Raw genomic sequence first — 72,089 nt, forward strand, 5'->3', positions numbered from 1 at the left:
GGGTAAATTTATGTATTATTTTGAAATTTCAGTACTTTTCCATTGGACTACGGAGTCGTCTCTTTCACCGGATTTTCTTTATCCCGCTCTGCGGTAGGGATAGGAGAATTCCGGCGAAAAACGCAAATGCCTCGGTGAAAATTCGCTGCGAAAACAAAACAAGATGTCGGCCACCGGGACAAATATTGAACACTCGGAAAATGTGAAAAGAAAATACTTCACTTTCGAGTGGAACCAACCGGATCTGAACTTTTCATCGGGATTTTCGCTTCATTTATTTATACATTTATTCATACACATGCATACTAAAGCACCCGGCTTTTTTCGAGTGTAATTTACGGCTCTGTAACTGTCTTTCAGACAAAGAAGCATTATGTATATTTAATGAATTCCAATTAACCGTACTTTCATTCCAGTGTTATGATTATTTATCACGCCTGCTTGCTCGGAATTTCCATTTTAATTCAATTCCAAAAATTTGCATACGCATACGTACAAGATTTCGCCTTCGGCGTGGTGCTAAAGTAAGATTAAGAAGAGCCTGTCCGTCCCGTGTTTGGGACAGCAGTTTTAGACATGCCTCTACTGTATTTTACACGTGTTAATAAATCGTCCTTAATCCAAAACACACATACAATTATTATTAGTCCGTAAGTGCAAATACTCGCGACGCGTTGTTAATTAAATTGCGTCAATATTGAATATCGCTAGCGCTGTTTTGGTATAAATGATGTATTGGTTTAATTTGCAAATAAAATAGTATTTACATATATGCATGGTCTGGGATGAGTAGGTCGAGATTTATTTATTCAATATTTTAAGTCCAAAATTAGGGGGAGGAAAAGTCTTTTCAAAATTTTAAGTCGTTTTCGATGAAAAATATATTGCTAAAAATTGATAAATAAATGACACACTACGTGCGAAATATCGGTATATTTATATATATATATATATATATATATATATATATATATATATATATATATATATATATATATATAAATATACCGATTTATGTTTAATTGTTATTTTGTTTTTTTTTGTGTTATATTTTTTGACCATTGTGGCGCTTTAGGAATTCCTGTTATGCCACAATGGTCTGTTTAGAATAAATAAATAAATAAATAAATATATATATTTTTTTTGAGAATTTGCATTAAATTTCAAAACCGCATAAAAAAGTTTCACATAAAAATATTGCCGAGTGTATGTATGTACATGTGTGTATTATAATCATATTTTAGTATTAATTTTTATTTTTTACATATTTTTGCTACAATGACATTAAACAATAGTCACTGTGAGCAGACGTATAATACAAATACTATATATGTAGGTATACGAATTCAGACATACATATAAGCATAATACAAATATTACATATAGTTATGTACATATATAAGAATTAGCGAAACATCTTTGTCATAGATAATACATTTTTGAAATTAATCAAACGTTCAAATAGTGGAGACATAGAGGGTGGGATGGTTTTTGCCAATTTGATAGAGGAACCGCTTTAACAATGAAATCAGATAAATTGGCAAACTCTGATAGGAAACGATCAACTTGGGGTCACAAATATCCAAGTCCAATTCGCCTTTACAGATATCTCCAATGCGACGAGTGTACTAATATAGATACAATACAATAATATAATTGTTACAAGTATTTTTATAGATTGTGAATTCATACAAACATCTTCCACATGGACATACATATATGGAGACAATTTTGCAGAATTTTATAAAAGACATTGGCGAATCGCGAAGACGCTGATATTTTGAGATTTGCAAAAGAGATTGGAAAGGAAATGCCAATTTACAGGAACCGTTTTAATGAAAATCAGAAAAATTAGCAAACTCTGAAAGGAAACGATCAGCCTGGAGTCATAAACCAAGGTATAGCTAACAGCCACTATGTAGTGGGAATCGAACCGTGACCACTCCACTCGAAAGCATAATATGCTAACCACTAGTCTACGCTGCTGGTTTGAAATATGATTTTTTTTAATATAGCCTTAAACAATAGGCGGCTATAATAGAGGCACGTGTGGGCCTCTATTTGTAATAAAGCGTCTTGGGAAAATTTGGGAATAAAAAAAAAGTTACAACTCTGACGGCACGCATGTATGTAGGTTTTCTTTGTTCAATTTGGCAGACAAAATGCTGGGGAAACGTAAACGTAAACGTAAAGTAGAATGAAATGTGTCATTTTAACGGGGTGTGTGCTTAAGACGTGTAACGGAAAACACGTACATATTATACATATATACATATGTGTTTGTTTGTATAGACCTACATTTGCACGTACACAAAGGGGTAGTTTCGGAACGGATGGTCACACCAATAAGCGAATATGTATGATAAATTAATTGACGATGCCTGGCGTTGATAGGGGCGAATAAAAGCTGGAAAAAACTATTCAAAAGGTTGTGGACCTCTTTTAAAAATCCATTTATAGTCTATTTTGGGGTTTCCATACGAAAATTGGTTGGAAACTGTGGATTTGCATACCAGGCAGACACGGATACAAACGTTAATTTGACAAAGGACACTGAAAGTTGTCATGGATGAAGGAAATGAAAGGTTGATGAGGAGGTTGATGAGGGGGTGGGTGGTGGTGGGGGGGGGGGGGGGTGATGTGTTAGAAAGAAAGCACGCACTTTAAGTTACCACTTTCGTAACGATCTACAAAAAGTTTCACTTTAGAAATTTAAAATTTAAAGTCGATTTAGCTCATAACAAAGAAACGTTTGAGCCTTATTATTAGAGATAGGACCAGAAGCGTGCTTTTTCCAGGAAACAGGGCGTTTTGGGTCTATTTTACAAAAAACAGGGCAAAATACAAAGCTAGAGCATAAAAAAAGTTCATCATAAAAATGAACAAAGCACGATGAACAATGAACAATGAACGGCGTAAAGTTCGTCCGCTTTTTTTTTTTTTTTTTTTTATTATAAATAATATACCAGGAAGGCCTTACAGGTAAATCCCAATGCGCCTTCCTGGCCAATTACAAATACAAATACAGCATTTTTATTATAAGTCGTTGAATTGCGAGACACTGAAAAAACTCGCAAATTAACGAGACATCTATGAATTGTACATAATTTTTTTTTATTGTACATCAATCAAATTTTCAAATAGTGGTGACATAGTAGGTAGGATGGATTTTTAGCCAATTTTTTTTCCGGGAACCGTTTCAACAATGAAATCAGAGAAAATTGGCAAACTCTGATAGGAAACGATCAACCTGGAGTCACAAATCCAGGTCTGACCAACAGCATACTCTGAAAAATTCATTTTCATTCAGGGATTGAACCCGGCACCTTCTTGACGGTAAGCAGAAGCTTAACGTCCGAGCTATGCCGCTGGCTATATATCAGAGTTCGTCTTATCTCAAAACCACGTCCTATTTATTATCCCAACACGTTTCTTGACATCAATATTCTAATTTTATTTTTGTGTAAAAGCGTTAATTTAAGGTTCATTTTAATTTCAAATGATGCTACCGTCCGAAGCGAAATCATCCTGACATGTGCTGTGAACCGTGAATCAATCTGTATGATATGTATGTATGTATGTATTTGTGTACCCATCGTTGACACAAAAGACCTGACAATACCTTTGTCCTTGAATGGTTAGGTATAAACTTTCACATATCATTACGTGTGAATGCGAAATACATGTACGTATAGAAATGGCCGAACATGTGACAGGTGGGGTACGTTAAACGAGGATTTACGTTAATTGAGACCGACGTGCATTGCCGGTACACTTAATCGAATCGCTTCGTAACCGAATTGCGACCGATAGGAATAATTGACACTCCAATACCTGTCGTTAGCGTTATCGTTAAGCGGGGTGCTGCCGTAATTCTCCAGGGGGTCGTAATTCTGAAATTTCTGAAATGAAAATAAAAGCACTTCAACCAAAAAAGACTCCAGGATACAATCTAATAACCCACCAAAATCCTTAATGAACTTACAAAAAAAGGACTTGTCTTCTTAACAATTCTATTTAACGGTATAATAAGAATAGCTCATTTTACTAGCATATGGAAAGTATCCTAAATAATTCTGCTGCTAAAATCTGGAAAACCAGTCAACGAAGTATTTTCCTACAGACCTATAAGTATCCTGCCGAGCATTTCTAAACTTTTCGAGAAGATCTTTTTAACCCGTCTCACGCCAGTGCTGGAGGAAAATAAATTACTCCCTGACCATTAGTTCGGATTCCGTACTAAGCACTCGACCATGGAACAAATTCACATGGAACAAGGTTTGGTATGAAGGATTGAAATATAAGCTCAAGAAAAACCTTCCGCATACGTTTTATGCTATCATCAAATCGTACTCGCAAAATAGGATTTTCCGAGTAAAACACCAGGAGGACTGCTCTAAAATTCACGAAATCAAAGCTGGAGTACCACAGGGATCTGTATTGGGACCAACACTATATACATACATTATATACGGCAGACCTTCCTGTATCGGAAGATGTACTGACAGCTACTTTTGCAGATGACACAGCCCTACTAGCCAGCAGCAAAAACACAGAAGAAGCCCCTAAAAACCTTCAATGTAAGTTGGATAAATGCTTCCAATAGCCAAGGAAGTGGAGAGTGAAAGCCAGCACTAGTAAATCGGTCTATGTAACTTTTAAATTGAGAAAAGGGAACTGCCCACCCGTCATGATGGAAAACATAATGCTTCCGCATAGAGACTTTTAATTATCTGGGAATACAATTTGATAAACGCCTTGTCTGGAAAACTCACATCAAGAAAAAACGCGATGAACTTAATCTAAGAACTAAAAATATGCATTGGCTAATAGGCGGAAACTCTGTTTTATCGTTGGAAAACAAGATACTTGTGTATAGCACAATCATTAAACCGAAACCTATGGAATACAACTCTGGTGCTCCGCTAGCAATTCCAACATTGAAATCCTACAACGGTTCCAGAACAAAATTTTGCGAACAATCGAGCCCCGTGGTTCACAAAAAATACCGAGGTACACGAGTATCTTAATACCCCAACCATCAAGGAAGTAGCTGTGAAACTTAACATCGGTTATAGGAAGCGTCTTGCGTGCTACCTAAATCCTTTGGTCTATGGTGTGCTAAAAGAGAAATCAATGAAAAGATTAAAAAGAAACAGCCTTTGATAAATAAGAAGTATTGTTGAATTTGCATCCCAAGTTTGGAACCCAGAGTACTCTGGTGCAAGAGACAGATTGGAGCGCATTCAGAAGAGATTCTTGAGGTACGTCAGTAGCCGTTTTGGATTAACCTATACTTCCTATGAAGATGCTTGTAGGTGTCAGCATCTACTTCCTCTTGTCAAAAGAAGGGAGATAGCTGACATCTCAACAATTTTGAACATCCTTAACGGCTCGATCGACTGTCCTCAATTATTGAGCAGACTATCATTGCGTGTACCAAATAGAATGACTAGATGTAATGAGCTCCTTTACATACCTAATACTTTTTCTAATTATGGAAGAAGCTCATTCATCTGGCGTGCAAGCTCCACCGTCAACACACTAATCTTAACAATTTCTATGTTTGACTTATTTAATATTAATGCTATACAAGCTAGAGTAATTATTGCAAATTTGTTTTTCGATGATTAATTTTAATGAAAATTTACGATTGTGATTATGAATTTTTATTTTGATGTATTTATTTTGTCTTTTTGTTTTTTGTTATATATTATATTTTTTTTATTATTTCATAATTTTTATCATATTATTATTCTTATTATTTTGATATTTTTATTATACTGTTATTTCTATTTTTTTTCTTTTTTTGTTTTCTTTAACTATCTTACTCTATTATCATTTTTGTTTCTTATTTTAAATGTTTGAGCTTTTCTTTTTTTTTTACCTATATGTGAAAATTATTAATGGTTTATACTTAACATAATTATATTTTTTTTTTACTATCAATCTATGTAACTTAATAAACTGTAAATTTTCCAAATAAATAAATAAATAAACATGAGAGATATCATCCAGTATCTCCAATGCGAGATATCATCCACACGATGAAGCAACAATCAAACAAACTTATAAAAGTCGAAGACTGATTAAAGATCGAAGACTTAGTTAAAAAAAAAAAGAAAAAAGAAAAAAAAAGCCTGATGGAAGTGTACATAGTATTATAGCTACGTGTCTTTTACTAATTTTATATGGAGTAAAATTAATATAAATATTAAATGAAATTATTTAACGGAATTGATTAGGTAAAAAAAATATAATTCATGCATACACATGTACATACATGCACATGCTCATTTGTACGTGGATGGCTGGGCGAGTTGTAGCAGTACATAAAAGTGCAGAAGATCGCGATTTATATGTTCATTTGTACCCGGACGGCTGGGCTAGCGTGTGGGGATATAATGCTAGTTGAAACTGCTAGCGACAATAGCCTCAGGTGTAGTTAATGTATCAAATATCAACGGGCACAACACTAGGTTTACGCAACCTTCATCCATCTCACCCCACGCATCTTCCTTGTGGTCTTCCTTTTACCCTTTTACATTCTCTCGGGTACCATTCTAGCACTTATTTTGTCCACTTTTCATCCATTCTTCTAGCCACTTGGCCTGCCTATTGCCATTTCAATCTCTTTACTTTATCCACTATATCCACTACCCTTGTCATACTTCTCACCCACGTATTCTGTTTCCTGTCCTTCTTAGTTATGCCAAGCATACAATGTTCCATACTTCTTTGAGTGCATCGGACTTTTTGTAGCAACTTGGCGTTCAACGTCCAAGTTTCACATCCATACGACATCACTGGCAAAACACATTGATCAAAGTTCTTTTAAATATATATTGACCTATACAATAGCTTGTCATTTCATCCAATACATTTATATAAGTACCTCATTAATTGGATCATACAAGAAACTTTCACCCCCTTGAAAAAATTGATTGAAATGTCCATCATTATTCTCATTTAATTTAAGTATTGTTTGATAGACATAAAGACATTTATCGAGTGTGTAAAAAATGTCTACTCACATTAATCGACACAAATTCTAAAGGTCAGGTCACATTCGACACATATTCCAATAGGTTAAAACTTGAGCAATATATAAGTAGATGTTATATATTTCATATTAAATTTCGATAAATATTATATTTGACCTTTTAGGAAAAAAAGCTAAATCGGAGACATACATAAGCAGGTTATTATTCAAACTAAAATGCAAAAATAAGATGTATGTATTTGATACATATGTACATATATGATACATTTATAGTGGAAAAGTTTCACGTCTCGCTTCGAAAGTTTTCCCAATCACTCCGCATTGAGAGTACGTAGCGGGGTTTTTCCGAAAATTTCCCAAATGACCGCAGAGTCGAATATGTGAACGCTGTGCCATGAATGGCGATGAAAGTCCGCGGAAAAGTGAAAGGGCTGAAAGGCAAACAAATGCGAAACCGCTTTTCAGCAAACGTATACAAGCGTGAAAAAGTACACGTGAACATTTAAATCTGCAAATATTATAATATGTATACATATATATAAAAAATTTTCCCTCATTCATTTTTATCATTTGGTTGGCCGGTCAAGAAACGGTCTATGCTCAAACATTTTGTCGAATTCAAAAATTCGACTAGCACTTACATACATAAATTAACTTGTAATACTTGCTGTAAATCATCACCAGTATCATCCGTATTTATACGTGTATAAAGATATACCACAAATTTACATTTACATATATAATGTGTTTCATCACTTGAACTTATGTACCTCCTATTAACAGTATGTCAGCCCTTGATGATGATGATATACAATTGATGATAGAGTTTGTTGATCTATTTTATTTTCATTGAAACGGTTCCGAAAAATTGGCATCCCTTTCCTATCTCTAGTGAAAATTCGAGTTATTCAGCATTTCGAATTTTCGATGATTTGAATAAATTCTGAAAATTTGTCCATAGATGTCTCTGTGGATGTTAATTTGCTGTATGTATTTGCCTTGTATAATGCTTACAATGTTTCACCATAGATGTCGTGTTTAATTTAAAATATATATTTAACATGGCGCACTGACATCTCAGCGCAATCCAACTTAGCGCCGACCTTTCGGCGCAGACAACTCAGCGCAACGACAACTCAGCGGATGACAATTCAGCGCATGGACTATTCAGCGCAAAATCAATTTTTTTAATAAGTTTCAAATGCGTTTTCAAAAATAATTACCGCATTGAAATTGTCGGTCATATCTACATGATAATTTCATAAATGCGAATAAATTTATTTGATACTCTTTGTGCCTTTGTACCCGGTTAATATATGTTATATAATAAAATAAATAATGTATGTAATATAATAAAATAAAATGTGTAAAAATTAAAATATTTTGTAAGTTGATTTTGAACCGATTCCACTCTTCCAATAGCTTGGATATTTTGATGGTTTACGGTGGCTTACTGTCAATACAATAAACAAATGTCTACACATGACACTAGAGAAATTTAATCATGAACGAAATCAATAAAAATTACATCGGAAACATCTGTCAGATCGACACGATGGCAGCTGGGTAATCAGCACGCATTCTCGCTACCCCTATACAACTTATCTCGCTACCCCTATACAACAGGTAACATAGTTGAACAGTTACTTTTATTCTCATATGATCAGCAACATATGTAGATTCGTGATTAACGTGTAAAGCGATCGATTGTGTGGTCACGGGTTCTGTCCCTGGCTTTGTTGCTGGCCAGACCTTGGATATGTGTCTCCAAGGTCGATTGTTTCCCTTCAAAGTTTGGCAACTTATCTGATTTCATTGGAAACGGTTCCAACAAATTGGCAATCCTGTCTTGTTTCTCATAGTTTGTTGAAATTTAAAATGTTGCAACAATTTGTTCATAGATGTCTCTATGATGAATGTTACTTACAATACTTATGTACAATGATTGAACACAGATGTCGTGTAAAATAAAAATTGGTATAACTGAATAAATAAATGTCGAATAAGGAAAATGTTTTGCTTCTAACATTTATATATGTAATAAGATTTATATGTACGAATATATTTCATAAATTTTTGAGCTCAAGTTTGTTGAAAAGGTTGCAAATCACTAATTTAAGCGATCCGTCGAGTATGATGATTGTAATGTTTGATGATCGATGTTTGTAATTTATTTATTTTTTACATATGTATATACCAGGAAGACCTTACAGGTAATCACAATGTGCCTTCCTGGCCAATTACAAACAATGCAGCATTTTTATTATTATACAAGCCGCTGAAAAACTCGCAAATTAACGAGACATCTATGAATTGTACTTTAATCATACTCAAATAGTGGTGACATAGTAGGTAGGAAGGATTTTTAGCCAATTTTTAATCGGGAACCGTTTCAACAATGAAATCATAGAAATAAGCAACCTCTGATGGGAAACGATCGACCTGGAGTCACAAATATCCAAGTCTGACCAGCAGCACTACAGATATACTCAGAAAAATTCTTTTCAATCGAGGTCAGCTCATGGGATCGAACCCGGCGCCTCTCGGTGTTATGCAGAAGCTTAACGACCGAGCTATGCTGCTGGCTTTGACAATGTATGTCGTTAGTAAAAATGGGTGTATACTTGTATAAATAAATATAAAATTTTCCGGTATGTGTCAAATTTTTGGCAGAATCAGTTGAAATGTTTGAGCATCGACCGTTTTATGACCGGCTAACCGCATCGTAAAACTGTTAAATAAAAATTAAATATATTTATTTTTAAATATTCGTTACAATATAACACTTTATATTTAGAGTCCTTTCATACAAACCGCAACGTCCTCTTTATCGGTCCATTGATAAAATACAACCGATAGCGAAAATTTATTACACAGTTTGTTAAACAGGGACGTGCCAATTTATGTGATGTCAGTTGTTTATAATTATTTTTTATTTTCTAATTATTCCGACTCGTTTTTCGTACACATTGAATGCAACGCTCCTGAAATCGGAACTGGTCTAATTCGCTTTGACATAACAAAGAAAGACCGCAGTGCCGCTTTTCCGGGTCACCCTGTAACACCTACCGGTCGATCAGGGCTTCTCAATATTCGATACATCTGATCAAACGTATCGTATAGGTGTAAACTTATATAAATATAGAGTGAAAGTCAAAATTTTAGCAAGGGAAAATTTTCAGGTATTTTTTTATTTTTGAATGACATATAATTATTGATCTTTTTATTTTGAATGAATTTTCAAATAAAAATATATATATTAGAACTCCTTATGTGTATTAGAATATACATATGTATTATAACCCTTTTTTATAATATTTTTTTTTGATTTTTCTAGCTATGTATATGTAATGTGGTAATTGGATTATTTGTCACATTGCGATCGCCCAAAAGACAATTTTTGTCATGAAAATCGCGAATACGGAATATTTGGCATTTGAGTTCTCGTTAATATGATAGTGTTGCGTAGGGGTGGGTGGAGGATCCAAGTAAAAGGCCAACAGTCGTTTCACAGCATTTATTGATGATTCAGGAGATACACGCAGTGTCACTGCTAAGTCCAGAATGAATTATATCGCCTACGTACCGCCTTATAAAGGGTAGATCTCTCAGGACGCCTAATCTGTTTACCTGTTGTATAGTCACGTATTCGGATATGTATTTCCAAGACATTGGGTCTTCCCGTACCGATTCTGAGAAATAACTAATAACGGTCATTGTTTAGCCTAAATGCACTTAGAGTCCAGATATAGTTTTTGGAAGTAAGTGCATGCATTTAGTTAATCCGATAACAGATATCCGTTGGTCTAAGTGCAATTCGCTCAATCCGCGGCGTACGTAACAATAGTTATTGTTAGTATGATGGACTTTTCAGATGCCAGATGTTTCGTTATATAGATTTTAGTGACTTTTGGGCGAGCGCTTTGTGACCAATAATCACCGAACCATGTAATGTATTGATTTCACCTGCCATATTGTAATTATTGTTTATAAAAATTAATATTTCATACATGATTTTTTTACGCTCATTCACGATAAACCTCTATTTCTCAAATTTCTTCAAACGAATTTATGTTTTTCTACTATGAAATGTTCGAAACTTTTTATCACACGCACAATATTGATTTTTTAAACAAACATTGATCTTTTTACTGAAAACATTTCACAAAATTTTATTGTTATATATGTATTTAAAAAAAAATCCTTTCCCTTAATCGTTTTTTATACCCATTCTTTTGGTAGAAAGTAAGTAAAAACGTTCCCGTTACCCTTCCCGTTCCCGTTCCCGTTCCCGTTCCCGTTCCCGTTCCCGTTCCCGTTCCCGTTCCCGTTCCCGTTCCCGTTCCCGTTCCCGTTCCCGTTCCCGTTCCCGTTCCCGTTCCCGTTCCCGTTCCCGTTCCCGTTCCCGTTCCCGTTCCCGTTCCCGTTCCCGTTCCCGTTCCCGTTCCCGTTCCCGTTCCCGTTCCCGTTCCCGTTCCCGTTCCCGTTCCCGTTCCCGTTCCCGTTCCCGTTCCCGTTCCCGTTCCCGTTCCCGTTCCCGTTCCCGTTCCCGTTCCCGTTCCCGTTCCCGTTCCCGTTCCCGTTCCCGTTCCCGTTCCCGTTCCCGTTCCCGTTCCCGTTCCCGTTCCCGTTCCCGTTCCCGTTCCCGTTCCCGTTCCCGTTCCCGTTCCCGTTCCCGTTCCCGTTCCCGTTCCCGTTCCCGTTCCCGTTCCCGTTCCCGTTCCCGTTCCCGTTCCCGTTCCCGTTCCCGTTCCCGTTCCCGTTCCAGTTCCCGTTCCCGTTCCCGTTCCCGTTCCCGTTCCTGTTGCGTTCTCGTTCCCGTTCCCGTTTCAAATGATGGTTGGAGCTCAACTAAAGTCTCTTCAAAGCCGTGTAGTCATAAACCAACTGGTAACGTGGTTACCAATTATTTTACATATTATTATTGAGAGGTGTTTACCCGTTTTATTTTCACAGAAATCTTCCCCAACATGCATACAACAAATCCTGAAAGTTCCACCGTAATCGGTTGAGTGGTTTAGGAGCCTATACGAGACGGACAATAATTTTAAATATATAAGATATGCATTTATTTCTAGATAATAAAGTAAGTCTATACAATTTTTGATATATACCTATATAGTATCAGCATAAACAAACATATAAACCTATATACAAAAATAGTGTGTGGAAGAAATAATGTTGTATGGGCATAATGTTGGTAGGTCTAAATTTAAAACTGTGGATTTGTGTAGGTAAAAAAAAAGAATCAAAACAATTATATAGTACTAGCTGTATTACCCGGCTTCGCTCGGTATTTGTAATATAAACCGGTTAAACATGACTAATCTAATAGTAATCATTTTATTAAATTTATTTGAATAGTTTTATTTTATATAAATTTATTTAAATAGTTTTATTTTATATACATTTTTTTGAATACTCATTTGTTTTTTTTTATTAAATTGACTTTCACGAACAAAAAAACATATGTATATAGTAAGTCTCTCATAAAAATATATATATGTACACCCCTGGGGTCTGCGCCCCCTAGGACTCCGCCATCGGCATCTGCACCTCCTAGGGGGCGGAGCCCTAGGGCTTCGCCCTCGGCTACCTTAAAATCCTTTGAATCGGAAAAAGCGAATTATTTGTTCGGTGACGTCAGAACAATAGACTGTCGAATATTAATTAAATTGACGAAAAATACGTATATACATACATACGAACAAACTTTAGTGTTTTATATGTATGATACATATTAAATACGAAACGGAGTGTTTTCAAAGTGTGTGTGATTTCGGATTAGCTCGTTTAATATAGCGAATTTCATTGTCATGTGAAAGGGGTGGTAAAGTCAACGGTGTCAATTGGCAGGGGATGAGGGGGAGGGAGGAGGTGTTTTGCGCACCACAGTTTGAGGGTCGCTTGGTTAGATTGCGAGTCGGAAAATGTTATCGGGTGCGTCAGTTTGCACCGAGCCGCGCGGTGGCGACCACGAAGCGCGCGCGTTTTTCCGATTTTCCTCAGTGGTTTTTCCGACGCGCCGGATCCGTGAGTTGTCATAGTGTGGTAACAGTGAACCTTCAGTGAAATTTCCGCCGGAACGTGAAAACCGGAGGCGAGGCGAGGCCACACTTTCGACCGAGCGCCGGCGGATGAAAATTTAAAATTTTCCCAACGAAACTTTTGGAAAATTTATCGACGCACACTTTGAGAGCCGCTGATTGGTATTTGCTTTAATTTGGATTGAAATTTTAAGGTTTTGATGTGTTTCCCACTGCTTAGAAACTTGCCTTGTCTGCGTTGTATTGAGTGTTTGGTATACCTGGGCATTAAATTATTTTTCATTATGATAATGATCCTTTTTACGATTTTTCCTTTTTCTTTTCGGTAAAAAGAAGACCACTTTGGGCCTAAACGACCATCATCTGTCTGTTATAAAAGCGAGCTTAAAAGCTCTGCGTCAACTTTCATTACGTGGGCTTCCTTCGAATTGTTCAAGAATAAGATGCGAATTGATTACATTTAATGAATGCGATTATGATGTGATCCAATATGGAAAAGGTAGCGTGTTTTTGATGCAAAGTTTGTTTTTAATTAATTTTAAGATTGGATTTATTCCGAAAACGTGCAATGTACGAGATTACCGTTTGGCGAATTTTGAACTTATCGAAATAAAATCTCGGCCAAAAGTGCGCAATAATTTAACGCGAAGTATTCTCTCCCTTTTAACCTTTTCGACGTGCTGAGGAACAGAGATCGGGCAATATTTTATCAAGGATAACCCTTTCGTATTTTCAATTCGGGCGATTTAAATTCTAATAGTGCACGGAATAGTGCTTTAGATTGTAAAGCTATTTGGAATTTAATGCACGCATTGTATGGACGTGTAAAGGTCACTCGAGATAATATGCCAGCTATAATTAACCTTGAGAAGTGTATTTTAATATGATTTAAAAAATAATAAAAGTAGATTTTAAAATGTTGAAGGTAAAGTAACGATTTATTGTAAATGGCGCTATGCGCATTTACGTTTAGTTATGTATGTTTATGTTTGGTTTCCATGTAATATTGACATATCGTGATTTCAATATCATAAATAAATTTTTAATGGAAATAAATGTAACGTTATAGTATTTTTTATTGATTAGATTGATAAAATTAAACTAAATATTTAAAAAGATATTAAAATTAATTGATTGTATTACACGTATACGGTTGAGTTGTATATGAAGAACGTGTCCATTGTTCATTGCGAAATTGTATCACATTTAAAATATTGATTTAATTCAAATAAATAAAAATGATAGGAATATTTTAGAATGTATTACAGTAAAGTTTTCATAATTCGTTATGTAAAAAAGATAACGTTTCCATTAAAAAAATAGCTGTGAAAACAGCACAGTAAACATATTTATAAATAAAACGCAATTAAATTTCTGGACAGTTATAAATCGCAGTTCGTTAGTTATATTTAAATCAAATGGTCAGTAAGCCATATATGAATTTGGTCAGTTAATGTATCAGTTTCGTCAGCTTTTATTGGATTCATTATATTAAATTAAATCACTTGTTTTCGCCCCCAAAACCCATTTCATGTTGCGTAATAAGAAGTATTAAATTAAAATGACCGCTAAATATAAAATACTGATGATATGATTGATCATATTTCACGATCAATCGATCGTTGAATGTATTGACTGATTATTTTATAATATCAATAATAACAACTGATCAAAAGCGTTTAAAGTCACTGATTATGTTACTAAATGAAGACAATGATATAAGGACGATTTTGAAGGTTTTCACAATTTATTATACGTTTATAAAGAAGAAAGGCTTTCATTAAAACAAGTAAAAGCACAATATTTATGTTAATAAAGCAAAAAGCCACAGTAAAAATACGTATAAATAAAAAAAAGCTATAAATCGTATCAAATTATGTATTATCTGTGTCCTATTGCCTTTTTGTTTTCGTCATACTGTATATGTCTATAAATATGTGCATATACTACATACATATATACACATACATTTGTATGTATGTATGTATTACTCAAAAATTTGATATATAAATTCAGTACAAATGAAAACTGTTAACAATCAACTGCCATATGACGAGCTTATCAACTATTTATAAGTAATAATTTCAAATATAATAGCCATTATTAAGAAAGAGCGTGTTGTGGAAGTTTTGTATTTCATTTTTCGTATTTTAATAGAGATATTTCCAAATTAAATACGGTGTATTACGAGAATGGTTTTCATAATTAGGTTTTACTCATTTCCAGAGTTTTCGATATTATAACATCATCGAAACATTCATTAGTGTAAAAGGCTTTTACATGATCATTACGTGTACAAAAAATGCTATAATTGAAAGTGATGTTACATGAAAGTTCACCTTTTCGAAAATGTCGCTTTTAACGGGGTACATGAAAAACAAGAGGAACATTTTCAGATGACGATAAGGGCCGAGAGTGCTCGAAATGGTTATTATTATTATGTTTGCGGATAACTAGAGTGCGGCCGTCTTGTTTCCGAAAGGTTCTTTTTAATGATCGACGGCGGAAAATCGTGGAAACCGGTGAAAATTCGCGGAAAAGTCGGTGAAAATTGGCGGAAGGGCAAGAGAGAGCCCGCATCATCGAGGCGGACGATGATGAAACTCGCAAATTTGCCGGAACGTAGGTCTGAAATTCATCTATATTATCAAAGTGTTTTGTCCAAGTGAGAAAAAAACCTTGTAAAAATGAATAAAATCGATCAATTGTTTTCATTTCTATTGAATCATTATATTTTTATGTGTGATATTAATTATTTTTTTATGTAAGGGGTCTTCGCTTATTTTTAATTTCAATGAAACACTTATTATTATCATATTAAATAATTCATTTCTTCAAGTGTTGTACTAAAAACTAATTTTTTGAATTATAAATATAATATAATTGGACTTGATTCACCTTTAAATGTGAAATCATGTTTAATAATGAACTATTCTTCAACTGAAAGACATCTTATTTGAATTTTTTCATCACTAGTTTGTGAGTCACATTTTTCATTTAAAATAAGATTCAAATATTCGATAGCGCCATTCTTCGTATTTGTGATTTAATTTTCTTTGTATGAAAGGTTCTCAATTTGTTCGCTTTTTATTGAAATAAAATACCTTTGATCTTGTGTTGCCATAGTTGAATTTATCTTGATATATTTCTTAATTATTCAACAATAAAATTTCATAAATTATTTCTTTAAGATTTTTCCAAAAACTGGTTTCAAAATTATACAAAGTCCAAATATTTAATAATTAGAATTGATTCACCTTTGAATATGAAATAGTGTTTAATAATGAAATAGTTTTTAATATGAAATCATCACATTTGATCACTAATTGAATTCTTTCATCATTATGAAATTAAATATTGATTTAGTTTGATTCAAATATTTGAATTAATAATTTTGATTAAAATATTTTATATTTGAAATTTATAAAGCATTTTGTATATACTTTTTGGTTTTTTTTTTTAACTTCTAAACGTGTTAAAGTATATTATATTGAGAACGAACTCTGCAATAATAAATGATATGGTTCGACAGATGTTCTCTCTAATGCATTTACTATGTCGCTGCATCTCGTTGCACTTTAAAGCATCGTATTATATGTATGTAGTAGTCTCGCTCAACACCGAGGGTTAAAACATGAGAAAAATAATAATATAAAGACTTCACTGAAAACTGTTTATGAGTTAAAAATTGTGAAGACATTTTTTAACATTACATAAAAGTAGCCAAACCAAATTTGTAATACGTATTAAGGTATTCAAATACTTTCTATTTTTATTAATGTTATTTTATACTATGAATTAATAAATCAAAATGATTTACATAATATAATGCATATTTATTTATTTCAATCTAACAAATACCGTATTTTTACCTTGTTTTTTCTTGACATTCGAGCAATTTACTTAGAATCATATTTATATTCGGTAAATATAATTTAATGCTCTTTAACTGACCTTTGTTTTTCTTTTTTGGTTACAACAATGAATTTAAAACATTTTCAGATAAAAAATTAATACATTGTTGTTGTATAGTTAGAAGTTTAAACATTGAAAATTGTATAGTTAGAAGTTGACAAATGACATAAAGGATAAATCAAGATAACTACATAGTTTTAGACAAATTAACTTATATGCATAAAATGCCTATTGATAAATAGGGTAATTAAGTGTTTGAATTATCATAAATATTATTTAAAAACTAACCAGGAGATTCTACTGCATTATAAAATCACTGAAAACGTTCTAATTGAATTGTGAAGAGTCTCAGTGATTAAAATAATATGTGTATACCCTTCAGGTTTAAACACAAATTACAAAAATACTTTTTTATTTGAATCGTCGACCTTAATAAGTGCAGTTAAAATAATATATCATATATTAATTTGTATATGTTACAGACCAAGTGTTTATTTCATTCGTTCATGAACATTCTAATATACGAATCAATTCGGCCAGTTACAGTGTACACAACAAATTGACAAACGAACTAGTTTGTCCATGCAATGACTATAAGGCATAAGTTAAACCTATTTAAGTACATATTTAACCTATGCTTCACCTGTATGGAATAACGCCTCGAATACTAACCTTTCCAAGCTCCAAATAATACAAAATAAATCCCTAAAAATAATTTATAACACACCCATATATACTAACTTGAAAAAACTGCATGCCATAAATAATTTTCCGTTAGTTACAGACGTTAATAACAAACAAACTAGTAGATTCTATGACCGAATCACTAATAACCATACTAACACACTTGTGAAGAGTCTCGGTGATTACAACAAAATGTCTATACCCTACAGGTATAAATAAACACAGATTACCTAAACACAATCTGCTTTAGGTCATCGACTTTAGAGAGTCTTAAATTAATATCATGTATTAGATGTATTATGAGCATTTATAAGAATTGTAAATAGGTTTTTGAGCTCTTTTTCCTATAATGCTGTACATTAACATTATAATAATATAATACTATGATTACTAGCAAAATTAAATTAAAATTGTAAAATAGAAAATGATCAGTTGATCAGTAGCTATTAAAATAGATATAAGATGTATTGCGAACATAATTTAGTAATAATAAAAAGCATTTAAAAATCAAAAACGAATTCAATTGCTTGTCCCATCCTCTTTGTAGATATGTATGCTTTTACATAAAATAAGAAAATCAATGTATAAAATAGATAAGTATCACTAGATCAGAAGCTATCAAAAAATACTAGAGATATATTGTGAACATAATATAATATATAATACAAGTGTTTATCCGAAGAAATATCGTCACACAGGTTATGGTTCAATAACTATATAGTACATATATATATTAAGTTATTAAATAACAAAAATAAAAGAAATGTGTCGGTTCTGTGTTCGATCCGCATCGCGGTCTTATTTTTTTCAAATATCTTTAAAATATAATTAATTTAATATTTATATTTAATTGTATAACACGAAAAAACTGGTTCAAAACCGTGCTAAATCAAATTACCGTTATGTATTTTCTATATGGCGAGATGTAAGCAATTTCTAACCTGTAATATAGTGAAAGACCTGATGAAAATTTAATCAGGTATATTATAAATAAAAACTACCTGCCTATAATAAAATAATTAATTTAATTTCTCAATCGATGGCACTAAATGCTTTGAGAATATTTCCTGTAGGAAAAATTGGTAGCAAACAGTATATATGTACAATATAGAAGTTTTTACTTTATCTGTCATTATATTCGTACATTTTGTTGGCAGAGTTTTAGCTGTGACGTACATAGTTAGTGGTAGCGTATATATTTAGCACCACTGAGGTCAAAGGTTCGAGTCCTCGCCACTGCTGGTTAGATTTGGGGGTTTTGTGACTCCAAATCGATCGTTTCTCTATCAGAGTTTGACAATTTTATCTGACCATTGCTGAAACGGTTCCTGAAAATTGGTATTAGATCTAATCCTGTTGTCACAAAATCTGCCTGTTTATAATTTGTAATAATTATACACAGTAATCTGAAATCTATAGATATCTCTATAGACATCTCGTATTTATTATATGTATAAAAATTGTATACAAAAAAAAAATCTAAAAATAATCCATAGATGTCTCTATGATTATTATTTCTGATTAATTGTTATATGCTATATATTCTGATTGTACATGTATGTATTACTGTATTTCTGATTTCCGATTGTTTATATATTCTGTATTTCGTTAACGTACACCCGTCGCATTGGAGCAAATCTGTAATGGCGAGTGTATATTGATTTGTAACAATAAAATAAAAAATAAATAAAAATATGCCGAATCGAAACGGCGAGCGTTATCGCACACAGGCACACACACACACACACAGAATACCGCTATTATATATATGTATATGATGAATAATAAAAAGATTTTTATATAAAATATTCAAATTATTTGAACATCGTATTAGTAAGCATTACAAATATTGAGATACGGGCTTAGAAAGGTCAAAATATAATATTATAAAATTTTCTACGTTGAGTCGAATTGAATAAAATAAAATTTTGTATGAAAAATATTCAAATACACAGATTTGGAGTCCTATTGCTTCTACTATTAAGCAAACAACAGTTGAAAGCTTAAAAGTTGATTTGTAAATACGAAAAAAAACCAGGCTATACTTTCAACTTTGAGTCATGTCTAGAGATAAATGTTAAGAGCTAATAATAAATAAAAAATAATAAAATATTGTCGACCATCGTCTTTGAAGATGTCCACAGGCTGTATTACAAAGAAAATTTTCCATTATACGTAGTGTAGCCAGCAACAAGCTATATCGTTTGATTTTCCAATATAATAGAACCACGCCAAAGGAATAAATAGATAGAACTTTGAATTCCCATAGAGGATAACAGGTCAAAATCAGATTACGAGTACAAAGCGGGTCGCCGACAAATATCCACCCCAACCCCACTGTCTCTCAATCTTTTATGGGGTTTAATTTCGTCATTATGTTACATATGTACATATGTACGTGTGCTCGCGTATTATACATACGTGTGATGAAACAAAATTGTAAATCCCGATGAAAAAGGATTTTGCGAGGACGTGAGCCGCTTCAGATTTCGAGTCCTTTTCAAATAAAACCGTTTTATTTATTATATCGGACATACATACATGTTTTCTTTTGAAAGATTTGTTATTTTGGATGGATAGATTTGGGTTTGACGTGTGACAAAAAATTGGAACGATTTAACACTCTCTACATATGTACATATACATATATGTCATGTCTATGTGGATAGAATTTAATTATAAATTTAAAATACATACATACATACTTATGTGAATCATCAGGTGTATTATTTCTTACGTTTGTTAATTTGAAATTAATTAAATTTAAATTTCTGTTGACTATGACTCGTTGGCGCTTACATATTAATTGAAAACAATAAGAAATTGCAATAAATAAAAAAAATATCTAAATTCGTTAAATATCTAAAAATACCATGTAAAAAAAAGGTTTTTAAAAACACCTCTTCTATAATTTGTATATAACATTATTATTTTGAATAAAAATACCAATAATTTTATTTTACTACCGCCATCTATGTTTAAAACTAAAAACTGGATAACGTCACCCACTTTTCAGAAATTAAAATTTCAAACGCGTCTTACACGATATTTTTGCACCATTGTAATTGCGGATATGGTAAATGAGCAATATGGCAAAGTATGAAAACGATCGGATAAGAGGCAAATTTTTTCCTGAATTGTAATCGTAAGTGAAACGTATAGGAGGTATGTAAACATAATAGTTGATACGTTAAAATTAATTATAAATTAATAACATTTTCTATGCAAATGTAATATGGTCTGTGTTTATTTTATTTGTATTACATTTTATACCAGGAAGGTTTTACAGGTAAACCCCGATGCGCCTTTCTGGCCATTTATAAGCAATACAGCATTTTAATTACACAAGTCGTTGAAATACGAGATACTGAAAGACTCGCAAATTAACGAGACATCTTTGAATTGTACATACATTTTATTGTACATAGTGGGTAGGAAGGTTTTTAACCAATTTTAATCGGGAACCGTTTCAACAATGAAATCAGAGAAATTGGCAAACTCTGATGGGAAACGATCGACTTGGAGTCACAAATATCCAGATTTGACCAGCAGCACTACAGATATACTCAGAGAAACTTTTTTCAATCGAAGTCAGCTCATGGGATCGAACCCGGTGCCTCTCGGTGTAAGGCAGAAGCTTAACGACCGAGCTATGCTGCTGGCTAAATTAATTGATCAATAACTTTAAATGATTTTGATGATGACCCAATAAAGCCGCGCCAACAAAGCCGCGCCGACAATGCTGCACAGAATAAAATGACAAAATATATAAAAATGAGTTATTTTTGGTATAATTCGATTTTGCAGGATTGCTCATCGATAGAAATTTACTAGGGTTTGTTGGGTTTTTTTGTTTATCGCTGTTTCTAAAATTAGAAATAGGTTTTTAAATTGTGTAAGCCGTTTTTAAAAACTAGAATTAATGTGCAATATGTTTTGTGAAAAGACACTAAAGTTGTTTTTTACATACCTCCTTTACGTTTCACATGGCTTTCGTGTCAGTGGTCATTTTTATCTCTTATCCGATCGTTTTCATACTTTGCCATATTGCTCATTTTGGTCATCAATACACGTTAATGTATCGTCTGCCATTACGTTGGAGATAAAATATCGTATACAACGCGTTTAAAACACGCGGAAAGTAAATCTTCCTGACGTTTAATAAGCGTTCGTCCCGTATATTCCAACCTGTTCGCCTTGATATGGCGATATAAGATTTTAATTGTTTAAACGGCTATAATTCACTCTATATTTTATGAAATTTGCTCTATAGGTTCTCGTTATCTCTAATATATAAATATTTATAGTTTAAACTCTCATATGTATATATAAATTTCAAATTTGGCGTGTAGCTTCTTGTAGGATAATACACGATATATATTGATTTTTGGCCAAATATGTCAGATTTGACATTTCACGGCTAAAAGTATATCTCTTCACTGGGTTTTATCTGCGAGATAATTACTAGTCTCTTCTCTTAGCTCGCTTTCGATTTTTTCGTCTGACGAAATTAATTTATCATATTTGGAAAACGAAACATCGTAAAATAAATTCCGATTTGGCAACACTTGAACTTGAAATAAATTCCGGGATTTTAAGTGTTTAAAACTTTTTAGTCATTTGTTGACGCCTGTCACTACGAACCACGTGACTCATGTGTATTATTATGAATATGTTTTAAATTTTATTGGATTTAAAATATTTTATATTTACATAGGAATTTACTTTTGTCCTGCGCGGCTATGTCGATATGCCATTGTCGTGCGCAGTTTTGTCGGGGTGCCGATTTTGGTCAGTTAATATAGTGAATGCTCAGCAAATAAAATGAACGGTTGGTACATTAGGGTCGGAACAAACGGTCAGTTATAATTATCATTCAGTATCGTATTGAAATTGTCAATTTCGTAACTTGTTTTGACGAATCCAATAAAAATGCTTACTGACCAAACTGTCCGAATGCGTATGTATATATGTAGTTGTATACCGACCATTACTAATTAATAACTGAATAATTCAGCTGCTCAATGAAATTATATGATATGATATGTAGACTTACATTTGATGTTTGCATAAGTTCATGCTCGTTTAACATAAAAAAAGACCTACCAAAATGTATGAAAATCGGGCATGAATTTATGCAATCGTCTTATAATTATGGTAAATATAGAAAATCCTTAAAGTCTGTTAAGTAAATTACACTTTTCGAAACTTCCGAGGAATATTTTATGTACGCAGATCAATATTTTCAAAATTTATTACACAGTTAATGATGTACAAAACTTTGCACCAACAAATAATTTTTTTAGTCTGTTGTGTTGTCTTATCCTCTCTAATAAACAGCAAAACGGTCACTCTAGAAATAGCTCGAACAAGAAACGTATTTCTATAACAAGTCAAACTTCGCGGATTGAAATATGTATGTGCTTATATCAAAGCACACGTTTCAGTCTATTTGAATCCAGCTTTTCTGAATTAGGCTTCACTACATGCTTGCGAGGTATTGTAAGCGTTTCCTTAACGAGATCCATCGCAAATAGAAACCACTCTAACCTTTCTTCTTCCTTTCACATCTCACAGAATATGTCGTAGAAATGATGAGGGTGTTTTCGCATTACTTTGATACGTTCACCTATTTTTTTCTACTTTATTTTTTATAGTAAAAAAAATACATCTGTTTCTTCTCTCAATGCCTTTCTTCGGCACTGATTGCGGTATGGAATAGAAATATCCTCTAGAACAGGGCTGCTAAATCGTTTCAATAACCAAATAATTAATAGAAGTATTCAATACATAGGTACATGCATACATATGCATACATATTTAAATATCAATACGATGTTTTAACATATTAGATTGGTTCAAACATGGGAACGATGAATCCATTCATATTTCAACTAAAAATTATTAAATCCTTACTCTACCGTTTTCCTACCTAATATTTAAAATATTTTGAAAATCCTATCCGTTAACAATCTTTCTGTCAGGCGACGACTCACTGATGTTACATTTTTTTAAGCTACTAAATGGTTTCCTTGATTGTTCAGAATTACTGAGTAAGGTTGGTTTCAGGATCCCAGTTAGGTATTCTAGCACTCTCACTTAATCCTTTCAAAAACAATTACCTAAAATATTCTTATCTACAGTGTGTTTATCGTATGCTTAATGGGGAACTGAATGAGTTTGATCTATTCGGTATTTCCTTACATCAATTTAGAACTGCTATCAGGAGAGTCTTGATTGATTGACCCGTTTCTATTTCTATTTCTATTATATATTCTTTATCCAATTATATTGTATCACTTTATGTTTAATTATGCGTTGTCCTATTTAGTCATATTTTAGTTTTCATTCTTTTCTTTTTCATTTGTTTGTCTATATTTTATTTTATTTTATTTTATTTATTTGGAAAATTTACAGTTTACAGTTTATTAGATTGATAGTAAAAAAAATATAATTATGTTAAGTAAACCATTAATAATTTTCACATATAGGTAAAAAAAGAAAAGCTCAAACATTTAAAATAAGAAACAAAAATGATAATAGAGTAAGATAGTTAAAGAAAACAAAAAAAGAAAAAAAATAGAAATAACAGTATAATAAAAATATCAGAATAATAAGAATAATAATATGATAAAAATCATGAAATAATATAAAAAATATAATATATAACAAAAAACAAAAAGACAAAATAAATACATCAAAATAAAAATTCATAATCATAATCATAAACTTTCATTAAAATTAATCATCGAAAAACAAATTTGCAATAATTACTCTAGCTTGTATAGCATTAATATTAAATAAGTCAAACATAGAAATTGTTAAGATTAGTGTGTTGACGGTGGAGCTTGCACGCCAGATGAATGAGCTTCTTCCATAATTAGAAAAAGTATTAGGTATGTAAAGGAGCTCATTACATCTAGTCATTCTATTTGGTACACGCAATGATAGTCTGCTCAATAATTGAGGACAGTCAATCGAGCCGTTAAGGATGTTCAAAATTGTTGAGATGTCAGCTATCTCCCTTCTTTTGACAAGAGGAAGTAGATGCTGACACCTACAAGCATCTTCATAGGAAGTATAGGTTAATCCAAAACGGCTACTGACGTACCTCAGGAATCTCTTCTGAATGCGCTCCAATCTGTCTCTTGCACCAGAGTAATCTGGGTTCCAAACTTGGGATGCAAACTCAACAATACTTCTTACGTATGCACAATATAGTATTTTGTATGATTTTATAGAAGTAAAGCATTTGGAGGACCGGATGACGAACCCGAGGGCCTTCGACGCTCGAGCTACAACATTGTCAATATGTTTACTAAAGGATAGATCAGAGTTTAAAAAGACTCCCAAATCCCTAATTTCCGATACCCTTGTGAGTCTATGTCCGTTAATTGAATGAGGAAAGTCAACTGGACATAGTTTTCTGGTGAAGGTTATGCAGGAGCATTTTGCTACATTAATTTCCAACTTATTTATGCTGCAATAAGCCTCTAGTCTGAACAAATCATCTTGTAGGGCCAAAGCATCATTTCGGTTGTCTATTCTCTTGAAAATCTTCATATCATCAGCAAATAATAGTACATTTGAATTCTGAAAACATTTTTCAATATCGAAGATGAAAATATTGAATAATAGAGGTCCCAAGAGGGAGCCTTGTGGAACACCAGAAGGAATATTCATCCATTTCGATATAAATCCATTTAATGAGACAGCCTGTGATCGACGCGTAATGTATGAGGTGAACCATCTATAGAGATCACCATGAATACCGATCTGTAAAAGTTTTTCAAGGAGAATATCGTGATCAATCTTGTCAAATGCCTTACTATAATCTGTATATATAGTATCAACCTGAGACCGATCGTTCATGGCATTAGTAACGAAATCATTAAATAGTAGTAAATTTGTTGTAACTGAGCGTCCTTTCTGAAAACCATGTTGTTGCATACTAAGAGATTGCGAGATAGCTGGAAAAAGTTGGTCGTACACTAATTTTTCTAATATCTTAGCAAATATACATAGCTTTGATATAGGCCTGTAATTGGAAATTTCGTTTTTTTTTCCTTTCTTATGTACAGGAGATATGAATGCTGATTTCCAGATACAAGGTACAAGGCCCTCACTAATAGATCTTTTATAGATAATGGTTAGTGGTAAAGTTAGGCTTTCAGCACATTTTGAGATAAAAATTGGAGAAATTAAATCTGGGCCTGCTGTTTTATGAATATCAGTTGATTTCAAAATATTTAATACTTTTTCACTTCGAATTTCAATTGATCCAATTTCAGAGGAAGATGTGACAGAACAGACGTTGGTTGGTAAGGGATAAGAGGAAGTCGATTGATTAGAGACCGGTTTAAGGAACGTCGAGTAAAAGAAGGAAGAAAACAAATTACAAATGTCCACCCCCGTATCAGCAGTAATGTCACCATGATACAGAATATGAGGTAGGACGTTGTTTTTGTTCCTTGATTTAATGTAGGACCAGAATGCTTTGGGATTCAAGGAAATGTCGTTTTCTACTAAAGTCATATAATTTTTGAAACATTCTTTCTCTAAAGTTTTTGCCCGATTGTGTAATAGTACAAAGGTATGATGGTCAGCCAGGTTGTTATAATTTTTGAATTTCTTAAAAAATTTGTACTTTTCCTTCAGGACTTTTTTTAGGGGTGCAGTATACCAAGCGGGAAATTTTCTACTTTGAACATGTTTCTGTGGGATATATTTATCCCTTAAATTATATATAAGATTATAAAATGAATTTACAGCATCATCAAGAGAAACAGTATGTAAATAAGACCAAGAAACAGAGTTTAATTCATTTTGAATCTCGTTATAGTTACCAAGATCAAAAAGGAATCTAGTATAAGGTTTAGATTTAAGTGATCGATAAAAAGTTAGATCAGCAGTAATTAACAGAGATTTATGATAAGGATCCTCAGGAACGAGAGGATCTAAACAGGCATCTACTACCAAATGTTCATTTGATAAAACTAGATCAAGAATACGGCCGAATAAGTTAAGTACTCCATTATATTGTTTAAAATTACAAAAATGTAATGCATCAATAAGAGTCATTTCGGTGCTTCTTAACGAATTGATAGGTATAAGTCCTCCTCTGGAGATATCCTGGGACCATTGGATGTTACTTAGATTGAAATCTCCAACAATTAAAAATCTATCATCCGGGTAGTTAGTTGAAATAGTAGACATGTTTTCAAGAAAATTAGTAAGTTGAGTATTAAAAGAATTACCTATGTTCTCAGAACATAAATACAATACACATATATGAAATTTGAGAAGGTTGCGATGATTAGTGGTGCTGCGTAAAGTGAGAGATATCCAGATATCCTCCGCAGAAGAGTGCCACTCTGGACGTGAAACAACTCCAAGTTCACGCTTAGTTGCCACAAGGCAACCACCACCACGTATTTGGTTTAAGCTAACATAATTACGATCTCTTCGCCACACTATATATCTTTCATCAAAGAGTTCCTGATCACTTATAGTGTCCATCAACCAAGTTTCAGTAAGCAAAATAATATCATAATTGGACATGTTTATATTTCGTAAAAAAATATCAGTTTTTGTACGGAGACCACGTACATTTTGATAATATAAATTAATAGAATCCATTAAGTGGTCTCAGAAAAATAATAAAAAGGTACTCACACACATATATATATGTGCATATACAAATGCATATAAACACATACACACATATGTACATACAATTATACACGAAAATACACATGTCAATATGTATGCAAACATAAAAATGAAACGTATTAATAGAGTAGGAAAATAAAGCACATGGAAATAAGGAACATGGAAAGTACACAGAATAAAATATAGCAATGTAATAAAAATAAGATAAATTGTAAAACGTAAATAGAATTGGCAATTGATGAGTACGTAGTGATAGACGTGTAGATATCTAGAAGCATAAATATCAGCAGTTATGTGTATATGAATATAAATATACACATACATACTTGCATCCATAGAAGCGATACGGAATTACCGAGCAAACCATCACTCGTGATACCAATTGAGTTAAAATAAAATTAATAAAGCGAATTATATAGTTTTTTGGCAAGTATTTGTTCATAATATAATAATAAACAATGATTTAGATGACAATTGATGATAGAATTGAAAATAAAGTGCGTTCAGAAATATAAGAAAGAACCAATAATTAATAAAGAAAACAAAAACCATAATATATGGGTAGAATTGATAGAGTGCATAAAGATAGACGTATAAGCCTACATGCGTAGGTAAGCATAGACATATGTATACAAATGAGCATGCATCAATAATTATAAACAAAGATATAGAACTATTGTTCAAATAATAATCATTGATGGTAGTAAATGAATCTGAACATATATTAACAAAGTGAAAAATGGAATTAACCAGTTTATATTCTTTAACAATAATATTAATATTAAGACAATAATCAATAATAGAAGTGAAACTATAGTTATAAATAGAGCAAAAAGTATGGAAGAAATTACAGTAAAAAATGTAATTGCATGTACAAGTATATGTAATTATAAATGAAGATATAGAATCAATTATCAAACAACAATTATTGATGATAGCAATTGAATTGAAATAAGTATAAGCAAAATAAAATATGGAATTAGTAAGTGTATATTCTTTGATAATAATATTTATATTCAAATAATTATTATTAATAAAAGTGAAAATATAGTAAAAAATATGGTGGAAAATACAGTAAAAAATAAAGTAAGAAATGTAGATATAAAATATAGAGAAGAGAATAACAGGATCGGTAAATATAATTGTCACATAAAAGAGAAGGTAAGAAAAATATAAATAAAAAATTAGAATTGATTGCTTATTCATTGAAAAAATATTTATATAATCTTTTTTAGGTCGTCCAAAGTCTTTATGTGTAGAATCTTTGAAGTGGAGTTTTTTCTTAAAAGTATGTTTGAATTTCTTACCCAGACGTATTGAAACCCCTTATCTTTAGCATAGGATTTTGTTTTGGTCAAAAGTTGCTTATTGGCAATGGTTAATTGATCATTTATGTAGATTTTGGTATTATCAACACCAACACCTATATCATTAACTGTGAGATTCTTGTGTTTACGGGTAGTCGCAACAAAGTCTTCTTTAATATATCTATTGATGTATGTACTAGATATTAGGGTTTCTGATTTCCCGGACTTTTTAAATTCCCGGGACACATGTAAAAATTCACGGGACGGAGCCAGGGATCGTTCCCGGGATTCCCGGGATCCCGGGACACATGTAAAAAAACTTTTTTTTTTTCAAATTAATATAATTTTTATTAATAAAAAAATATTTATTTATTTACAAAACAATACATAAAACTCGAAAAAATGCAATTATAATAGTAAACTTATTTAAAGTAGCTTCTTAAGAATACTAAAATATTTAAATGAGAATCCGAAAGTCTAATTCTAGATTACTAATTACTAAGTCTAATTCTAGGTACAAAAATTTCCAGCAATGGAAAAAACTCTTTCAGTTTCGGTCGAAGTTGGTTTTATTGTTAAAAGGGACGAAAACATTTTTTTTAAATTATCAGTTTTTTCTCCTGTCAGTATGTATATTTTAATTTAATTAAAGTCGAGGCTATTTTTATTTACGTTATTTTATATATTCGTCTTTGATAACTCCTTATTTGATTCTTCATTCACCGTCAAACACACAGTTGTTTCATCTTCATCCGAATCTAAAAGAGTTTCTTCCATTGTGGAATCGTCAATACAAGAAATATATACTCGCTTCATAATAGTTTCATTCGCTTTTATCACAATATTTAAAGAATGTTTTGTTCGGTATAAAATCAGAATTATTTAAAATTTGTGTTAAAAAAATCAGTTTAAGCTTCTTCTTTATTCTATTTTACGTTTCTTTGTGTATTTGATTTATTATTTCCCTTCGTGCAGTCGTGAAAATGGTGTATATTTTCAAGATTTTTTTTAATCCAATTCCCGGGATTTGAGATAAAAATTCCCGGATCACGGGACAACAAAAATTCCGTGAATTCCCAGGAATGTCTGTCCCGGGTCGACCCGGGTCAGAAACCCTACTAGATATATTATGTATTTTGTAAAAATCTATAATTGGGCTCCGATGTTATTTTGTTATATTTATTCTTTATTTTTATGAATTTCTACATCTGAGGCCTGTTGATTTTTCAATAAATAAATAAATATTTCACTCATTCTTTCTGCATCTGATGTAACCGAAACATTTTTGCATTATGGGTTGTCTTGTCTATAAGTTTTGCTTATTTTATATAAATACAAATGGAACTTCCCGGCGTTACTTAGGTGGTTGTAAGTTGAAAAAAAAGCCTTTATAAACCAGTGAAGATTCTTAAATGAAGTATTTTAAAATAGTTTAGCAAATTTGATGATCAAACATACAAAGGTTTATTTTTATCAGCCTTTTATTATTTTTTCTAATTGTGCGTTCGCACCACAAAATTTAAGAGCTAAATTTGGACCACTTCTTCTCTTCCAAACACTTTGATATTTTACTGACATATGTAGCTCTCATTAAAGTAAACAAATGTGTCCGACATGATGCTTGAGAAATTTAATCATTTGCGAAATCATTGAAATTTTATCAGAATCGTCTGTCACATCGACATGATGACCGATGGTTTTTTGGCTAACATTTTCACCACCCCCTAACAACTTAAAAAATTCCGAGTTGATAGTAAAGGTTATATTTTTAATATTAACAAGCTTACATTTGTTCAAATATGGATCAATAGGGAGACCTCAACGCTAGAGACAAACTCCAAATTCCCATGTGAAAGCTCTATTTAAACTATCCCATATACGTATAATATGAAGGTTGATACCGAAATGTGTCACTGGGTGTGTCGATCCTCGAAATATCGGTTAAAGAATTACCCGAGGGTTGAGAAGCCCTTCTTAGGTTATTCCTATGGGAGATTTCGGTCTAGTCAAGGAATATTGAGGGTCCTCTGCAGGGTCTACGAATTTGAATATATTGAAAACTATAATTCGCGTTTTGGATTCTGTGTATTTCGCCAGGGAGCTGTAGGGTCTCGTGCCCTTTCCCAAGGGACAATAATATGATAAATTACCAAGGTTGATCGACACGTATGCCCGGAAAATATTACACGAACGACACACGTGTAATATTTTACAATGTAGAATGTAATAAGCGACGAGTGTGGTCTCCGAACTTATTTAATATTGAAGGCAAACTCGTTATTTTTTCGGTGTTTGTTTTTCATTCAAAGGGAAAATTTTTGCCACAAAATACGTACATATAAATATTAAAGGCTATACAGTATATTAGAAAATAGTGTAATAAATAACTGTAACTGTGTGTTATTATTTTTTGACGATTTTCTGAAATAATGTGTGATACAATTTTTGTAAAAGTTTTCATTAGAATTATGAATAATTTTTTAATCAAATATACATATGTACATACATATGTCCATAAATATATGATACGTTCAATGTGATAAATGAGATAAGGTAGGCGTAAAAGCTAGATTAGGTTATTTAGCGTTAGGTTAGGTAATGTTTCGTTACGTTAAAAACTGTGTACATAGTAACAGAGTATTATTATACTACTATAATATATTATTATATTATTACTAATTACTGAGTTTATCATATTGATTTTTAAATGTATTCATAAATGTTAGTTGTATTAATACATATACGTGAATCAAAATATTTTTACCTTTATTATAATTTTACCTTTATTAACTTTAAATGGTTTTTCCAGTTATTATTTTATGATGAATGGTCGGAAAATAGCATATACGGTCAGAAAATTCGGATCAACAATGACAAATGGTCAATAATTATAATTTGTGGTCAGTATATAATATAATACATATGGAATGGTCAATATTTAATGTTTAACGGTTAGCATTTTGATTAAATGGTAAGTTTGTTTTGATAGTTTATATGTTGACAGATGACATTATTATTGATGAATCTGATAAAAGTATTTACTGATTGAAAAATTCACTGATCAATCCTATTTATTTTGTATAAATATATGTGTGTACATATGTACAATGTATAATTATTGACCATTGGATTTAAAAGTTGACAAGTCAATAAATGGTTTTGTTTAGTAATTATTTTATAATAAATTGCCAGAAAGTAACATAAATATGGTCAGTAAATATCCGGAAAGTAACATAGATATGGTCAGTAAATTTGGATCAATAATTTTGATAGTTGGTTTTTTTTTATTTTTTATCGAAATTGGCACACATACAGAATAAAATATAAAAGAAAGCAGTACAGTGAGACAGAAAAGATACAAATATAAATGAAAATATTATATTCCAAACACAGTGTGCACCACATGAAATGTATGTCTGTCTGTCTGTCTGTTTGTCTCAAATAGGCTCCCAAACCACTGAACTGATTACGATGGAACTTTCAGGATTCGTTGTATTCATGTCCGGGAAGATTACTGCGAAAAAAAAAACGGGATAAAACCTCTTAATAATAATATTCGTAATTACGATTTTATCGACGCGAAAGTATGAAGCGCCAGTGTGTAGTTAAGGAAATGTTTACGTTGGTAACCGACTTGCGCGCACGCATGCCAACGTACAAATACATTACGTACCACTCATACCAACCTGACATTACGTACCACTCATAACAATCCTACATATGTATATAAATCAATGTTTGTCTGTCTGTCACGTATGCGTTTCTATACTTTACTATAATTTAATTTGATTATTAAGTATTAATTCGAAACTGAAACATTCACTTATCGAAACGCATCGAGTAACGGGAACGGGAATTGCATGCGTTATTGTAAGATGGAACGATGGAACTTTCACGATTTATTGTATGCATGTGCGGGAAGCTTACTGTGAAAAAAAATCTGCCAAAAACAGGAACGGATAGGGGAAAAACGGGAATGAGTGGCATTGCAACGCAATAATTTCAAATGTTCTCGCGTCGCGACATGCGTTGTAAGGGTAAAATGAACAAATAATTGAATAATTTAAAATGTGTTCGCTGCCTGCGTTTTTCCGACAAATGGGAACGGGAACGGGAATTGCATGCGTTATTGTGGCATAAATAGCATACATGCATACAATGTACATAGATGTTATCGAAAATGGTATACATTTATTTTAGCATTATTTCAGCGCTTTGTATATTATTTTTATGAGACCGTTTTCATCGATCGCAAACCGGCTGTGTTCGAGTGCTAATTTTTGTTTCTGCCCATTTACTATTTGCACGGCTACAATAGATCAAGTACCCGAGTCAAATTGGTTCAATAAAACGTGGACTTTTATCGTTACGCTACAGCGAAATTTATTTTATTTATTCATCGTGCAAACCGAGGCAGGATAAAAAGCTGGTTTTTTTTTCCTCATCGTTGGCGAAAATATTTTCTCGCCAAGGGACGTACTAGTAGACGTGCTTTGCAGTTAAATGAGAGGATTATATCTTTGCCACGGTACAGAGAATTTTTAATAATTCATATATTATTACATTTGTACATTGTTAACTGCCCAGTATGTCACCTTGGAAGACTTTGTCATTAATTACTTAATGGTCAAGGTTTATGGTTAGTCAAGTTTAATTCTACGTAATTGGAATCGAACGGTTTGAAATTGATATACATACATAGGTAAAGCAATATGATGTATACACTGTTTATTAGTTTTTTTTACAAAAGATAAACCGTGTTTTTCCAGACAAAAATATATACATAAAGTGTATAAAAATAATTTGACAAAGGAAAAATATTTTTGTTTTTCTTACATTCACGTTTATGCTCAATCATCCCTCACTTTTATTAACATTATACGTTGCGTTTGATGAATTCAATTCTGGAAATAAATTAAACGGAGGATTTCTGAATGTGACGCATTAAATACAACAAATGTTATTTTTTATTTGCGGATTAAACCAAAATAGATCTGAGCAGTTGAAAAACAAATAAATAAAAATCAGCTGATAACTAAAAATAAAACTATCACTGTTTGATCTGTGTACATATGTAGCTTGTATTGGTTAGAAAGTTTGTTATGGAGGAATAAACAATGAAATTTGAGGTTATGAGTTGCTGCCAGCAATATGTTTACTCATTTATGCCGGGAACCTTACAGTTTAGAATAGTTTATTAATACTAAGATTGCTTTAAGAATAGTTTATCAATGTATGATTGTCCATAAATGAGTTTATGTATTTACAGAAATGAACTTTTCAATCATCAGATAAATTAAATCAGCTGATAACTAAAAATAATTGTATGTGATGTATGTATGTAAGCTTATTGTAAAAAACTAAATGTATGTAAGCTTATTGTAAATCATATTAACAATTAGATACAACATAACTTCTTATTGAATACTTATCTCGCAGATAAAACCCAGGGAAGAGATATACTTTTAGTCGTGAAATGTCAGATCTGACATATTTGGCCAAAAATCAATATATGTATATCGTGTATATTGATACTACACGCCAAATTTGAAATTTATATATACATATGAGAGTTTAAACTATAAATATTTATATATTAGAGATAACGAGAACCTATAGAGCAAATTTCATAAAATATAGAGTGAATTATAGCCGTTTAAACAATTAAAATCTGATAAGGCCGTGTCATGGCGAACAGTTTACGCCTTGTTAAACAACGCTTGTTAAATGTCAGGAAGATTTACTTTCACCGTTTTTAAAACGCGTTGTATACGATATTTTATCTCCAACGTAATGGCAGACGATACATTAACGTGTATTGATGACCAAAATGAGCAATATGACAAAGTATGAAAACGATCGGATAAGAGATAAAAATGACCACTTACACGAAAGCCATGTGAAACGTAAAGGAGGTATGTAAAAAACATTATTTTTTAATAAAGTAACAAAAATAGATCGCACCTGAATGAGTCAATTTCGATGATGATTCAATCGATGACGTCTGAAGTCATTTTAATGCACTTTGTGTACCATTACTTACTACATACATACATAAATGGGCTTATTGGATTATATTACTATAAATTTTATTTAATTTCGTGAAAATAACTTCAATTTGAATTATTTTCTCATTCAGAATCTTAAATAAACCTAAATTTAATCTCGTTTTGAAATTTTTCAACAAATTCATTTAAAATATCATAAAATAAAAGTTGTTTGATATGAAACATCCACGTTTTGTATAAAATAACGACACAAATGATTATATCAATATATTCATTTAATATAGTACTACTTTAATTACTTGAAAACAAATTTTTAAATTTTTCTAAAAAATAACTATTGATTTATAGACGAACCAAACTATGTATTTAGCATGAGACTTGGGTAAAATATACATGCTATCCCATTTGACCCGCGAAGACCAATTACATTTCGTTTCTATTTCGCATTGCGTTTTGGTCAAGAAATAAAATATCGTTAGTGCGTATAGCGGTCGGTTGAATTTGACTTTGGTTTTTTGTTAGTTTTGAATTCGTGTTTAGTATTTTGAGATATTTAAATTAATAAAATTTTAATATAATATACGTAAGTTGTTGATATTATTAATTTATTTATGGAATACGTATATATTTGATATTAATGGAAATTTATATTTTTTAGACAGTAAAACTAATTGTCAACGTCAGGTTATTTTATTTTACATAGATATATACCAAGAAGGCTTGACCGGAAGACCCCAATGCACTTTCCTGCACAATTAATTACAAACTATGCAACATTTTCTTATTACAGAAATCACTGTATTTCCAGAAGCTGAAGAACACGAAATAACAATTAATTAATTAATTGATTACAGAATTACTCCATTGAGACATGTATGGAATTTTGATTTGTACATATTTTTTACAAATTGTACATACAATAAATACAGAAGATTTGTGACAACAGGAAAGATGATTTTTTGCCAATTTTGAGGGACCGTTTCAACAATGATCAGATAAAATTGGCAAACTCTGATAAAAAACGATCGATTTGGAGTCACAAATACCACCAAATCTAATTATGTTATGGATTGTTATAGACAGCAAAGCTTACAGTAATATTATTAAAAACCTTGCATTGAATTATATTCTAATAATATTATAATATACATATGTACGTACATATAGTTAAATAAGAAATAATTTTAAAAATTAAGAAATAATTTTACTTCATTGCACTAAGATTCTTAAGTCTAACGCTACATCAGATTGATTTTAATATATATTTTTTATAATTCATGTTATTATTAAGCAATTAATATTGGACAATTACACTGTTCGACACGAAAAATGATAATTGGCTTACCTCGGTAAAATAAACGAATTTTTGTTATTAATCCACAAGAATAGTCGAAATATGATTTTTCTAGGTGGAATTTTATTTAATTCTCATATAAAGACAATTTAATATAATATCCCTATTAATTCAATTTTGATTCGTGTAAATACGAGTAAATACTAGTTCGAGCTTTTAGCTCGCAATTTTACCGATTTAAAATTCAGCACACTTCCAATTAACCCTTTAAAACGAAAACAAAAAATAGTGTGGCCAGAAAACTATCACAATAAATATGTTTCAATAGAAAATACTGAATATAAAATAGTATTAACAGTGGGAAAAAATCCCAAATGAAAAACAGTACTTTTGACTTTTGATTTGAACTCGACGACTACTTAGAGAGATGTGAAAGCTGTAAAGTATTACAAATGAAAGATAAAATACCCGACTATAGATTCCAATATTCATTTTGAACAGGAAATTGACAGATTTTGAGACATCGATTGAACAACACCAAGATATAGAAAAATCGCGCGATTTAAAAAACACATATCTCCGAATCTCGAGCCTATCAACATTATATTTCAACCAGATGCGTGTTCACTGGGCATAGATCTATAAGAAAAGTCATATCTCGTCTTTGAACCAAAAAAAAGTCGTCATTTGTCGAACAGTGTTATTGAAGTCAATGTACGTAGGTTTAGAAGTATTATGTTTAATATGTGTATAAATCTAAGCAGCATTCAACTTCTGGGATTTGAATTAGGATTTGTTCAATGTGGTGAATATACATACGTATAGAAATGTGATCTTTAGAGAACGAGGGTACACTTTGTAGTTTCAGGAAACATGGAGAGATTAAACGTTGCACAAGTCGGTGTGCATTATCTATTTAATTGCAATAAAAAATACATAGGTGGTGGGGTTCAACGTGAACACAATTCGTTTTGAATTGTTTCCAGCAATAATGAAAGTGCCTTATCTCTGACCGCGCATATCCGGGTCATATCGACCGCAGTATATCGTCGAATTAGCGGATATGCGATATTAAAACGAATCGGCGGCTTTTTTATTGTTTTATTTATAGTTTGTAAAGCGCTGGACGGTTATAAATTGAGACCAATGTGTTAAAATAATTTTTTTGTAAAATTGTGCTCGTTAAATTTTCGCACGATAAATTTGTTTAAGGATTTTTTGAAATATATATTTATTTTTATGAAAAGGTATTGCAGAAATGCTAAAATTTATTTTGTGAAAATTTGAACATTAAATTTTTATTTGACGTTTACGTTAACATAAATTACATAGCACATGAATGATTCCAAAATTCAAGCAAAGTACAGTTATTGATTTCTATTTCGAGTTACTTGGATTTAAAATAAATGAGATGAAATCTATATATACATATATGTAGAGTTCGAGATATAGGGAGGATTGCAGGAGAGATAATCAAAGGCGATGTTGAGTCAATCAATGCACGTTTATTACAATATAAAGTACATCCAGTATACAGGCAGTGTATACCACTGCCTGTACACCACCCCTCAACATTACTCATTACATAATTCACTCACACACATAAAATCCCACATATATATGTACATATACATATATATATATATATATATATATATATATATATATATATATATATATATATATATAAATATATATATATATATATATATATATATGTGGGATTTTATGTGTGTGAGCGAATTATGTAATGGGTAATGTTAAGGAGTGATGTACAAACAGTGGTACACATGAGTGTACACTGTTTGTGAGTTGGCAGAAGTGTGACGCCAACTGACGGTGAGTAGTCGAACCGTTGGCCGGGCGGCCGCCGGTGGTGCGTACGCGCACGTGTTTATACTCAATGGTACAATAAACGTACATTGATGGACCAACATCGTCTTTGATTATCTCTCCCGCAATCCTCCCTATATCTTTGGATCCCACAAATGGGGGCTCGGTTCCGGGATAGGGATTAAGATTGCGAGAGAGGAGAAGACGCCGGCAATCTGACAGATGGCGGCCATTCGTGTTCGAGAATATTCCACGGGTGTTCCGGAGAAATTGGAGTCGGCGGCTATCATCATAACATAGTGGCGGACGTGTGCTACGAGGACCCTGATGACTGTGATGACCAACGACTACCAAGATGACAAGGACATCGACGATGACATCAGCCACGACGGAGTATGACGCGTCAGCGTCGAGGACGGAGCGTGACGTCACAAGCCGCGCGCAATTTGACATCGCCGCGACGATGACAGATGACGAGACGAGCTTACAGACGACCATCAGCTGAGAATCATAGTGTGATTGTGTGTGTGTTTGAATGTGTTGTTCATTGCGAATATAGTGAAGGTAAACGCGTTTTGTTGGCGGTGCAGAGGCGCGTCGAATTCCAAGGCTGACGATCCACGGTGGTCTATCACGACGGCTTGTTGGCACGGTCACTCTTCTATAGGTTTCAACAGACGGTTGGACCTGACGGTACCTGAGGGTTTGGAGAGGGGATCGGTGTCAAGGGTCGGTGGTGCCACGTGTGAGGTGACGCTGAAGAACGAAGAAACGCTAATGTATAGCTGCGAACCACGAATATTTTTATTGTTTACGACGAAATATGTTATTTTTAATGCTGATAAACTATTTTTATTTTAAATGAATAAATAATGAAAGATGAAACATTACAAAGAATGAAAGATGAAACATTACAAAGAATGAAAGATGAAACACTACAAAGAATGAAAGATGATTTGTGTTTTCTTCAATTATTACATATCACCTGTTCTATTGTTTATGTACTACTGTAAATCCGAGACGTATTTATGTCAGGTATGGCCGAATGTGGGATTTTATGTGTGTGAGCGAATTATGTAATGGGTAATGTTAAGGAGTGATGTACAAACAGTGGTACACATGAGTGTACACTGTTTGTGAGTTGGCAGAAGTGTGACGCCAACTGACGGTGAGTAGTCGAACCGTTGGCCGGGCGGCCGCCGGTGGTGCGTACGCGCACGTGTTTATACTCAATGGTACAATAAACGTACATTGATGGACCAACATCGTCTTTGATTATCTCTCCCGCAATCCTCCCTATATCTTTGGATCCCACATATATATATATATATATATATATATATATATATATATATATATATATATATATATATATATATATATATATATATATATATATATATATATATATATATATATATATATATATATATATATATATATATATATATATATATATTGAAACATGTTTATTGGGATAGTGTTCTGACCACACTATTTTTGGTTTTTGTTTAAAACGGTTAATTGAAAGTGTGCTGACTTCATATCATAATCATAATCATTAATAACTGGCTTACCTCAATAAAATAAACGAATTTTTGTTATTAATCCACAAGAATAGTCTAAATATGATTTTTTTGCTGTGTTATTTTACTTTTAAAATACCCTAAAGGTACTAAATCACATCATTTTGGAGGACAGTTGCTCTCACCTTTTTTGGAAATGATCCAATTTTCAACTTTAATTTATAGACAGTTAAAATCATATATTCCGATTGTTCAATTTGTTGACCAGGAAGGCACATTGGGATTGACCTGTTAGGCCTTACTGGTAAATATATATATATATATATATATATATATATATATATATATATATATATATATATATACATATATACATATATATGGGTTTAATTAAAATTTATTTGAAAATACTAATTGAATAACGGCGTTGTTCGGGTGAGTGGGAGTTAAAACGTGAAGTAAATCGTTTTTTACATACCTTCTTTCACATGGCTTTCATACGTTTCACATGGCTTTCGTGTTAGTGGTCATTTCTATCTCTAATCCGATCGTTTTCATACTTTGCCATATTGCTCATTTTGGTTATTAATACACGTTAATGTATCGTCTGCCATTACGTTGGAGATAAAATATCGTATACAACGCGTTTTAAACACGCGGAAAGTAAACCTTCCTGACGTTTAATAAGCGTTCGTCCCGTATATTCCAACCTGTTCGCTTTGATATGGCGATATAAGATTTTAATTGTTTAAACGCCTATAATTCACTCTATATTTTATGAAACTTGCTCTATTGGTTCTCGTTATCTCTAATATATAAATATTTATAGTTTTAACTCTCATATGTATATATAAATTTCAAATTTGGCGTGTAGCTTCTCGTAGGGTAATACACGATATATGTATATTGATTTTTGGCCAAATATATCAGATTTGATATTTCACGGCTAAAAGTATATCTCTTCACTGGGTTTTATCTGCGAGATAAGTATTCAATAATAAGTTATGTTGTATCTAATTGTTAATATGATTTACAATAAGCTTTAATTAATAATAAATACAATTAATTTATTAAAATAAAAAGGCAATTTAAACAATATTTCAACAACAAATGCTTTTAGATCATCACATACATATGTATGTACCAAGGCGGCCCATACCTCTTAGTAATATATTTAATTACATTAGTTTAAGCCGGGATCATAATTTTGATTGAAACCCCAATCATTGAAATCATTTTGATTGAAATTTTAATCCCACACATTTGTACATTTGTTGTTGAAATATTGTTTAAATTGCCTTTTTATTTTAATAAAGTAATTGTATTTAATTTATTATATATTTATTTAATTATTTATTATATTTTAGTACATTATTTGTTTAAATACATTTATTTTACTTGACTTTTTTTTAATATAGTTTTTTTACAAAAGTTTTTTATATACATTTACTTTTTATATTTTAGTACATTATTTTTTATATACATTTATTTCTAATTTATGGTTAAGTTTTAGTACCATGAAATAATACACTAAATATGGTTTGAAATCGAAAACCGTAGGTTTGCATAAAACTAAATTGCGTGGGTGGCTGAAAGTTAGAAAAAAAAATTGAAAATTAAACATGTTGTAGTCTACGGACAAAGCAAGAGGCTACGAGATATTATATATGTATTTAGTATACCAAACTTATTATTTCTAAAGTAAAAACTGTAGATTTTCATAACAGATAAATAAAATCCTCATATATCTACATATGTACCTAAAAGAATACTAGTATTATATTATTAGATATTTAACGGGTTTGCTACAAATGGTTGCAAACCACGCCGCTGCATGCTCATTTCGATTGAATTTTGACTTTTTGAATTTCAGCATGTACGAAAGACGAGATATTCATGGGGTTGCCCAAATGACATTTCGATGTACATTGATGATTGGCAATTCTTAAAATTGAGTTGGATCTTTCTGACACGTTTAAAATGGCAAAAGCCGAGACAAAAGTATGAAATGAGCATGCGGCCGCGTGGTTTGCAACCATTTGTAGCGAGCGATATTTAACGTATCATTTTCCTTAACTTAATCAAGTTTTATCGCATTCGAAAAACAACACAAAACTATTAGATACGAAATACCCTTCCCAAGACTAAAATATAAGGAAAATTGTAAAATTAAAATCATTGAAAAACACAGATTGTTTTTCTCAGTGTGATATGCGAAGATAGCTAATCAAAAACCTTCTAGAAAAGTAAAAAAAAATGCATTCTTAATGAAAATCAGAGGGTAAGTACAATGATTATTAATTTTTAATGAAGAAATTTAAGAACTGGGAAGTAGAAAGGCAAGTTTCACAATTACGAAGTTGATGCGAAGATACATATGTACTTTCATTCGAAATTCCAAGTAGCTACTAATTTCAAAGAGCTTTCCTTACGCACATATTTACATAATTATAATCAAATAAAATTCTTTTGTCTCAAAATTAATTCTGAGAAATGTTTTGTCGTTTTAATCCAAAAATACGTACCTAAGTATGCGTGGGCTATAATTGCTATGGGTGTGTGTATTACGCTGAATTTGACTTTGATCTTTGCGAGTGGCTTTTTGCATTCTGCGAATTGAGAAAATTAATTCAATTTCAATTGAATACCTCTGCCGGAGCCCGAATAGACTTTCCCAAGTATTAATTACGCTTTCAAAATGTCAGGGGCGTTTAATTTTTCTCCCGTTTGATGAACATCGCGCATTGAAAATAATAGACTTTCGAATGTCCGTACAAATAAACGCAGAGTTTCATTAATTACATTAATTAGCCAGCGGCGTGGCTCGGTGGTTGCGTTGATATTAAGCACCGAGAGGTCACCGGGTTTGATTCCGTGAGCTGACCATGATTGAAAATAATTTATTTCGAGTATAATCGTAAGTGCTGCTGATCAGACTTGGATATTTGTGACTCCCAGTCAATCGTTTCCTATCAGAGTTTGCCAATTTATCTGATTTCATTGTTGAAGCGGTTCCTCCATCAAATTGGCATAAGCCATCCTACCCACTATGTCACCACTATTTGAATATGATTTAAAAAAATTATATAAATACAAAATTTATACAAAAATATATATTGGTAAATAAATAATGAGATATTTTTGTAAAGGAATATGATACATATTTGTGTGCGGAAGATAATATTTCCTGATATTTCAATTTAAATCGTATATGGCCTTTGGAAGGGGTCGAAATCTACGAATGGTTCCGAATAAAAAACTGTAGAAACTAGTGTTGTGCCCGATGAAATATCATCGCATGGGTTATGGCATATTGAGTTATTAATTAAAAAATATATATAAAAAATGTATTGGTGCCGTGTTTGATCGGTACGCGGTTGTATTTTTTCAATTAACTTTTAAATATAATTAATTTAATATTTATATTTAAGATGAAAAAAAGTTAAAAACTATCTACCTACCTACATATGTATAAACAATATAAAACACCAATAGAAAAATTAATTAATTAAATTAATTTTCAATAGAAAGCGGTAAATGCTCAGTTCTTGAGAATGGTAAATGAGACTTCATGACATGACACGTTCAATAGAAGTAAAAATAAAATAAAATATATGAAAAAATTTCATGATTCATGGCTAAAATTACATTAAACACTTAGGTAAAATTTCGTAATCAATTTTTGACCCATTTCAGATTGATTCTATTACAATATAGTATGTATTATATTAAAACTAGTGTTGTATTGAATTAACATCGCATGGGTGTTGACATATTGAGTTATTAAATAAAAAAAAATTAAAAGAAATGTGTCGGTTCTGTGTTCGATCCGCACGCGGTCGTATTTTTTTACATACTTCTTATACAGTTCACATGGTTTTCGTGTAAGTGGTAATTTCAAATACCTTTTAAACATATTTAATTTAATATTAATGTATAATTGTTTAATATGAAAAAAATGGTAAAAATTACCTACATACATATAAGCAATATAAAACACCGATAGAAAAAATAATTAATTAAATAAATTTTCAATAGATAGCGGTAAATGCTCCGAGATTAAGCACCGTCAATTTGCCAAACAGTATATATGGAGGTTTTTTCTTATATTATTATATTCGTATGTTTCGTTGGCAGTGGTTTGGCTGTGACGTATGTCGAATCTAAACGATTATTATAGTACGGCGAGCGTTATCTCAGATACACACACATACAGACAGACTGAATAGCGATGTTATATACATCTAATATATAATTTAGAAAGAGACTTTGTATGTCATCGAACAAATAATTCGCTTTTTTACGATTCAAAGGATTCGAAGTTGCCAGGGGCGTAGGCGCCGAGGGCGAAGCCCTAAAGGGCGGAGCCCCCCGAAACATAAAATTTCGTATACATATAATTTTTTATACGAGACTTACTATATATTTTTGTTTGTTCGTGACAGTCAATTTAATAAAAAAAATAAATGAGTATTCAAATAAATTTATATAAAATAAAACTGTTCAAATAAATTTAATAAAATGTAAGCTATTAGATTAGTCATGTTTAATTGGATTATATTACAAATACCGAGCGAAGCCGGGTAATACAGCTAGTATACATATAATAAAGTAGATGGATAAGCGTGTGAAAATTTATGTGTATTTTTTTTATTCGTATTATGTAGATGTGTTATTGACATCAATGTACATATGTAGAACCGCTAAGCGAAATGTGACAGGTTGTAGATGTATGTAAATATGATCCATCTCAACGATCGTATTGTATTATAAGCGTATGAAGAGAAGAAGAAAAAAATTGATCTTTTGACATGCGGGTCAAATAAAATTTACTTTATATAAAGCAATCCATTAGCATAATGAATTCCGTAAAGGAACCCTACCTCGAGGTCTGATACGCCATTAGCATGACACGTATATGCCTTTCATGTCGAGACAAAATGTTTTACTTACACGTTACCCTATATTTATATAGATAAAGTTTCTCTTCACTTTCTAGAAATTGTGTCTACCCAAATGCGTGACCGAAAGGGTCGCATTGGAGAAAAATTTCGGCAATAAAATAAAACTATAGCGGATTTGTAAGCAAATCCTGGTTGGAAAAATAAATTTAGCTTCGAATGAATACAATTTTCGTTCGAAGTTTTCCATAGATAAATTTTTTTATAAGATATAGTGCGGAAATGATAAAATAATGGGCGTTTAAGCAATTGAAATCTGACAAAACGAGTGGGGGGCGGAAAGTTAAATAAAAAAGTCTACTAGCTAATGGCAATGAATGAGCTGTCACCGTCTCCAAATTTTGTTCGTTCTTAAACGTGTTTGTTACGGTTATATTTGACCATCGACTTGAAATTGACCGCTCTATCGGCGGGCGAATCTAGCAAAATGGCAAAGTTTCAAAGCGATCGGAAGAGTGTAGGAAATTTGTCAGACTAACTGACAAAGTGAAACTAATTTTATTTTTATTTTTACATACGTATATATATATATTTACCAGTAAGGCCTAACAGGTCAACCCCAATGTGCCTTCCTGGTCAACTTCTATACTGAAATTGAACAATCGGAATAGATGATTTTAGCTGTCTATAAATTAAAGTTGAAAATTGGATCATTTCCAAAAATGGTGAGAGCAACTGTCCTCCAAAATGATGTGATTTAGTACCTTTAGGGTATTTTAAAAGTAAAATAAAACAGCAAAAAAATCATATTTAGACTATTCTTGTGGATTAATAACAAAAATTCGTTTATTTTATTGAGGTAAGCCAGTTATTTATGATTATGATTATGATATGAAGTCAGCACACTTTCAATTAACCGTTTTAAACAAAAACCAAAAATAGTGTGGTCAGAACACTATCCCAATAAACATGTTTCAATAGAAAAAACTCAATATAAAATAGTATTAACAGTGATATTTGACTTTTGATTTGAAGCTGAAAAGTACTACAAATGAAAAATAAAATACCCGACTATAGATTCCAATATTAATTTTGAACAGGAAATTGACAGATTTTGAGACATCGACCGAACAACACCAAGATATAGAAAAATCGCGCCATTTAAAAAATACACATCTCCGAATCTCGAGCCAATCTACATTTTTTATTACCAGATTCATGTTTACTGGGCATAGATCTATAAGAAAAGTCGTATCTCGTCTCTGAACCATTTTTCGTGTCTAACAGTGTAATCAGCAAACTTTAAGACATATTGTGTGCTGATAAATCAAACTTTCATATACAAAAACGATGTTTAGTCATAAAATATGGTTTTTCTTTTGGAGAAAAACTTCCACCATAATCGTCGGATCGTCTTTTATAAGAAAACAAGGCTTTTTTTTAATTTTTATTCGGATTTTTAATTGTTAACTTCAGTTGAAATTGATGCGAAGGTGTGAGAAGAACGTTTGCCGTTTAAAATTACTTTTTAGATACGACAGTTTAAACTTTAATAATGATTGCGATAAATTAAACAGAAGCACTTCATTTAGTTCACCTTAAAATTTAAAGCGGCCGTAAGGAATGTAAACGAGCAGTATTTTATTATTTTTTTTTTTGTAATTTATTACGTTAATTTTTAATTTAAAAATGTCAATCTATCACACCATATAGTGATATTTTAGAATATAATTTGTACATATGTATTCCTTGTCAATCGTATTAATCAAATATAATTATGTAATAAAAACAATTCAATTCAATAATTTTGAGTTGGGCGACGCCGGGTTTATACTTAAACCTTTCCCAGCATAATCAATTTATTATTGAAATGATTTAGTACATAATATATTTTACACTGAACAAACATACGAATTAATTTACGCTGTTTTGTTATCAAATTATACAAACAAGACGTTAATTAATTTTGCCCTGGGTGACGCCGGGTGTATCTTTCGCTAATTAGGATCAAATAGTAAACACGTCAACTCCATTATCAAATAATTAAATCATCATAATAATTTATTTTAAATGAAAAAGCGAAATTTCTTGCATTTACATATACTGCTTTTTTGAAGGATTGACTTTTCCTATTTATTGATTCAAACATACATACATATATTGTAATTTTTTTACTTTTATGAATATGTATTATTTATATCTGCTGATATTATATATATATATATATATATATATATATATATATATATATATATATATATATATATATATATATATATATATATATATAATATGTATCGTTATGAGAGTAATAATACCTGTACAAATTTATGACAAACAAATAGAAAGGGACTTGTAGAAATGAGACTCTTACTCGTGCTCGTTCTTTTTCGCATTTTGAGCCATTTCTGAGAATAGACGTCGACAATAAAAGCTCTGAATGTCCGTGGGAAATGAGCTAAGTTCTCGTTTAGTATTTATTATACTTATACTGGGTATGTATGTACTTTGTACATAGTTGCTGGAGCAATTATTGTGACAGTGCAAACGCTAATTCGCCTGGCAAAGTCACAAAAGCTCTGTTTCGCCAACAAAATTACTGCTCCATATTAAATTCGGGGGAAAATATGTCTTGCATGTAATTTTATTTATTAAGCAATCAGTTTGGAAACGTCCAGTGAGGAAGACGTTATACAAATTAACACTGAAGTTTGTATAAAAGTATGAGGATTATATTAAAATATATTTAAAGTATATATTTACATATATGAGCTATTGCATACCAGTAAATAGAATGACGTGGGTTCAATTCCCGGCCAAATACGCTGTTTGCGAGATTTTATGGTTATTAAAACTGAGAATTTTTCGATTTTTCTAGCTTAATTGTTGTGACGTATCCAATAAATCGGTATCCTCTCCCTCAGTTTCTCTCAAATTTGATTTGTCAGCATCTCGAATTTGTTGATTATTATAAAATTCTACCTACATAATGTATTTCTTGCAAATTTGCTGTGTATCAAAGAAATTGTTGATTGTCCATAGATGTCTCTATTGTATTCTATATCCTTTTATGTTTGAAAAATTGTTAGTACTTGTACTTGTACGAAAATACGTTGTAAAAATAAATTAATTGGAAATAATATCACCTTGGACTAATTCCTGTCATGGCACATATACACATAAAATGTTGCTATTAAACGTATTAAACGAGTTAATCTTGTATGTAATCAATTTAAGTGAATGGTCAGTTAATAAAATTGAAAATGAAACTATTCACGTGTTGTGTTCGATATTTAGAACAATCACATATTAAATATTATCACAGAAATTCAAGAAAATTTGTGATCAGTTATTAATTGGAGTTGGTCAGTGTTTATGTATGATTTGGTCAGATTTGGCTTCTATTGGATTCATCAAAATACCCGCAATAAAATCACTACCGGGTTACATGACGATTTTTGAAGTAAACTGACCATTTTATAAAGGAAAGTATACTGATCAACCGATTTATATGCAAAAATGATAATTTTTTAAGTAAAACTTCTAAACAGACGTTTTTATATGACGTCATGCATGATGAAAATTGCATCACTGAGTATTGCACGAAGTATTTTATTATAATTACTGAACATTTATTATAATAACTAACCAAAAGAATTTCAAGGTACCAATTAAATCCAGGCTATTATATAGAGTGTTCGTTCCAGTCAATGTTTGAAATGTAAATGTGTGTATCTTTTAAATGGAATATATAATATTTTAAAAACAAAACACGTGGTGTTCAAACGTTTGTTTGGTTTTATTGTAAAGATGTAAATCTTAAATATTTGATTAATGCGAAATGAAAAAAATCGCGTGTCGTTTTCGTCGCGAAAACCCCCCCCCTATCGTGTTTCGTTCCGATTAATGTTTTATTCATAATATTTTAAAATACAATATGTATGAGTGTTTCATTCAAACGTCCATGACGGGTTGATTTCAATGCGATAAATATGCGTAAATTTTTTTATATGTATGTGTTTATATATTTTTTAATTATTTTAACATTTCAACTTCAGACCGGAATGTTTGCTTTCGCATATATCGAATATTCACATGGGATTGAAGTTGTTCCGTTTTGTGAAAACCGAAAAAAAAGGTTCGTTTTTTATTTTATATTCATTATTATTATTTATTGCAGATAAAGAGGAAAAATGGGTATTTTTCGGGCGCGCTTTGAATTTTTCATCGTTGAAACATGCGAATTTTTCCCGCTCTTTTTGACATTTTGGAAGGTAGCGAAAATACAAAAAATGTCAACTCGTAAATGATATATGAAATTGTGATGTGACTTATTTCAGGGCCGAAGTCAGGAAAATCTTCTAAAAATAACAATAATATATAAAAAATGCGACACACTTTTCGACTTAGCTGGATTTTTTTAATTCAATTTGCTTAATTGTGTCTGATGTGAGTTTTAAATTTTCATTTCTTATGAGAAAATGTAGTGTTTATGCGATTATATTTATGATTCCAAGATAAATATCGATGTTTTAAAACAATTTGAATATGATTATTAAAAATCACAAATGAGAATCGTGCTATTGTACAAATATAATAATATATTATGTAGAAATTTTGTTCTACAAAAATCATCGAATTTTATTACAGAAATAGATTCTATATTATTACTAACTAAAACAAAAACAGACTTATTAAGCTAACGTTACATAATTATGTAATCATTAAATTTTTAATAACATCATAGTATTTTAAGCTTTCATATTATACTAAAAGTAATATTATTACCGTGACTTTTATATTGAAAAATGTAAGCCTTGATTTAAAATGTTTGTTAATATTTACTTTCTTAAAAAAAATTCATCTAATAATATTTTTTTATGAACTTGATAGTATTTTTAGAAACTGTTTGATAAATTTTGACCTTTGTTTTTTATTATTAATGAAACACATATTTTTAATATACATATTTCTGGCCATAAAACACGAATGTGTAATACATATCGTGTGGTTTTTGAGGGCCTGTATTTGGTAAGTAACTTCATAAGATTTGGTCAGTAAATACATAGGTGATCAGTAAGCTATATAATCACTAACCGATATACATATTACTTACCGTCAAGCAATCAGTGGCTTACTGGCTGTTCATTTTTATCTATTTAGTAAACTAATATCATTAAGTTTTCGTAAAAGTTACTGACCATGTATTGAAAAAATTGGCTTTTTAATTTGTTGACGTTTTTAAATGGTAAAAACATTATAAAAAAATTATATATGCATATAATAAGTGTGATAACATCATAATGGAAAACTTCACGTATGATTTTAAAATTTAAAGTACCTATAATATTGATTTTTAATTGTGGAACATTATACAATCATACAACGGAACTATGCGTACACAATTAAATCAGAATATGGTCAATAATACTGTAAGATATAATTTTAATTGCTTTTAACGCCTGATTGTCACACGTAAGATTCGAAGAGAAGAAAATATGAAAATCACGCTCTTAAAACAATTATAAGCGCATTAATCTAACTAGTGAAGCTCTCTCAGTATCATCGCACTTTGATCTTGACCCTCATTAGTGCACGGCTCAGACCCTAATAAACTGTCAGAGCCACCCTCTCCCTTTGCAAGAATACCCTAAATGGAGCCTAAAGAGAAATTTTCGAAACCCGCTAAGACCTTGCCCTCTTTCGAGCTTACGAACAAAAAGCTCTTGTAGCGGTTTCAAACATTACAAATTGTTTAACGGGAACATACATATACATACGTACTGTACAATAAGAGATATATGTACATATACCATTATTTTTGTACCGTACCAATGATTTTGGAGCCCTTGGCAAATATTAAATAAGCACCCATTTATGCCTTTTTTACATACCTCTTATACAGTTCACATGGTTTTCGTGTTAGTGGTAATTTTTTATATCTCTTATCTCTTATCCGATCGTTTTCATACTTTGCCATATTGCTCATTTTGGTCATCAATATACGTTAATGTATCGTATGCCATTACGTTGGAGATAAAATATAGTATAAAACGCGTTTTAAAAACGGGGCACGTAGACCTTCTTGACGTTTAACAAGCGTTCGTCCAGTGTCTTCCAACTATTTCGCCTGTCCCGTGTCTTCCAAATTTTAATTGTTTAAACGCCTATAATTCACTCTATATTTTATAAAATTTGCTCTATAGGTTCTCGTTATCTCTAATATATAAATATTTATAGTTTTAACTCTCATATGTATGTATAAATTTCAAATTTGGCGTGTAGCTTCTTGTAAGGTAATACACGATATATATTGATTTTTGGCCAAATATGTCAGATCTGACATTTCACTGCTAAAAGTACTTCTCTTCAATGAGCGTTATCTGCGAGATAAGTATTCAATAAGAAGTTATGTTGTATTTATAATTGTTAATATGATTTACAATAAGTTTTCCACCAACTAAAAATCAAGGCCACATTTTTTATAGTGTGGTTCCAGCATTGTTTAATAGCTAAACGGCAAAAAATAATTAAAGAAATAATTTTGCTATGAAAATTTAAATAATTTAAAAAAATTAAACAAATTTAAGCTTTTGTTAAAAAGATCGTAAAATATCGCAGTTCCGAATTGACGCTCTCAGTAAAAAATCAAGCCAATAACGCCTCGAATACTAACCTTTCCAAGCTCCAAAAAATACAAAATAAACCTGAAAAAATAATTTATAACACACCAATATATATGTACTTACTTGAAAAAACTGCATGCCATAAATAATATTCCGTTAGTTACAGACATTACTAACAAACTAACCAGTAGATTTTATGACAGAATCACTAATAACCATACTAACACACTTGTGAAGAGTCTTGGTGATTACAACAAATGTCTATACCATTCAGGTATAAATAAACACAGATTACCTAAACACAATCTGCTTTAGATCATCGACTTAAGAGAGTCTTTAATTAATATTATGTATTAGATGTATTATGAGCATTTATAAGAATTGTAAATAGGTTTTTGAGCTCTTTTTCCTATTATGCTGTACATTTACATTAGAATAATATAATAGTATGACTATACTGTATGACTGACAGAATAGTATGACTGACTTACTAGCAAAATTAAATTAATATCAGTAGCTATTAAAATAGATATAAGATGTTTTGTGAACATAATTTAGTAATAATAAATAGAATTTAAAAATCAAAATCAAAAATCAAGCCAGAAAATCAAAATTTAAGATAGATCAGTCCGAGTAGACTTTATCAATTTTTCTGATTCTCATTGAAACGGTTCTTGTAAATTAGCATCTGCTTTCCAATCTCTCTTGCAACTTTTAAGTTATTCAGCGTCTTGAGGTTTCCCAATTTCTATAATAAAATTTCTCCATAGGTGTCACTGTGGATGATGTTTGTATGAATTCGCATTCTATAAAAATGCTTGCATTAATTATATTGTATCTGTATTAGTACACCTGTAAAGAGGATTGTACATGTTTGATTGAAATAAAAATATAATAAAATATCAGAAAAATTTTCTTGATTTATAGCTAAAATTTAGCTCAAAATTTTATAAATATAATAGTATATTAAAATTTGAGCTGAGCCCCATATTAAAGATAATATTTCAACTCGTTGAATAAGCTCTAGTTATGTTGAATAAATGGTATATGTATATTTGTTTACTTGGTTATTATTTCAATTAATCAAAATCCACTAATTGCATTATAAAAATGTGTGAAATTGTATTTTTCCAACTGTCGAGGGAACAAAAATGTAAATTATGCAAATTGATAAGTGTATTTAAATGATTTTTTAAAAATAAATTTAGATGTTAAAAAAACCATAGAGAATTTTTATATGAGGTCGTTTCATGCAAAATAAATCAATTCGCGGAAAGGTCGCATTATTTTAGTTTGTATCCATTTTTTCCCAACATATTTTTTTAGGTTAGTAATCACTGATGTAGAAGAAAGAATGGACGTGTGATAAAAACGTCTAAAACACGCGAAGAGGATTTGAAGAGCTTTCATCTTGCTAAATTACGTGGTGAAAGTCTGTTCTTAATCTAATCTATCGGATGTTTTAAGAAAACTTTTATTAATCCTATACCTTCTACGCGCATTTTTATACGTAGATATTGATTTATTTTTGTACAGCAAAATAAACAGTTTGTTTTTTAGTTAAAAATGTGACATTTGTTTGGTTGGTTACGAGAAAACCTTGGACGTATCGTATACTTAAAAAGTGTTGCTGAAATAAAAAATCTAACCTTTTACATATTTGCGGTATATCATATATAAAAAGTGTAATAATGTATAATCTTAGTAATAACGTATTTGTCTGCAATTCAAAAGGTACTAAATTTAAGCTCTTGCATTAGTCGAGGAATCTTGATTGTTTCAAGTATTTCAGTGGCTTAAATTTATAATAATAAAATGTTTTCAATTTAAATATGTGAAGCCAATTCAATATAATTGAGAAGTATTAAGTATAATAATTTCAAAAAGCTCTCCACTCATTCAATAATAAAACGTCGAGGTATAATTTAAGTCAATTTCGTAATTGATTCCGTGACTTGTTCGATCAAAAAACGATGATGGCACTTTTACGACAGTAAAACAAATGTAGGGTGAATTGAATATATGTAATGTAGAATGATTCAAAGTTGACTGACACATTTCAGAAAGCTTTCTTGACTGATGAATACGAGTAAGGAGATATTTACATAATATAATCTTTAATATTATATAATATAATTATACTAAAAAGTCGAATGAAATATGCAAATTTAATTTGTATGTTAATTGAAGTACGTAGTTGAATTGTCGGTTGTTGCTCAGGCGTGTAAAATTTGGAAAAATCAGCTGATAACTAAAAATAATTGTATGTGATGTATGTATGTAAGCTTATTGTAAAAAACTAAATGTATGTAAGCTTATTGTAAATCATATTAACAATTAGATACAACATAACTTCTTATTGAATACTTATCTCGCAGATAAAACCCAGTGAAGAGATATACTTTTAGCCGTGAAATGTCAGATCTGACATATTTGGCCAAAAATCAATATATATCGTGTATTATCTTACAAGAAGCTACACGCCAAATTCGAAATTTATATATACATATGAGAGTTAAAACTATAAATATTTATATATTAGAGATAACGAGAACCTATAGAGGAAATTTTATAAAATATATGTAGAGTGAATTATAGGCGTTTAAACAATTAAAATCTGATATTGCCATTTCATGGCGAAAAGGTTGAAGATAGATTATGGTAGCTTGCAAGACGTCACCGTACCCGAGATTGTGGATATTTGATACGCATTGCATACGATATTTTATCTCCAACGTAATGGCAGACGATACATTAACGTATTTTGATGACCAAAATGAGCAATATGGGAAAGTATGAAAAGGATCGGATAAGAGATAAGAGATATAAAAAATTACCACTAACACGAAAACCATGTGAAATGCAAAGGAGGTATGTAAAAAAGGTTAAAATTGAACATTTTCCGAAAATTTTGTTGGAAATTTAGAATAAAATGAGATAATATGATACATTTACCAGTAGATACTCATTACATAGAAGAAATGAGCTGAGTTGCCTGGAATTGCTTGGGTGAATGAAAGTTGGACGCAAACAAGTAAAAAATGGATAGTGTATAAAACTTGGTAGATAAATTGAAACATTTATGTTTGTTGCAAATATTTTATCTTGAGATTGAACTATGTAGATACATATCGATGGCCTGGTATGTGGAAAGGAAAAACCTGAATTATTCCAGCATTTACAAACTTAAAATTCGATACAAATTCAAAAACCAGAAGCGTGGTCTAGTGGCGAATGTTGAATTATCACGTACTTGATGTTACGAGTTCGATTCCCGCCAAGTCTCGCTATTGGCCAGACCTTGATTTGTCAAAGTCGATCGTTTCTTATCAGAATTTGCCAATTTTTTTGATTTTCATTGAAACGATTCCTGTAAAATTGGCTTTTCCTTCCCAATTTTCTGTTGCGAACCTTTAGTTATTGTTATATCTTAAATTTCGCCATATTGCTCACCATAGATGTCTCTGTGGTTGTTTATCGAATATAAAATTCGTATTATTACATGAAAGTTATTCATCGTTATTTATCGTATTAATACGATGTTTGTAATATATGTATACTGACCATAGATGTCAGATATTTAGATTTACATGTATCTATGTAATAATTATGTGGACCAAGAAGGCGCATTTGGGGTTTTCCTGTTAAGCCTTCCTGGTATATTTGTATATATGTATGTAAAAATAAATAAATAAATAAAAAACGGACATACAATATCTATGCACCAAGTCATCGATGTATTATATGAATTTGATATTGCATAGGAATTTATGAATTATCAAAAGCAATTTTATATCAAGTATGTAATTAAAAATGTCTTCTATTAAATACTAGCTAAAAAGCAATGTAATATTACTTTGACAGATGAAGTACAAATTGTAAGATGGCTATCAATTGTGTATTTTAATTATATATACATATTTAGAGTATACACATGAACATGGTTTATGTATATAATATTGAAAAAAATCACTATATAATTATAAAGAGTATTAAAAACTATGAATAAAATAGTAATCACCGATTCAAATGCATTTTTGCAATGCAATCATTTCCATACATTCCATTGCCACGAGTGATTATTTGCTTTTAAATACTTACCTTGACATTCATTAATTTTACCTAATCTACAATTTTCCAGTAGCTTTCTAGCTACAGTATTATCTATCTCCTAGTAAAGTTATCTGTTTTTTTTAACCCTGCAATAACTAACTCGTGACATATCTTATCGCCCGACTATCATCGCACGATTCTATTGACTGCGAAAATCAATACACGTAGGCATGGAGACAACTGTTTTGTCCACCGACCTTTTGTTGCTTATTTCTAATTAATTACGAAAAAAAAAATCATCATCATCATGGTATTCTTTGTCTGAAAATGGACTACCCAATGGGTCGAATTCAGTTAATGACTACACACCTCTTTGACGGATTAGATCGATCAACGTGAGAATAAATTGGTTTTATCGCTTCACTGACCTGTTGTTTAAACGATATTATATACCCAGTGCTTCTCAACTGATAATTTGATGTTATAACGATTGATACAAACGGTCTTTCTAGAAAATTTTCTCAAATAAAATACATTTTAAGATTGAACGTCGGAACTTTACATCGTGTCTGAAATTTTGATTTATGACAATTACACGTGGAACATAATATAATTCATGCGTATACCGTAATATTTCGATGTCAATGTCAAATTTCCACATAATTTTATGACCTTAATTTAATGAAATTCGTATAAATCGGTCCTGGTTTCAACAAAATGGCGACACATATCATACGAGTCATCAAACAATTCCTTCTTTGCGTTCACAGTTCAATGATTGCATCATTAATGCAAAATGTCAGGTCAATTGACCTCTTAGGTTATGCAGTTAAGGGCATGTGGATTATTTTATTGAGTAATTTGATATTTAGATGCCACAGTTTGTTCTTTTCTCCCGAAGCGCGTACTAATTTGACGATTTCGTCGCCTATTGCTATGGGCATCAAACTCCTCAACCAGATTTCTATTGGCTAAATCAATCTAAAATATGCTGATCTGGTTGGGGAATTGTTTAATTTGAGATCGTAAATGTGTTCTCACATTTAATTGTTCATATTTCATTTTACTTTACACGTATATATGCCTAGCTATAGTGACGCCCTGTAGTATATCTGTAATGTTACTATAGCTTAACTGAAATAAATAAATTTAATTACCTTAAACACAACGATCGAGCGACTAAAAATGCTATTGATCTTCTTAATTACGAAAATTCGGGCATTCGAATTGTTTATTTTATAATTGAATTGATATATCCAAATAAAGTAATCTAAGGAAGTTAAATGGCATGATCTTTATTAATTTCACACTATTGGTTCAGAACCTGCCCGTCAAAAAACTAATCTGATTTTAAACCACTTCCACTCTTCAGATCGCTTTAATATCTTACCGACATACGGAGATTAGCTAACATATAAGTAAGCTATCGTTTCTGAAATTAAACGAGATGAGTTCAATAATTAATGGGCCCATTATAATTTGCATCGTAATCTTGTGTCAGATCGGAGCGATGACAGCTAGCTATCCAAACGTGGCTTTCTACCACCCCTTCACGTTTCACTTAAGCACTTATAAAAGTTACTTTTTCCACTCTCATTTATTAATGTCAATAATCAATTTTATTCAACGATCAAAAGAATTCAGTGACAGCATTGAGACCAAATTTTGAATTATAATGAATTTTATGTAGAATTATAGTGTACTAGCTGTATTATCTGGCTTCGCTCGGTATTTTTGATATAAACCGCTTAAACATGACTAATCTAATAGTGAAAATTTTATTAAATTTATTTGAATACTCATTTATTGACTGTCACGAACAAACAGACATATATAGTATTATAAAAAAATATATTTATACAAAATTATATGTATACCAGAATCCGGCGCCTGCGCCCCCACGGCTGCACCCCTGGAGACTTCGCCCTCAGCGCGAAGGCGGCTTCGCCCTCGGCGCCTTTGCCCCCGGGGACTTCGAATCCTTTAAATTGAAAAAAATTGAATCGGCGTCTATGAATCGAAAAAAAATAGAATTTGTCGTCTACGAACGAAGGTTACATACATACATATATGCAAAGTCTCTTTCCAAATTATTCCTATATATTAGATTATGTACATATAATTCCGATGTAAAATATGTATGTAGGCGTTTTTATCTAAGAAAATCTTCATTGTTTTCCATTTCCATTGTTCATTTCATCCGATCATTTTTTCCGCATCAACTAGGTTATAATAATCACTGTAATAGAGTATAGTATTGAGTGCGTTAATCCCATGGCTTTTATCGAATATCAAACTGCGAATACCATGGTTACGAAATGCAACGTCAACAGCTGGCGATATCGCCAGATAATATTTGCAACTAAACCGTTCTATGTTTGATAAACTGTCGACTCACTTTCATTAGCTTATTATAATTTGATATAATATAGACCGTCCTTTATAATAATCCTCTTTTTAATACTTGTGGCAAGATTAAAACTAATAATACATCAGTTGGTACAAAATTATACGTTTTAGCAGACTTGTAACATATGAAATAGAATATGAAATAAGTATACTTAAAATAAATCAATTATTAGTGAACAAAAATGTATATGAGAGTTAATGAGAGTCTATAATGCAAATTTTACAAGATATAGTGTGAAAATGATATATGTATCTATAGGGGTTAAAACAATTAAAATCTGACAAAACGAGTGGGGGGCAGAAATTCAAATAAACAAGGCTACTGGCTAATGACAATGGGCTAGCTGCCACCGTCTCCAAAATTTTTGCATTCTTAAACATTTATTATGATTATATTTCACCATCAACTTAACGGACCCAATTGAAATCTCTATCGGCGGCCAAACCTCGCAAAATGAAAAAGTTTCAGAGCGATCTTAAGAATGTTGGAAGTTTGTCAGACTAACCAATGAAGTTAAACTAATAAAAACTTTAAAATTTCATTTTAAGTTTTTGCAAAATTTTCGTGTAAAAAAATGGGTGTACGTGACTTTACAGAATGTTAAATTACAGAAAACGCAAATATCGGAAGGCAAAGATCAAAAATCGAAAGATTTTAAGTCGAAAGATCAAAAAAAATGGTGCATGGTAGACGGTACATACTCACTTAATTTGCGCGAGCAGGATACAACAGGAACAAGAGGAACATGCTTTTCCTCCCGTGTTAATGTGCGCGCGCAGAATACGGGAGGAAAAGCATGTTCCTCTTGTTCCTGTTGTATCCTGCTCGCGCAAATTAAGTGAGTATGTACCGTTTACCATGCACCATTTTTTTTTTGATCTTTCGACTTAAGATCTTTCGATTTTCGATCTTTGCATTCTGATATTTGCGTTTTCTGTAATTTAACATTCTGTCAAATCACGGAGACCGAAAAAAAATATATACCTGGCTTCGCCCGAGTACATATGTCTGTATATAATACACGTTATTAAAGCCGGGTTAATATTCGTAGTTACCGAGATCGGAGTGAAAAACACAGCGATAGTGGTAAGGTTAGTTTATTGTTATTCCGTCAACGGTCCAGCTCCGAATGAATCACGAACAGATCTGCCGATCATTTATATACAGCGTGCACTCTCAGTGCGGAGACATCATTGGTCGATGGGTCGCGAGACCTTATTGGCTGTTGAATACAGCTTGTTAATACGTCGAGCCCTTTTTGGCGCGAACGCGATATCAGGGGATCAGCGCTAGCAAACCAGTGGTCGACGAGCATTAATCACATAATCTCTACGATACAACATACATATATGTACATATGTATAAATACTGTCTATTATCAGATAAACGCAAGCAAGTATGTTGGCATTTAATATGATTAGATTTCATATATATTTTTTATTTATACCAGGAAGGCCTAACAGGTAACTCCAATGCGCCTTCCTAGCCAGAAACATTGTACATTTGATACAAATATTATTAGTATTGTACACATACATATCAATTAATATCCAGAGAAATCTATGGTCACTTTTTTTGTTTATTTGCAGCATTTTATACAATTCAGCAAAATTCGAGATTGCTGAGAACTCGAGATTTTGCGTGAAAATGAGAAAGGTTGCCAATTTGCTGGAACCGTTTCAATGAAAATCAGATAAATTGGCAAACTCTGATAGGAAACGATCGACCTGAAGTCACAAATCCAAACTCTGGTCAGCTGAATCCAGAGGGATTTGAACCCGTGACCACTCTGTTCAAAGCATTATATGCTAACCACTAGTCTATTCTGCTGGTTGTATTAGAGTATGTATTAAATATATTATTTAAAACAAGTTTAAATTACATTTAATTTGGGTTTATAAATAACTAGTGGTGCTGCCCGGCTTCCCTCGGTAAATGGAAATTACATAAATGAAAATCTTTATTTGCTTTTTTATTCAATTTATTTGAATCGAAAAAAAATAATATTATTTAACGACCGACCAATCACAATTGCCTTTGACCAATCTAGCCAATCAGAAACGAATTACAGAAGCCGTACGGTTTTATACATATATATATATATATATATATATATATATATATATATATAAGATTAATTTTGCATATTTTATAAATGAATGTGAGTGATAAATTTATAATAAAATTTAATAAAATGTAAATTTGGTCAGAGGTTCTCTTGAAGGAATAGTACGTAATATATACATATATATACTGTTTACTTAAGTTCAAAGGCTTAAAATAAAATTAAAAAAACAAAAAGTGTGCCTAACAAAATAGTTTCCATTTAAATTATGAAAAAAACTGAGTTTTTTCAGTTACCAACTCGAGTTTCAAATTTTCTTATCGCACTGCCATTCTTTTTGATAACTTTCATGTTGTTGGCTGATTTAAATAAATGTATTTTTATTCGAAGAGCTAAGAGCAGCTGAGGGGTTTGGTTGGGTTGCTTTTAAGCGAATTATAGAGAAAGTTTAAAAGGAAAATGGAATAATGGAATCAATTAGGACGAAATGAACAATGAATTGATTGTTCTTTTTATTACCACGTTTCACAAACGAAACGTTTCCATTTTGATGTATACATTGCATGCGTGGAAAATGAAAAAATTTCCCCGTAAAAATAATGTGTAGCCATCATATTTTGTAAATGGCCAATTTTTTTTTAAATAAATTAAAATTTAATATAAAGTTGCCTCATTGCAAGAGGCTCTTATTAAACTGTGTGTTTTTGGAAGAAAGGGTTGATATAGAGGGTGATGAATAGGGGTGGGGAAGGGGCTAGGTTTAAAGTCTAATGAGGGATGAAATTAAGTAAAGTCGTTCTAGGCAATTAAGATTATGCTAGAGCTGACAAAGTTTACGAGGATGTGAGCGGATTAAACTAGGATAAACTTTCGACGCCAGGTGAGAGATTACAAATACTTAAAAATTCTGAAACAACGGCGGTTGGATAAGCGTTTGTTGGGAAACACTGTGTGGTAGTTTTTTTGAAAGACCTTGATTGAAAATAGTTTATTCCGAGTGTAATAAAGGTTATTCCGAGAACAGTGTAATCGATGGATCCGATTTTACATATTCCTGTGATGCCATTTTCCGGGTTGTTCCTGAGCGACATCTATGTTATTAAACTTGTACATATATAAATTTATAAAATCATATTCAAATAGTGGTGACATAGTGGGTAGGGTGGTTTTAGCCGATTTGACGAAGAGCCGTTTCAATAATGAAATCAAATAAATTGGCAAACTCTGATAGGAAACGATCGACTTGGAGTAACACATATCCAGGTCTGATCAGCAGCACTACAGATATACTCAATATATCAGCAGCACTACAGATATTTCAATCGAGGTCAGCTCATGGGATCGAACCCAGTGGCTTCAATACGCAAAGGGCTACGTTTCGACACCAGTGTGAGAGTGTGGTAACGACCAGTGGGCTAAGGAGTGGGGGTCACTACGCTTGCCGGACCGCGCACTAACACAATCACACCGGTGTCGAAACGTAGCCCTTTGCGTATTGAAGCAATCCGGCGCCTCTCGATGCTTAGCAGAAGCTTAACGACCGAGCTATGCTGCTGGCTATGAAGTGTGTCATCGAAATGTCATTAAATGTATTCATTGAAAGATCACTGGAGCTTTCGCGTCTACTGGTGTGAATGCGCCGTTACAATTTCGAAATAAATCAACTCGAAACAATCCCATTATAAGCGCTCGCCGAATTGCCAGTGCTTTCGTCGAATTTGCATGCGTAAATTAAGCGCACAGTGTGAGAGTTGTGTAGTCGACAATATATACAGATAGTAGAGTTTGTGTTTAACCCTCAAAGTGCGGTCGACCGCATTTGCTGACAAAGATGCGCACTCGTCTGGAAGAACAACAGATTGCGAAAAGCCATAAATTACTTCAGCAGACGTTCTAAATTTATAATGAAAAAGTAACAAAAAAAAAAAGATATTATATTACCCTCGCTTTTACGCCCAATTGAACATTAATGTTAATGGGTTGAAATATTTATCGTTCAGTTTAATTTTTTTACGAATTATTAACTCGTATTGGATGAATATAGGACAAACATTTTTGAACCGTTACGAAAATAGTGTAACGAAAATGTGTTTCTGTCTAACGCAAGAGGTTGTTTTTTTCGAATTTGATTTAAAATTTTAACACGTATTAACCCCCTTGCATCGTAACCCCCCACCCATCTTCTCATCCGATGTCGACGATCGCTGTTTGGGTACACATTTGCTAACTTTCTTCACTGCATCATCTAGTTTCCTTCATTTACATAAACTCATCTAGTAAGTTTAATTTCTACCGTGCGTGCGTCATAAACACAAACACACACACACAAATATAAACTAATTTGATTTTGATAGGTATATTTAAATATAGCACTACTTATGTCCAGCACTGCACGTCAATAGAATTGCACGGAAAAGACTACTTCTATTCATACTATACAGCAGCGTACGTTTCGGAACGTTCAGACTTGTCTTGGCCGAGTGTAAGGCAAAATCGACTTACATTTATTTATTTATTTATTTATTTAACATATTAGCCAAAGTGACATTACAGAGATCTCCAACGCGTCACTGTGGCCGGTCATTCAGTAAAAATAACATCATAACAGTAATAATAACTTATAAAAATAACAATATTGACACAACATCATTAAAATCATAAAATCATAAAAAAAAAAAACATAGATAAAGTAATAACAATCATTCATATTTAATAGGCAAAATCAACCACTGGCATTCCTCAACAACCACTCAACCAGATTAGTATATTTTATATTGAAGAGGTCAATTTCACCAGAAATCCGGTTGAGCAGATATATAGCCCTAGATATAGGAGCCGTTGACAACATATTTGTGCGAGCCACAGGAGGAACAAACAAATCACGATATCTCAAGTCCCTGAATTTGCTAGGTGCATTAAACCTAAATTCATTTAGAACCTGAGGATTGTGAATTATCCCATTCAACAGCTTAAAAAAGTGCCTTCCCAGTAACATATTCCGACGAGACTCCAATGAGTTGAAACCTAACGCCCCTAATAGGAATGCACTAGGATATAGCCAAGGATAATAACCATACTGTTTCAAATAAAGATATCTGAGAAACCGTTTTTGGATTCTCTCAATCTTCAATGAATGAGTTATATGGGTAGGATTCCATATAATAGAAGAAAATTCTAGAATACTACGTACTAAAGATTCATAAAGAATTTTAAGCACCAACGTACTCTGGAAAGGTTTGCTAACTCTTAGTAAGAATCCCAGCATTTTTGTGGCTCGCAAACAAATATTGTCTATGTGTCGTTTAAATTGAAAATTATTCGAGAACAAGACCCCCAAATCACAATATTCATCCACAAACTTTAATTCAACACCACTTAGGCGATATGGATAAATCAAGCGATTTGAAGATCTTGCCACATTGAGAACACCGCATTTTTGAATGCTAAAAAATAATTTATTATCGACAGACCAACTTGACAGCGCATCTAAGTCCAATTGGAGAAGGGCTGCGTCACTATGAGACTTAACTGTCATAAAAATCTTAAGGTCATCGGCGAATAAAAGATAGTCTGAATACTTGATTATTTTTGAGATGTCATTAATGTAAATTAAAAAGAATAATGTCCCTAAGTTGGACCCTTGAGGTACCCCAGAATGTGAAATAAACTCATTTGAGGAATTAGGGTGAAAATAGACAAATTGCCTCCGATTTTCAAAGTAATTTTGTATAAGTTGCATCAAGCCATTTGATAACCCAAAATTTCTTAACTTCACAAACAAAACATTATGGTCTACCATATCAAAGGCCTTCATGAAATCGGTATATACTACATCAACTTGGTTTCCCGCATCAACCGATTTGGTTACATAATTGGAAAAACATAATAAATTAGTAACTGTTGAACGAGAACTTCTAAATCCATGTTGTTGATCGATCAAATATGGTTCACAGTGATTGTAGATATACCGATGTAAAATTGCCTCGAACACCTTGGCAGGAGCAGAAAGTAGCGCAACCGGTCTATAATTTGTAATTGATAAAATGTCACCTTTTTTAAAAATGGGAACAATTTTTGTGATTTTCCAAAAATCAGGAAAAATTCCCGAATTTAATGACAAATTGAAGATAAAGCATAGTGGTTGCGTTAAAGGAGCTTTGCAAGCTTTCAACACATACGCAGGAATGAGATCTGGACCAGCCGACAGTTTTGGTTTCAGTCTGTTAAAACCATAAATTAAGTCATTTTGATTGCAGCAATCTAGGTTTAGAAAAGGGAACCAGCCATTGTCTGATATACTGTTAGACTGACCTTGTACAGATTGACAACTCCGCACAATATTGCTAAAATGTTCACCAAACTTATCAGCAATATTTTGGGAACCATGTACCTCACAGTTTTCATAAATCATAGTGCCAGGCATATTTTTAGTAAAACGTTTAGAATTAATAAGTGACCAGAAAGCAGACGGCTCCTTAGATAGTGCAATTTCACAATTTAAAATATATTTTTTACGGCATTCATCCATAGTTGATTTTACTAATTTACGCAGATATACAAAATCAGCACGTGCTATGCAACATTTCGTTGTTTTCCAAATTTTATGGACGTAAATTTTTCTTTGAATAATCTTAATTAAATCTTTTGAAAACCATTTAGGATACTTATAATCGTTGGATAACTGGGCAAATTTCTTTTTATTAAAAATGCCATTACATTCATTATATACAATATTATAGAAGGTGGAAACAGCTATATTTACATCACAACACTTATACAACTCATTCCAATTACAATTGGCCAGACTATTTCCTAATTTAACCAGCTTATCTCCATATTCAAATTTCCATCCAGGTATCATTTTTCCATCAGAACACAACATATTATTAATATTAACTTTAGCTGAATTAAAAATAATATCAACATCAAGTGCTGGATGATAAATATCCTCTGTAACTAAATGATTAGACGCTCTTGATACAGATATATTAACACAATCAATATTAGTGAAGATTAAATCTAAAATAGAACCATTATAATTGTTTTTAATAAAATTGATTTGACTTAAATCTAACAAAGATAAAACAAAAATAAGATCCTCACTCGAACAGTTCGAGGAGATTAAATTAAAATCCCCAATCAAAATTACACGCCCCTTGGATAAATCTAAAACATTTGAGACAATCAAATTAAAAAAATCCCTATAAGATTCAGGCGTTGATCTAGGCGGAAAGTAAACAACACATATATATAATAAGAATGGAATACAATACAGTTTCAACTTAAGCCACACACATTCACTTCCTTTCTCTAAACGATCAAGTCTCTCTATTGTAACATACTTGTTGCGTTTCACTGCTAACAAAACTCCTCCACCTCTCGTAGGTCTGTCCTTGCGGAAGACCACATAGTAAAGCCGAGTTTATATTGTTACAATATGACGTTTCCGCAAATATTCATATGCGCATGCGCACTTTCGTTAGTACGGGTGCACTCACCACTTTGAATATACATATACATATATGTAGTGTCGGTTACTGCTGCTACCTATATGCCACGCACACATGAATATGTCCATATGGAATATATGCTGCTGTTTACGTGCAGATGCCAGTCTGAGCTGTGCTATAGTATAAGCAAACCTTAATACATATATACTTTTACGAAAAAGTCCTGGTCTTAGAGATTAGAAAATTTAAAATGTAAATGGACTCAAATCTCAAGCTGAAACTAGGTGTACTTATTTTAAACACGTCAGCTGGTGGTTTGAGTTCGATTTAACACATACATAGTATGCAAGATATATATTTTTTATTTAAACACCCATTTCAAACATTGTATTATTATTTAAGAACAATTACAAACATCAATTAACATTCATGGATACGTCTTATGACAAATTTGTAGCATAAATCAGCAAATTTCGAAATGCTGTAAGCTCTAATTTTATGAGAAATGGGACAGGGTTGCCAATTTGTTGGAACCGTTTCTATAACAAATTTTGTCAGACGAAAAAGCGAAAGCAACTTGATACGAGGCTTGTAAAAATCAAATAAATCAGAAAACTCTGATAATAAATGATTGACCTTGAAGTATTAAATACGACCTTTAGCCAGCAGTATGGCTCGGTGGTTGGGCTTTTGCTTAGCGCCGAGAGGACGCCGGGTTCGATCCCGATCGACCTCGATTGAAAAGAATTTATTCTGAGTATTTACTGTAATGCTGTTGGTCAAACTTTGATATTTGTGGCTCCAGGTCGATCGTTTCCTATTAGAGTTTGCCAATTTTTTTGATTACATTGTTAAAACGGTTCCTGATTAAATTGGCAAAAAGCCGTCCTACCTATTATGTCACCACTATATGATTATATATATGTATAGTGTCTCGGAATTCAGCGACTTGTGTAATAAAAATGCTGCATTGTTTGAAATTCAGCAGAAAGGTGCATTGGGGTTTACCTGTTAGGCCTTCCTGGTATATTTGTATATGTCACACTGAAATTATACTTTATTTCACGTGAAAATATATTTTCACTGATTTTCAGAGTTGGTTTTATTCATTTAAGATTAGATTGTTAGGGTTGGTATTATTTAAGGATTAGGATAGGTTAGTTTAAGTAAGGGTTGTCCCTATTCATTTAACATTGGGTTGTTAGGGTTAAACTTATAGACTTAAACGTTATAATTAATTGTTTGATACATTTACACTGCTTGAATTGGTGAAAATATATTTTCACTTGAAATATGCTCTCACTGTAACATCTATGTATTGTATGTATGTAATAAAATAAGTCACATTTCCAAGGTCTGGCCAGAAGCACAAAACCAGGGATTGAACCCATGACCACACAATTGAAAACATTACACTACTAACTACTTATATATGCTGCTGGTTAATATGTGAATCACAGTATTCTTTCCATCGTATTGAATTGAATTCGATTTAATTGTTGAAAGAATTGAATAAATTTTTTCGCCCTTTATCAGGAATCGAAACGAAAACCAATGAGCGTTTGGACAAAAATGTTTTTTTGACGTAATTATCCGAAAAATTACCTTGTTTAAAGTTTAATGTCTCAATCATGAAAGCAGGTTAATTGCGAGGGCGCGTTGAATGGGTTAAATCAAACACGCTAGTCAATTTTTTCCTGTTTTCGTGTAAATATTTTAACTTCGTTGTATTTTTGATTGATGTTGAGTGCTAAAGAGAGGCTTTAAATACTTAATTATTTACCTTTTTACAGCTGACGAAATATTGGCATATGTTTGTATACATTTTATATCCGGTGTGAGTTGACAGCACTGTGTGAAGGATCTGTCAAAGTGAATTGTAGATTGACATGTGAAACCTATCCTCAAAATTTGTATATGATTTATCCAGTGCGGAGCAGGGTCCTTTCGTTAGTTCGCTTTTAAATATAGGTAACTAAGTCGTTTTGGCATTGTTTCAAATGTTGGCGTCTGTTTCAAATGTTGGTGTTTTTTTTTATTTAATTTTTAGTTTGATTCCAAGCGAAATATCGTTTTGGCGTTTGTAACGCATAAAATGCAAATGGGAAAAATTTTCCTTTGTTTTTCATTTATAATGTATGAAATTCAAGAATAATATAGGAATGTATACATACAAACATATATGCATTCACCGCATGGAATATTCACAATTATATGTACGTACATATGAAATATACGGTTCGGTGATTACTGGTCACAAAGTCACTAAAATTTCTATAACGGAACATCTGGCAGCTGAAAAGTCCATCATACTAACGATAACTATCATACTAACGAGAACTTGAGTGCCAAATATTGCGTATTCGCGATTTTAATGGCAAAAATTGTCTTTGTGACCACCGCAATGTGACTAATAATCAAATTACCGTAATATACATTGTATAGGTATAACAGGTTGATAACACGTAACTTTCTTTATGTGATTTATATGTAAGTTGAATTGCATAAACATACTCGTACACCTTCTTCAAAATAGTTTTTTTTCTATGAATATTTTAGAGAAGGGAACTAAAGAGGGTCGTTATGGTGAGTAATATGTTCAAGGTCAATTCCTTCATGGTGAACAAATCTACGACTTCAAAAGTGTGAACAATGTAGTGGTATGTAAATAATGTATATTCAAAACTAGAAATAAAATTAATGACACAAGATGAAACAAGAAAAATGTATAGAGTGAGATGGATGAGATTTAGTAATACATATAAATATACATACCTATATAGAAATGTATACAAGTAAAAAAATTCTGTTGAAAGTCGGGATAAAATTTTCCTCTCCGAGTAAAATATGTATAAATATTTAAAGTTATATTCTTAAATTTCCTTTGTAAAATAATAATATTAGTAAAGCGAGCACGTTGAAAATGCAACAGCATTTGCATACACGCTCAAGGAAAACCGCCAACGGGGAAAACTCACACAGCTTTTCCTCACTTTTTACAGAAATTTTCCAAATTTTCTTTACACGAGCATACGTTACGTCGACACTTGGGAAACTTTGCAATTATAAATTTAAATCGCACGAGGAGATTTTAACGAACCGAGCCGAAGGTTTCATTTTATCTTTTACTTGTGAATATTTAAACTCGTCGCCGAGAAATTTTTTAAAAACGACGACTCCCAAAGATTTTTGTTGTATTATCGTTTTTATTTCGGGAGTGCGAAATAGTTAGAGTACGCATACGTAACCCTTTTAGTGCACCGTGCCACATTAACCCACTTGGAACGAGTTAAATTAATAAAATATTCCACTTACGGGACGGCCGACAACACCCGACACGGGAAATGGCTTAATCCATTAGTCCACACAAGCGCGTTTAAATGTTTCGTGTTGCGCTCCGAAAAACTAACGCAATAAAGATTCTTCAAAGGTTCAACTCGTTCCGGCAGAAATTAAATAGGAAAACGAGAAATGGGGGTGAAGACTCGTTTTTTCTGTATTAAATTTTAAAATCTATCTTTTAGTACTGAAGAATGTTGATGGAAGATATTTTATACTTGCTTATATATTATAAAGTTTATAATTGCTATGGTGCCATTACGGGTTTTGCCTTAAGGCGACATCTATGGCCAAATTTTTACTTTTATTATTTTATAATTTATAGCATTATTATTATAAATTTGAAATTATTATATATATAAAGACGGTAATCTGTGTGTGTGTGTGTGTGTGTGTGTGTGTGTGTGTGTGTGTGTGTGTGTGCGTGCGTGCGTGCGTGCGTGCGTGCGTGCGTGCGTGCGTGCGTGCGTGCGTGCGTGCGTGCGTGCGTGCGTGCGTGCGTGCGTGCGTGCGTGCGTGCGCGCGTGTGTGTGTGCGCGTGTGTGTGTGCGCGTGTGTGTGTGTGCGTGTGTGTGTGTGTGTGTGTGTGTGTGTGTGTGTGTGTCATAACGCTAGCCGAACATAATGAATGAATCGAAAAAAGCCTAAACTTTGTATAAATTCATTCGCGTGTCGAAACGGTTCCAGCAAATTGGCAACCTTTCTCATTTTCTCGCAAAATCTCGAGTTCTCAGCAATCTCGAATTTCGCTGAATTGTATAAATTGCTGCAAATATACAAAAAAAGTGACCATAGAAAAAAAAAGTGACATATTTCTCTGGATATTAATTGATATGTATGTGTATAATACTAATAATATTTGTATCAAATGTACAATGTTTCTGGCTAGGGAGGCGCATTGGAGTTACCTGTTAGGCCTTGCTGGTATAAATAAAAAATATATATGAAATCTAATCATATTAAATGCCAACACACTTGCTTGCTATTATCTGATAATAGACAGTATTTATACATATGTACATATATGTATGTTGTATCGTAGAGATTAGGTGAGTAATGCTCGTCGACCACTGGTTTGCTACCGCTGATACCCTGATCTCGCGTTCGCGCCAAAAAGTGCTCGACGTATTAACAAGCTGTATTCAACAGCCAATAAGGTCTCGCGACCCATCGACCAATGATACTCTCCGCACTGAGAGTACACGCTGTTTATAAATGATCGGCAGATCTGTTCGTGATTCATTCGGAGCTGGACCGTTGACGGAATAACAATAAACTAACCTTACCACTATCGCTGTGTTTTTCACTCCGATCTCGGTAACTACGAATATTAACCTGGCTTTAATAACGTGTATTATATACAGACATATGTTTTTTTTTCCAACTTAAGATAAGATTTTTGATCTTTCAACTTAAGATCTTTCGATTTTCGATCTTTGCCTTCCGATATTTGCGTTTTCTGTAATTTAACATTCTGTCTCGTCACGGAGACCGCTTATAGATGTATTCATGTTGTGATAACCAATTCTCAAATTCTCCTTTTTTTTAATCATTAATTAAAAATTTTCGTTATCGCCATATAAAAATACGTAATTATAATAATTTTATTTAGCGAAGTTTTGAACCATTTTCATTAAAATTAATTATATTTTGACGGTTTTCGTGGGGATGACCGTGAATCGAACCCGGTTCCCAGAATTTTGCGTCGCACGCGGTTCAGGCGCGTAGACAACCCTGCTATCGTCTCGCTCAGAATAATGTGGCGAATTAACATCATATATTATATCCGAAATATCCGTCTATATCGTATCAATCCAAAAGCATCTATTGAAATATCAATGGGCTTTAAACTAGTATTCAAATAAGATGTCCAATGAACATAACATAGGTTAAAAATTTGCTAGGAATCGTTACAACAATGGAATCTCCAATATAAAACGATTGAACTGGAATAACATATTATATTCAAAATCTGGCCAGCAACATCAAGCCAGGGATTGAAGCCATGACCCCTTAGTTGATAGCATTCTCCACTTACCATCGAGCCATGCGTTTTAATTTGCCTAATAATATAGTCCCGACAAAACAAACCAGATAAGATAGTCCTGTTTGAATAGCTCCGATAAAATAGCCCGTATAATTTATACGGTATAAACAAAGAACTATCCAAGATAAAATTACTCAAATTATTATTTTGTATTATATACACACATATGTTTTTAGTACATACATATGTATTTTTATAAAAGTTTTTTTTTACTGTTATGGGCTGTTCAGTGTGCTGTGCTATTCTTGTGCAATTTTTTTACTTAAGATATCCTCTTTATATATGAAGGTGATATAATGTATTATTCGATTAGTATCTTAAGTTTATTACTACTAACGTATAAAGTTATGGGGGGAATATATTATTTATTTTAGAATTATTTGGCAAATCGATTCTCACCAAATTCGTATGTAGGACTCGAGCAATACATCTTTACTATACATAATATAACTTTTATGAAAGCAATATAAACCGATGAAAAAAGTTTTGTGCGACAGTAAATTTTTGTTGCTCTGATTTTATTTATCGGTAAATACATGTTCAATATATGTATGTATGTACATACATATACCTCGTGGTACATATGTACATATATATGTATGTGCATATGTATGATCAGAGAGCGGGTCAAGGTAAAAGTTCAGTCGGTTGCCCCCAAGTTAAACCCCTTCGCCCCCGCAGTTAGAGGGTTTAGATCTTCTCTAGAAAATAAACAACGAAAGACGGCTACCGATAACCTATTTATTTTGATTTTCAATGTTTATCCGTCTATAACGTATTGAAAATTATTATTCTTTGAACATTATATAATATACTAGTGGTTTTACCCGGCTTCGCTCGGTATTTGTAATATTAACCGCTTAAACATGACTAATCTAATAGTAAACTTCTTACTAAATTTATTTGAATTGTTTTATTTAATTTAAATTTATTACAAACCTCCTTTACGTTTCAATTACGATTACAATTCAGAAAAAAATTTGCCTCTTATCCGATCGTTTTATTACTTTGCCATATTGTTCATTGTAAATGGATCGTCCGCCATTACAATAGAGATAAAATATCGTTTAATGGTGCGTACGCACCAAGCCAACGAACGGTCCACAGGCCAACTTTAAAAACCAGTAGCGTACAAAATATCGAAATAAAAATTAAATTTAAAAATTGAAATTAAATATCAAAATTAAAACTATTATTATTATATTAAATTAAATTCAAGTATCAAAATAAAATTGTAATCATTATATTAAAATTAAAATTAAATATTGAAAGTTAAAACAGAGCATGCACAATTTAAATAAATTTTCGAGATTGACCTAAAATTAGATCATCAACAATCAAATACAGGTAATCCTCGACTTTTGTTTGTCGAAGATGTTTTGACTTACGAAGATACGCACTAAGATCGAAAAAAAAATCAAAGAATTATTATTTTTACTTCCCCGTAATGCGCAGTTACTGAGAATATATCATGTATTAGTATGGGTGATCCAACGATTTTTGCTAACCCGGGGTGTTGTCGGTCACATCAAACGGATTTTTTTATTCTTCAATTGTTTCTCTCGTCGAAATAAATTAAGTAATTTAATCATTTCAGAGGTAAAATTTATCGGATAATGTGTGATTATTAATTGTATTTCGACGAAAGAAAAAAAACCCTTTTGACAAATCATCGACATCCGACACCGCGTTTTTTTATGAATTGTTTTTTTTTTATCGATCATCCAAGTGGAAATACAGTAACATATCGTGACGACTTTAACAATTTTTTTTTCGCTCGTACGCAGAGAAATTATAATATTTATCTGGTTTTTAATGCGGTATCGTCGTAATTAAAAATATTGTTGTAATTCAAAACATCAGCGATGATCTAATTTTAACTCAATCTCGCTCTTTAGCTTGATTTTGA

The sequence above is a fragment of the Arctopsyche grandis genome, chromosome 3 (genome assembly GCF_051622035.1).
Source record: "Arctopsyche grandis isolate Sample6627 chromosome 3, ASM5162203v2, whole genome shotgun sequence".
Taxonomy (NCBI): domain Eukaryota; kingdom Metazoa; phylum Arthropoda; class Insecta; order Trichoptera; family Hydropsychidae; genus Arctopsyche; species Arctopsyche grandis.